Source organism: Arachis stenosperma, chromosome 8 (genome assembly GCF_014773155.1).
Source record: "Arachis stenosperma cultivar V10309 chromosome 8, arast.V10309.gnm1.PFL2, whole genome shotgun sequence".
Classification (NCBI taxonomy): domain Eukaryota; kingdom Viridiplantae; phylum Streptophyta; class Magnoliopsida; order Fabales; family Fabaceae; genus Arachis; species Arachis stenosperma.
Window position 1 is genome coordinate 37839272 of NC_080384.1, and position 72089 is coordinate 37911360.

The 72089-nt window shown below is 31.0% G+C and overlaps 1 protein-coding gene across 1 annotated transcript; it reads left to right on the forward strand.

The window, feature by feature from the left end:
• The first annotated feature begins 21574 nt into the window (after positions 1–21574).
• LOC130945940 (probable sesquiterpene synthase) lies at positions 21575–24945 on the forward strand. Its single transcript, XM_057874627.1, has 6 exons — positions 21575–21850; positions 21971–22326; positions 22426–22644; positions 22805–22946; positions 23046–23294; positions 24649–24945. The coding sequence occupies exons 1-6, from the start codon at positions 21575–21577 to the stop codon at positions 24943–24945; spliced, it is 1539 nt and encodes a 512-aa protein (XP_057730610.1).
• The last annotated feature ends 47144 nt before the right edge of the window (positions 24946–72089 follow it).

The window sequence follows — 72089 nt, forward strand, 5'->3', positions numbered from 1 at the left end:
GTAAAAGGTCCTACTTATAAGAAACTAGTAGCCTAGGGTGTACAGAAATGAGTAAATGACATAAAAATCCTCTTCCGGGCCCACTTGGTGTGTGCTTGGGCTGAGCAATGAAGCAATTTCATGTAGAGACTCTTCTTGGAGTTAAACGCCAGCTTTGGTGCCAGTTTGGGCGTTTAACTCCCATTTGGGTGCCAGTTCCAGCGTTTAACGCTGGGATTTCTTGAGGTGACTTTGAACGCCGGTTTGGGCCATCAAATCTTGGGCAAAGTATGGACTATTATATATTGCTGGAAAGCCCAGGATGTCTACTTTCCAACGCCGTTGAGAGCGCGCTAATTGGGCTTCTGTAGCTCCAGAAAATCCACTTCGAGTGCAGGGAGGTCAGAATCCAACAGCATCTGCAGTCCTTTTGAGTCTCAGAATCAGATTTTTGCTCAGGTCCCTCAATTTCAGCCAGAAAATACCTGAAATCACAGAAAAACACACAAACTCATAGTAAAGTCCAGAAAAGTGAATTTTAATTAAAAACTAATAAAAATATACTAAAAACTAACTATATCATATCAAAAACATACTAAAAATAATGCCAAAAAGTATACAAATTATCCGCTCATCATCCATATCAGGGCTTTTAAAGTTTCTCGGAACTTTTTCCCTCATTATGTCCTCGCTGAAAGGATCCTCCCCACCTAAGGGCGGCTCTTCTTGTTCGTCACAGGAGTTGCGACCTTTGAGGGAGGATTCTAACTTTAAGAGTTTTCTTTCTAACTCTTTTCGTCGTTCCATCTCCTCTTTTAGGTTCTTTTCAGTTTCCTTTTGTCTCTCCCGTTCTTGTTCTAACTGTTCCAGGCAACTGTGAACTAATCCCATGAGTTCAGTCACATGGGATGGTCCTTCTTTCTCTGATTTGCGCCCTTCTGAAGAGTTTACCTTCGGGTTTTTTACCCCGGAGGTGCCTTCTCTGTGCTGATTATCAATTTCCTGGTGGAGGGTAAAGTTCGCATCGTTATTGCCTGTGTCCAGATTCTCTTGCTTAGAATCTGTTTCCACATGACCTTCTTCGTGGGATCTGTCCGCCATCGGTGGATGATCTCTCGGGTCCCCGGCAATGGCGCCAATGTTACGGTGGGTAACCGGAGATTAATAGAATGGATGGCGTTGGTTGGCCCAATCGTCTACGGAGGATGGCTTCCGAGTCCTTTCGCACGCTGGAACCTCCTTCAGACTTGTGTACGCGAGTGAGTGGGGGGTGGTACCTGCGAAGACACTCCGATGCCTAAGCTAGCAAAGGGTTAAGCAGGTTTATAATGTATTGGGCTTAGAGATACCTGAGGGGTGTCAGGGTATTTGTAGTGTGAGCCAATAACCACCGTTGGAGTAGTGCCATATTTTTAGGGTGTTAACCGCCCCATTATCTTAGGGGGGTTAAGATATGGTTAGAGGAAGTGGTTAGAGAGATTTTAGGGGCAGTTACTCATTTGAATGAGTGTTTATCTGCCAGCTATGCTCTGTCCCGACTTCTTTAGAGCAAGTCGTAGTTAAGACCGACTTCTTAGTACGAAGGTCGGTGTTGATCAAGGCTTAATCCTCTGGACTAGGCCTTTCGTTTGGACCTGGGCCTTTAGTATTGGGTCAGGGTATGAACAATCTTAATATTTTTTATTAATTTTGTCCGAAATTGTTTCATGTATACGCTATTGTTGTGCACAGTGCACCTATATATAAACATGTTTAATATGTGCAAGATTCACCTGAAATAAAAATTGGAGCACTACTGCCTCTAAGATTACATTGTCTAAATGGCTCTTAGATAGCTTGTTCACTCAACTTGCCATGTTTTGGGGTACTACCCTATTGACAAAACTGTTGAAGAAGGATTGACCCAACAAGAGTATCCTACTACTTGTTCAGAGTTTCAAATGCCTCTTCACTATCCACACTACACCAAAGGAGACTATGAAATCATGGAGGAGTAGAAGGTAGATTTGCTTCTTCAGCAATATGGGCTAAGCTTCAAGGGCACTTTTCATGACAAGAGGGCTTTTTATAAAAAGATTTATTTCTTTATTATAAAAAGATTTGGTTCGTCTTCTTAAATATTATAAAAAGATTTGGTCCTTCTTACTAATTTTGGTATTAAAGGTCTTTTTTAATAATTAAATCTCCCCTCAGAATAATTTTCTCTATTTTTTACTGTGATAAATGACAAGAGCAGATTCACTTGAATTTTTTTTATGAAAATCAAATATGAAGCATCAGAATTGGTTATTAATTTTGCAAATTTTGTCAGAATATAATTTGAAAAAAAAAGTTAAGTGTATAACAACTGATAATGGGTCAGAATTCACTCTAAAATATTTTTTTTGCATCCACCGGCATTTTACACCAAACCTCTTGTGTAAAAATACCAGAGCAAAATGAAATTGTAGAACGAAAACACCAGCACATTTTAGATGTTGCTAAAGCACTGTTATTTCAATTAGAAATTTCACATTATTTTTTTCAATACGCAATTGCTCACGCTATTCACCTAATTAATAGGCTGTCCAGCACTAAACTAGATAATGCTAGTCCTTATAAGCTTTTGTATGGTAATTTACCTGATTTTTCATATTTAAGAGTATTTGGTTCTCTTACATGTGCCTCCACATTAACAAATTCAAAAACAAAATTAGACCCAAGAGTAGGAAAACAGCTTTTCTCGGTTTTAAATTAGGAACAAAGGGTTTTCGACTTATTGATTTAAAATAAAAAAATTTTCATATTTAGAAATGTAACTTTCTATGAAACTTATTTTTCATTTTCACATTACACTAGCACTGACATTCATGCGTACTCACTCGTATTCTACAATACATTGATTTTTTTCAATATGATACAACATCCACACATCATTTGTAATCACCCACCCCTACCACACTCACATATTCAAATGAACATTTCTCAAGTTCAATACACTCAAATTTTTTCACACACCATTGCACCCATTACCACACCACACACGAAAAATGTACCTGCATCACAAAATTATGACAGCACACATGACTGCATCACTAGAAAATCTGAGAGAGTAAAAAAATCACCTTCTTTTATTTGAAGGACTACCATTGTATGATAATCTACGCAACTCACTTTAACAACTTTGCCAACTCTAACTCTTTATATGCTATGTTACAACACTTATCATATGATAAAATAATCTCAAAATATAAGTCTCTTTCTATATCCATCACCTTAAATATAGAATCTAGCACTTATGAGGAACGACTGTACATGAATATTGGAGAAATTGAATACAAGTTGAATTGACAGCTCTAGATCAGAACAAAATTTGGTGTCTTACTGAACTCCCAAAAAGTAAGAAGGCTATGGGTTGCAAATAGATTTTTCGGATAAAATTCAATCCCGATGGTACCATAGAAAGACACAAAGTGAGGCTAGTTATAAAAAGATTCACTCAAGTGTAAGGAGTGGATTATGATGATACTTTTAGTCTAGTTGTTAAAATGACTACCCTACGAGTAATGTTAGCATTAGCAGCGGCAAAGAAATGGCATTTGAAACAGTTGGACGTCATACTGCCTTCTTTCATTGAGATTTGGACAAGGAAGTTTATATGAAGATACCACCCAATTTGGTTGTGTCATAACTAGGTTTAGTTTGTAACTTGCAAAAGTCTCTATATGGGCTTAAACAAGCAAGCAGATAATGAAATATTAAGCTCACTCAGACTCTTGTTGATGCTAGTTATAAACAATTTTTTTATGATCATTCCCTCTTCATCAAGAAACAATTTGAAAGCTTTACTGCCATTCTAGTATATGTTGATGACTTGGTTTTAACTGAAAATGACATTAGTGAAATTAATTTCATTAAGTAAATTTTGGATGACAAGTTCAAAATAAAGGATCTTGGTGATCTCAAGTACTTCTTGAGAATGGAAGTAGCATGCTCTAACTCTGAAATTCACATTTATCAGTGAAAATACGTCATGGACCTTCTCAAGGATTTTGGTTATCTAGATTGCAAGCCTCTCTCTACTCCTTTGATTATAATAAAAAAAACTCTCGAAGGAATCTGGTACCATTTTAACGGACAACACTACTTACAGACAACTCATCGGCAGACGCCTTTATCTCACAAACACTAGACCCGATATCTCTTATGTTGTGGAATGTTTGAGTCAGTTTTTGGAATGTGTAACCACTTCTCACCTACAGGCTACTTTTCGTGTACTCCGATATTTAAAGGGCAAACCTGCAACTGGCTATTTTTTTCCTCTACTTCTAATCTGCATCTCACCGGATTTGCCAATAATGACTAGACTACGGCTACCTGTGTCGATACTCGTCGTTCTGTTTTCGGTTCTTACTTCATGCTTGGGAACTCTCTCGTTAACTGGAAGAGTAAGAAGCAAACTGTTGCCACTTGTGAAACTAGTTGGTTATCTTTCTGAATGGATTTCATTGGTTCACCGCTTCAAAAGTCTATCACTTTATTCTGTGACAACCAGTCAGCCATTCACATTGCCAATAATTCTATCTTTCATGAAAGAACCAAACACATTGAAGTGGACTGTCACGTTGATTGTGAAAAGCATTTGTTTGGTCTCATTCATCTGATGTCAGTTAGTTCCAAAGACCAACTTGCTGATTTTCTTTCCAAAGTTTTGCCGGCTTAATGTTTTTAAGTTAGGATGGTTAGATTTATACCATTCTAGCTTGTCGAAGGGTGTTACCTAGATTATTTTTTATTAATAGTAGATATATGTTTGTTGAAATTTTTTTAGTGGGAGTACATAGTATATAAAGTGTAATAACTCGAGAGATATTTTTAAAAAAAATTTTCATTTTCTTTAACAATGAAAATAACTTGTTTTTCTCTCTCTCATAATCCCTTGGTTCATCAAACTATCAACATCACAGTTTGAACAGTTTGGGGATGAGATTTTCTTCATTTCTAAGTTTTAAATTGACAAACATTTTTAGACTTATGAGCAATAAACTAATAATTAAACTATTTTAATTTGCATCTGCGTTTATTTTCTTATAATCTCGATGGAGACCATTTTGATAAAAACGTTAAAAATACCTTTTTTTCAAAGATGTTTATATGTGTCATAATATTATTGGACATCTTTATTAAACCGGTTAATAATTTATTTTTTAATAAACCATAACAAAATCGGTTTATTATAGCAATAATAATAGACTCAGTTGCCGCACTATAATTATTAGATTCGATTTGATTCGACCGATTTACACAATTTAAAACGAATCATGTTTAAATTTTTTGATAAAAAGACAAATATATCCCTAATTTTTGTTTAAAAAAAACATGATCCAGTGGGTTATATAAATTGGTCGATTTGACCGAATCTGATAATAATTGAGTTTATTATTATTGTTATAAAAAAATCGGTTTAATCTAGTTTGTTAAGAAATTTAAAATAATCGGTTCATTAATACGTCCAATAATAATGTGATACATAAGTGTCTTTACAAAAAGACGTTTTACGCATCTTTATAGAAATATCCTCCGATCTCGATCTTGGAATTTTATTTCTATTTTATTATATAAGAAATTTGTCGACTGTTTAATTCAAATAATAAATTTTATATATTGAAGTAAATTAAATAAATAGTAACTTAAATAGGTAGATGAAAGTTGAGAATGGAAAAGAAATATCGGGTTCATTTAGTAAGATTGAGAGAAGTACTTTTTTTTTTTAAAAATACAAGTAGAAATAAAAAATTATTTTACATTTACGTATATTTATATTTTAAAGAATCAGCAAAAAGTAATTTATTTGTATATAAAAAATATGTAACTAATAATTTTAATAAAGTTATAATTATGGTCATATGGAATGCAAAAATTATTCTACACATTCTATGAAATCTTTTAAAAAATCTTTATATTATTTATTTATTTCAATAAAATAAAATAGTTGCTAGGTTATTCGTAAAGAATAAATATATTATATTTTTAAAACTTTAAGTAAAATTATTTTTTAATAATAATATTAAATATATACAATACACATTTTTATACACGCATACTTGTTCGTACATAAACTAACACAATTTTTTTTTAAATGTAATTAATTAATTTTTGCTTCTATTTTTTTAAGAAGAAAAAAAAAACAAACAACTCAAACAATAAAATAAGTTTTTTTTTTTTAAAAAGTACTTTTGTTATAAAAGTACAAATGAATGAGCTCATTAATTAGCTTAGTTTTAATTGGTTGTAAAATCAAATATAGATATTATTGTTCAATTCTAATAAAATGTCAAACTATGAAGAATAAGAAACAAAGTTCTTACTTTAGAGTCATTTATTTTTAATTTTAGAAAAATAAAAGTTGATAATAGTATTTAGTAAATTTTCAATCTAATTATAAAATAATTATTCAGACTTTATTTATTTATCTAGTTTTTCTTTATAAAAGAGAGACAGAGAGAGATGGACCACGGAAATAGCAAGCTATGCAGGCTGCAGCTCATCCCCTCATCAATTTTGGGGGATGCATTAATTGGGTAGTAAATTGTTGCCGAGGTTAGCATTTTAATCAATGCTTTGTTGCCAACTATGAAGGATATCTATCCTATTATATAAAAATTGAATTTTTGTATTTAATGATTGGCATGTTTCTAAGAATGTTTTATAACATCCGAGTTTTTAAAATTAAATTTTACGTTTTAAATTTAAAAATAAAATTTAATTTAATTATGACTTATTCTATTATTTTAAATTATCTATCAGAAACTATATTGATAGTTACCGTCTAAATTAATTTTTATAAATATTATTATTATTATTATTATTATTATTATTATTATTATTATTTAGTTATATTTATTTGGCCGAAGCCATTAAGATTTGTATTATATTATTACAATATTATATTATTACTTGTTTATAACATGACACATGCTCTCTTTTTATATATAACCAAATGAAAGAATTAGAAAGGTGGCTTATGTGCTCTTGTGCATATATATATATAATTGTTACACATGCCACTCTTAATTATTAATCAATGACAACTAATGAAACATTAGCCACCACAAATTATCCATTCATTTTTATCAGCCTTATCACTTTCATTTCTTTACTCTCATCACCGAATAGAACTTGGCAAAAAAAAGAAGAATGAAAGGCCGAGAGAGAATGTGAGTTTTCATGGAAACCATGAGTTTTTAGCTTCAATTTTTGAGATCCGTAACTCCAATAAAAAATTTAATTCGATAAAAGTGTTCGTATCTTTCTCCTCTACGCGTTGACGTTATTTTTGTTCGGTGGAAGCTGACGGTAATATAGCTCCCCTTCCTCTTGAGTTCGGTCAATTGGAGTTCTAGGAGGCACAGACGATTCTTGACGTTTTTCTCTTCAGCAGCTCGGTCAGAAAATTTTTCCGAAACCTTTGTTGATTTTGATTTCATACGGAGGTAGAGAATTTTGTTTTGAAATTAACTGTTTTTAAACTATGAATGCCATGGAAGTCTAGTGGGTATTTGTAAATAATTTATGATTGTTTGAAATGACTGAATGATAAGTTTGAGTTGTGTTTGTGACTGAATTTGATGAATATGTATTTGATTTCTTGATTGAAAAGAGGTTGAAAATGGTTCAGTTGGGACCTGAAAAAGGGTGGCTAACCCCGAGTTTTAGGGGAAGTGCTGCCGAAATTTTATAAAAATCTGAGGTTTTATTTGAAAAGTTATTTTAAAAGATTTGGTTTTGGAAAATTAAATTATTTGAGATTTATTTAGTTGAGAAAAGGTGTATTCTATTTTTAAACTAGATTTATTAAGAAAAATATATGTTTTAAATCCAATTTTGTAAGGAGAGATTTTGTTCTAAGTGTTGTTTTGAGTTTATTTTTTAAAGAAAAGGAATCTCTGCCACAGGAGAGCAGAGAACAAAGATTAAAGGAATATATTAATTAATGAAGCGTCTGCCACAGGAGAGCAGATGTGACATTGTTTGGGCCTTAGTGCCAAATGTAAAGTGGGGACGCCCACATACTGAGAACTATTTTTCAGATGTACGCTTATTGATTTGGAAAGTCACACTGATGCGGCCTAACCGTACGACTTATAAGCACACTGATGCATCTGGAAAGTCATATCTGGGACTTGTGCCCGGGTAATGTCGGGAGCGGGTAGGCAACCGACACATGAGCTCATGGATGGCCTGCGTTAGGGACAGACATGCATCATGTTGTTTGCACATTTGCATTTGATTGCGCTTGCTTGTTTTATTACTTTGTGATTGTATTGTTTGTCTTGTTGTGACTTGCTTGTACATTGAATTAAATCTCTTGCTTGCACTATTTGTTTGTGAGTGTATTAAAGTGATTACGAGTTGACATTTGACTGAGGATTAACTATGTGGCTGAGAGATAGAAAATGTGACTAGTTTTGTATTTAAAATTTGTTTTGAGTTTAGAAATTTAAAGAAAAGTAATTATTTATTTAAAGTAGAAATAAAAGTATTTCCAAAGGGTTAACAAAATAGTTTTACTAAGTAAGTTAATTATTTGCATTAAATTTATTACTTTTACGGCATTTCCATTCCCTACTGAGAACGTGTGGTTTGTTCTCACCCCAAAATCTTCCACCCTTTCAGTGACACAGGTTCGAAGATTCAGTTAGAAGATGCAGACGACTAGTAGATTTACTTGTGATTCCTGTTATTTTTATAGATTTTCCTCACCCTTGTTGCTTTAAGTTTTATTTTATCCAGAGGGATAGGTATTGTATTTGAGTTTTATATTGAATTCATTTGTATAACATTTATTATTATTAATAATTGTGTGATTTGAATTACTACAAATAATTTTCTGGTATTTTCTTATAAACTGAAACGCGATATCGACCTAAAGGCTCAATATTAAATAGTAAATAAGGAGAACAGGTTAGTAACTCCTTACTTTTAGTACAATCATGACGTGCTAAAGGTTAGGGTGTTACATGTTTCTCGATTTATTTTTTTTAATTCAATAAATCAAATCAATTATAACTAATTAATGATATCAATTAATTAATTTAATTATACATTCAAATCTCATAATTTATTATCATTTATATAAATTGATTAATTATAATTATTAATTATATCAATTAATTAATTAAGTTAATTATATTAATTATTTAATTTGATTTTATTGGAGTAAATATCATATTATTTCAGTAAATAATAAATATGATAACGAAATATATTAATTAATTTAATTAGTTTATTTTTTTAAATGTCATCTATTTATATGAGATCATAATATATTTTTTATTCATTTGTTCTTTTTTCTCTCTTTCTCTCTCTTGTGTTTAGGATACAATTTTTGTAATATCTTTAATTTATTTCTTTTAATTTAATTATATATTTTATTTTTTTATATTTTTTAAATATTTTTATCTATTTTAGTTGCTCATTATTAGGTGCATATTTTTTCCTTATAGCTTTTGATTAACAAAAGAGATATGTCTTTTTTACGTTGTTTTAAAATAAAATGCATTATAATTTTAGGTTATTTCACAATTAACAATAATGTTTGATTATTTCTTTAAAAATAAATTATATTATGATTTTAGGTTATTTCACAATACATAATTAATGTTCATAATACTAAATTACTCTAAATTTTCTATTTTCGATGGTTAGTAGTTAATTCCAAATTGAAAAGATTATGTTAAATTGTTGAATAGTCCAAGTATAATTAAGGTAGTTAATTTAGTTTATTTGTTTATTAATATATTTGATCGAAAGCATAAATGATAAATAAGACAAGAAAATAATTAGAAAAATAAAATGTTAGTAATTACTTAAAATAAATAAAAAAATAAGTTATAGGGTATTATTTTATTTAAATTATTAATAATTAGAAGAATAGAAGGTCAGATAATTATTTTTAATAGACATTAAATTTAGTTTTATGGTACTAATTTATTTGAATTGTTAATAAAATTTTATAATTTTCAAATTTATATCTATTTAATTTATGTATTTTATTTTATTTTACTTAAACAAAAAATTAAAACGTGTCTTTTTAATTATTTTTTTAGAAAATATAGTGAAATAAGTTATATCAATTATAATTAATTATCTATAATTAAACTAATTGATTGTGTTAATTTATAAGATGAATAACATATAATAAATGGTGTGAAATTAATTATAATAAGTTAAAAATTAATAAATAAAAAAACTAAAAAACTTTTTTTATTATCTTTTGATAACTACACATTTTTATTCATTTACTTTTCTTTTTCTCTTCCTTTCACATTTATTTCGTTTAATTTATTGAACTAAATCAAATATACTAATTATTTGTATTAATTAATTAATTTTTTTTAATGAATTCTGCTAACTGTGTCCTTAGAGCATAGGCTAAAAACATTATAAAAAGAAATATGTTATAAAAATTATTAAAAAATAAATATTTTTAAAATGTATCCTTAAGAGATAAGTTAGCTAAATTATTTTTTAATTTAATATGTTTAATTCATTCAATTATATTAATTATAACTAATTAATTATATTTAATTTGATTTTATTAGAATAAATAATATTTCATCATTTAATATTTTATTTGATTCATTAAATTACATCAATCATAACTAATCAAATATTTAATTTAATTAGAATATATATTAAATTATTTAAAATTTTGTTTGATTCATTAAACCACATAAATATTAAATGATTTAATAAATAATATATAAGGCAATGAAATAAATGAATTCATTTAAGGTTTAATTACTCTATTGGTCCTTATAGTTTTGCACAATTTTTAATTTAGGTCCCTATACTTTTTTCTTTTTAATTGAGTCCTTACACCAAAATTTTTTTAAATTGAGTCTCTATATTTTTTTTCTTTTATTTGGGTCCTTACATCAATTATTTTTTAGTTAGGTCCTTAAAAAATTAAGCTAATTACTGCCAAGAGAGACCTAATTGAAACAAAAAATGGTGCAATGACCCAATTAAAACGAAAAAAAGTATAGGGACCTAATTGAAAATTTCGCGAAACTATAGGGACCAACAAAATAATTAAACCTTCATTTAATTTAATTCATTATCTTATTATTTTATATATATAAAATAAAGATTTAATTATTCTATTGGTCCCTATAATTTTGCAAAATTTTTAATTAGTTTTCTATACTTTTTTTTCTTTTAATTGAGTCCTTGCACCAAATTTTTTATAATTCGATCCCTATACTTTTTTTTCTTTTATTTGGGTCCCTGCACTAATTTTTTTTTAATTGGGTCCCTATACAATTAAACCAATTACTACCAAAAGGAACCTAATTGAAAAAAAATTTAGTGCAAGGACCAAATTAAAAGGAAAAAAAGTATAGGGACCTAATTAAAAATTTCGCGAAACTATTGAGATCAATAGAGTAATTAAACCTAAAATAAAATGAGTATTAATTAATTGATACTTAAATAACATGAGTATTAATTATTGAGAAGGTAACGAATTTATACTACGTATTAATTAATTGATATTTAAATAAATTATTTAAACTGATCACATATATTTTTAATTGTTCTCTGATTAGTACGGTCCAATAAATAAAAAGGATATTAATCATTGTAGTTAATGAATATTTATTATTTTTAAATAAATTCATTAAATTCATTTAAAAATATAAAGGATTCCAATTCTATATGCTACGATTTTATTTTGTTACTAATGTATATATACTCCTATATTATATATTTTATGATTCCTATGTTCTCAGATAATATTTTTAAAATATTTTATTTTAATTTTATTATTTTTAGTCATCAGAATTTATTGTTTATAGTCATCAATTCAATTTCTTTAATTTATTAATTCAACAATACATTTTAATTATATATAATTAGAATGTGCTTTCTATCCCTTTTTCTTCTCTATTTTGTGCTTCGGATGTAATGTTTGTAATTTTTTTATTTTTGTTTTTTCTATCTTAATTTTACTAAATTTTTTTATAATTTTATTTTATATCAATTATTTTTTTTTATGTATTTTGATTAATCGAATTATTTTATTTAAAGTCATGTTAAATTTTTTATAATATTTTTATAAAAGTTAATTAATAGGTTCTTCTTCAAAAAAATTTCTTGAAATATATTTAATGGGACCGTATTTTAATTTTTTTTCTTTTATCTTTTATATTCATTGATTATATCAATTTTCCATTACAATATATTTTTTATTTATTACACACATTATTTATTTTATCTTCTTTTACTTCTTTTAATTGTTTTTTTTATTTTATTTTAAATTTTTTATTTTATTTTTATTCCTCATATATAAATTTATTATAATTCATGTTCTTTTTTAATTTAAGTGATTCATTTTGTGTTTAACCACTTATTTTCGAATAATATTATATATATATATATATATATATATATATATATATATAAAATGTGATATTAATGTGATCATTAATATAAAATGTGATATTTTTTAATTTAATGTGATATTAGCCATTATTATATATATGGAAAATGTGACTCATTTAGTGTTTAACCACTTATTTTCGATTAATATTGTTATAACAAGGATACATGTGATTTTATGAGAATGATATAGCTTGAACTTTAGTTATCTAAGAATTTACTAAGTGGCTAGAGTAATTTTAGGTCATGAACCAACAAATGCTAACAATTGGAATGATAAAAAAGACCATCCAAATGAATACTCACCGGATTACTAGCAATTTGGAACTAAACGGGGATCTGTAAAATTTTTACAGGTGGAGACCTATCAACGTGAATAGGCTGGGATGGGGATATAGATACCCTCTTCAAGGAACCTGTTAAATCCAGGCAAATATAAAACTATTGATATATATATATATATTCATTTCTTAAATTTAGTAATCCTAATTTTTGTCTTCAATTTAAACTCTTTTTTCCTTTTAAACTCATCCTTAACCTTGATTTTGTATCTACTTTTTTTCTAACTCACTTTCTCTATCTTTTAAGTTTGTTATTATGTCGTTCAGTCTCGCCCTAAAATATTATATTATGTTAGTATGTTGAAAGATGTTTTTATATTTTTTTTGAAATGTTACTTTTTATAACGAATATATTATGAGTTGTGTTGAATTATATATATATTGAACTGATTATTTATTATTATTATATTATAGTTTTTTTGTTAATTTTTTAAAAAAATTTCAAAGAATATCCATAGATAATTGTGAGTATCTGCATTCACTAAGGTGATAATTAAATAGGGGGACTTGCGATGAAGATGAAGAGCAGACGGGGGATTTTTTTTTTTTTAAACGGGAGTGAAAGACGGAAAAAAGGGGTCCGCCGTGCCCACACGAGTATCTATTACGATATCTAACTAATAATGGAAATTCAATTTGAGCCGATTTGAGATAGGACATGTAAACTTTATCTGTATTGGGGTTTTTTTGTAACTATCTGCATTGGGTTTTAAGACAATGAACCTAATTCGGATTTAGGATCCTAACAATAAACCTAGGTTGATCTTACTCACTTGAATTAATATTTTGAGTCATTGCTATAATAAATACTATACTATTAAATATGATTATATTTAGTATATATAAAAGTTAGGTATACTTACAATAGATTTTATAATCAAACTAAAAAAATTCTAATTATCATTTTTTTTAATTTTAATATTATTTACTATCTTAATGAAAAGTGAATAATAATAATCACTCACAAAATTAAAATAGATCATCCTATATATACATGACACTACATATATCAAGATTATTATATGTGATAATTATTTCTTTATTTTTTTAAAGATAATTATATGTAAATCAACTAATCTTTATAACATATGATCTATTGCATAATTTTTCTCCTCTTAATATGGATAAATTGATGAATTTAATATATAAATATAATTATATATTTAACATACAAATAAGTAACTTAAACCATTTCTAAGACAATAATATAATAATACACCTACATATTTATTAGTATTAAAATATACAAATAATATAAACATGATTTTTTTGGTAGTAAGTAATAATAAAGGTTATTAATTAAATAATTACATAATAAAAATTATGAATAATTTTTTAAATAATAATAAAAAATAAGATCACTATTTTTATATACTATAAAATTTATAAAAAAAAATTTAGACGATAAATCAATTCTCAATAAATTATATATTAGCTCTGTTAAAAAAATTAAATTTTACGTTAGATATTATTATTTGTGTATATATATATGTGTGTATTATCGATTATTAAGTTATAATCTAACTCAATTTTTGATAATTGAAATTTAAATGATTGAAATTATTAAATGTTAAATATTTTATATCTAACTAATTTTGTTTTTGTTATTAAAGTTTTAAAAAAGATAAGTTGTTAATCAATTACGAATTTAAATTTAAAATTAAATTTATGTAAGAAAATATTTTGAATTTTTTTTACTAACCGGAATTAATTTTGAAATAAAAAATTATTTTGTACATCATATTATAAGATAGTGCAGTAATTTATTTTTTTCTAATGGCAATTATTGCCAAATAAAATGATATAAAAATGGAGAAAAATATATTTATCAATCTAGGAATAATAATTTATTTTTTAGTAGAATAAATTATATATTGAATAACAAAAGTTATTATAGTTTCTTTTTACACAAACTAATACTCAACGACGGTATTTTGGCAATATTACCAAGAAATATTAATTAATCTAATAACTTTTTTAATGACATAAGTTTATAAGTTTGAAAATCATGTCATAAAATATAAAATTTTAATGTTATATTGTTTGACTTCCTGGTTGAATATGATACCAATAAATAAAACTGTCACAATTTAATTTTAACAAAGGTAAATCTTCATAAGTATTGCTATCATCAATGATAATTGTTCTACTTTCAAAACAAATACTATTTTCTTTCACTGTATTTTCCAAGTCGGCATGTCGAGAACTAATCTTCCACAGATTGAAACTCCATTTATTAAGGGTGTGCTACTAGCTAATGAGTTGTTACATACACAATGGGAGATTCGAAACTCTAATATTTTCTTAGGTAAACAAGTAAAATGATCACTCAACTAATTCAAATCAGTTAAGACAAATACTAATTATTTTTAATATTTTTAACATTAAAAATAATTAAACTTTGATTTTAATTATAACTTTATAAAATATTTATAATAATAATTATTATATATATTTTTGTTTAATCTATTTTAATAAAAAATTTTATATATTTTTATTAATGAACATATACTAGTTAAACCTTCTAATTAGTGAAAGACTTGTTAGAAATCACATCTATATATAGTGATTGGTTCTTAACTCCTTAACATACATTGTTCATTTCCCAATACTATACATATCAAAAACACTACCATGTCTTTTTCATCAGCTTCCGTTTCTCCACTTTCTGTGTTTAACTCTTCCTTTCAAAAAAAAGCTCCCGTTTCAGTGACGACTTCGAGTCAACGTGCCCCTTCTAACTCAATAAAGCGACGCTCTGCAAATTTTGCTCCTAGCATTTGGCACGATACTTTTTTGAAATATGCTGATTCTGAATCCTTGGTATCTTATTTAATTTTCTATGATGACATGAGTATATTGTTAATTTATACATATATTATCGTCGTAATTTTTGAATTATTACGTATATTCAAAATACGGATAGTATATATCTGATAACTTCTATGTCAGAGACTCAATAATGCTTGGATAAGTTATTAGTTTTAAGTAAGGAATTGCTTAGCTTTAACAAGAGTGATAGTTATATATATATATATATATATATGGATGGTGTTACATGAGTTATAGAGTAATTTGTTAGAATAGTTAGTAGTTGAGATCGATGGTAATTATAAATGAATTAAAAATGCTAATATGGCAGAATTTGTTATGCAGAATTAGTTAGGAGGTTAAAATAACAAGTAGTTAGAAGAAATGTTATTTATAACAGTTGTTGCTAGTTATAAAGTTCGTTAGAAAATTCAATTCAATGAAATTCAGTTTCTGAGACTGGGAGAGAATGCGAAAATTCTCTGGTCACAATTCTCAGTTCGTGAAGTCTTTCCAATTCTCTTCCTAGTTATATAAAAAAAGTTATCAATATTATTGTATTTCTAATATGCAAATGCAACCCCTAGCTCTCATCACAACTAACGAAAAAAGATTTAGCAGATAGGCGTGTATGAGATAGCACAATAATAATTATAGGATAAATATATATTAAAAAAGTCTAAAGGCTAATATTTTTATTAAAATCTTGCAAGCATTTAATCAGTAAAAGAAAAGTGAGTAATTATATATTATATGATGTATTTTCATACCATTAAAAATATTAATAATGACTAATTGTCTAATTATTGATGATTACAAATCACAAAACTTACTGATCCTATAACAATAATTAGGGTACGAAATAGAAGATCAATAAAAAAGCAACAATAATTAAATTAAATTATAATCAATAATTCAATTCAATTCGGTCCAAATAAAAGACCAATATTATGAGCATCAGAATTTATTATTTTCAATTATTACTTAATCATTAATTTAATTTTTTTAGTTTAGTTATTTTAATTTAGTAATTAAACAACATATAATTTATCTCATATACTTTTAAACATTAATAGTCAACTTATGACCAAAAATAATAAATTGTGATAATTCTCTAATATTTTTCGTAAAAATACAACAATTTAAATGGAATGATCTCCTTTTTATAAATCATATAAAGAGAAACGAGTTTTGCATCAAATTTTAAAAAATAAATTTAATCAAATTAAAAATATAAAATATTATATAATATACTATTTTTAATATTAATTTTGTTCTTTTTACTTATACATGTTTAATTCATTACATAATTTATGTTTTAAATATGCATTGACTTTTATAAATATAGAGAGTTAATTTTAAGCACCTACTATTTTTTTTTTTATGGACAACGGGCTAAACATCCGAAAAAAAAAACCATTATATTTATTCACTTGATTTGTTAATCTAAATGACCATAAAAGTTTTTCTCTAGTCCTTAGAGCTTGATGGTCATACTGAAGGGATTCTCGAATCAGAACCAGGGGTGGATTTAAAGGCGAGCAAGTTAGGGTCTTGATCCCCCAAAAATTTCCATAACTTTTTGTATATGGTTACACGTAAGTTTTGTTGAGTTTAATTTTGATGCACTCATAATATATATAAAATATTTTATATATAATTATGTAATTATATTTATTTTTTTGAATGATCATTTACGCCGTTAATAAAAATAGTAGTTATTTTTAATAATGTAGTATTATATAAATAGATACATATGTAAAACTGATTGATAGTACTTTAAAATTAAATTCATATTTTGTTATAAAAAATACATAATTAGTTTATATATACACATGTTTTAAAAGAGAGTTTTGAAATAATAATTAAGTTGTCTCCATATAACTTCAAAATTACAGGTTTAAACCGTAAAAATAACCACTAAAATAATTATCAGGTTAAGTTATATACATTATATTCTTCAAATGGATCATTCTTCAAATCTTGCACATTAATATGCTTATGCATCGGAATGTTCTTTTAATAATATACTTTCTTTGTTTTTTTTACTTTTTATTTTTTAATTAATGAAGATAACCTAATTAAGTTGAAATGTAATTTTGTTATTTTTTTGTTTTTAATTTTTAAAGAGTCAACAGTATTAAAATAGCCTTGTGTGCATTTTGTAAACATTTTCTATAATTAGTTAATTAATAAATCGGATTCATGTTATATTGATTTTATATTTTTAAACTTAGGTTTTTGTTTTCTTATCTAACAAATAAAAACTCTTCTTTACTTATTAAAATGAAGTCCTTGACATTAGGCAATGAATTCACGTCACATATAAAAGACTATATGAATAGAGTTCAAACAACAAAATAATGTTCAAAGAAATTCAAACTTGCAAAAAAAATATTCCCAGCATGAATTGAGTACTTCACCAATTGAACTCTCAGATCAAAATGACAACTAAATCCATTCCAAACATAAATTCAGACTTGATTAACCACTGAAAACCTAACAAGAATTAGTTATTAGATTGCAGCAATATGCATGAAATGAATAAATATGTCAAATTGTCACAAATGCGATTTCATCATATAAAGAAAGTAACTAAATAGAACAACACTTGAAATATCAATTTTGTAGCAAGTATAAATGCCAATATGCCATTAGGTATTATCTGCGTTGTAACGGATAAAAAAGTTTGTTATAAAATTAGTTAAAAGGTTAGAAAAGGTAGGAGTAGATCTATATATCTCTGAATCAGGTCTATTAAAGTAAGGATCAGATTCTAGTCATAATAATACAGTTTACATGCATGTTCATTCTTCTATGTTCTTTCTAGCTTTCTCTCTGCAATATTAGAAAGGTTTAATTATTTTATTAGTTTTTATAGTTTCACAAAATTTTTAATTGGATTCTTATGTTTTTTTGTAATTAATCTCCTTACGAATTTTTTTTAATTAGGTCTTTTTTGACAATAATTGACTTAATTGTAAAGGAACCCAACTAAAAAAAATTAGTGCAAAGACCTAAATAAAAAAAAAGTATATAGACTCAATAAAAAAAAATTGTTCAAGAACTCAATTAAAAGAAAAAAAAAGTATAGAGACTTAATTTCGCAAAACTATAGGGATCAACAGAATAATTAAACCTATTAAAAACTTATACAAAGTCTAGAATTAAAAATGAAAGCAACATAAGAAATATAAATACAAGAAACAACACCCTTAGACAGAAAAAGAAAAAATTGTCAGCAAACATGAAAATCTATCATATCAACATTTAAGCCCTAAAGATATGCAAATATATCATATCAGCATATTCCTTTTATCATTTTCAGCAAAATCAACACTAACCCCAAATTAAGATTCATAGAAACTGCTCTCTTTTTTTTTTTGTCTCGGTAAAATTTATAAAATTAACCCTATTCTTCCCACTCCTCCCACCTTCCTTACCATCGCTACTTTTCTCATACCCCTCAAATCCCTTTCATTTCAAAAAAGAAATTTTACAATAAAAAAAACTTAGCATATATAATCAGATAAGCATAACTTATCAATTGAAGATGATAGCAAAGAAAAAGACAGAGAAAAAACCAAAAACAATAATGGATAAACCTGTAATTCTGAGAAAATGAATTTATATGAGATTAGAGACTAAAATTGAAAAAAAAAAGAACTTAATAAAAAAATTTTGAAAAAGAGCTGAGAAACACCGAATTCATTGGTATAAACAGATAACTTAGCAGTAGAGAACATTCGAATTTGCCACGATGAGTATTAAGTCTCTGCCAATTAAAAAAATCCAGCTCAACTTTGCTACAGACAATGAAGATCGTTGCAAATTTTCGAACAATTTGGCCATAAATAGTTAGATACTAATATTTTTATTCGTAATACTATTAGGGGAATATAAATCTTTTAAAAATGATGTTAGTTCTGATATTATAGATTATGATACAAAAAATTTATAGTATTAAACTATTTTTACAAAATAGTTGTAAGGGACAAAAGTTCCATCAACTAAGAAAATAAGGGTCTTTGTAAATAAAAATAAAATTAAATAATAAGTTTTTAATTATTATTTTTATACAAAAGAGTTTAGTTTTTTATTAATAATTAATTTTAATATTTGTTATCTAAAATTTAAAAGAATTTAACATGTATACTTTTATATTTGATTAGGTGTTAAGTTTGTTGTACAAATAGAAATAATTAATTTTTATGCTTGCTATTTAAAAGTAATATTTTTTCTATATATATAAAAATATAACTAAATATTAGCATAAAAAAATTTAGATTGATAGTTACAAAATTAACTCAATTTTTTTCTTAAAACAATTGAATCTTGATTTTAACTTTTAATCACAATATTAGTATTTTTTTTAAATTATATGTAATAAATATTTGAAAAAAAAGTAAAAATTTAAAATTAAATAAAAATATGTTTATAAAAATATTTTTATTTAAATTATATTATATTGTTAATTTTATTTTTTATAAAATATAAAGGTAGAGAAAAATAGAGAATGAGAGAAAGATAAAATAAATAGAATGAGAGAGATTGTTAATTTTGGAAGTTAAAAAAGTTATTTTAATTATAATGAAAAAATATCTGTTGACACATTTTAATTTGTCAAATTACTAATCTAAGATATGAATTATAATAAATTATATATAGAATAGGAAGAATAGAGAGAAATAGAAAAAAAAAAGGAGGTAGATAAGAGAATATAAGAAAGATGTTTATTAATTTTAGAAGAAAATATTTTTTTTTAATTTTAATAAAAGAATGTCATGTGACATATTTTAGTTATTAAATTAGTTAATAATATATAAATATAATATTTAATATAGCTATATTTTAATTTTTAATTTTAATTTAATTTGAATATAGTTGGAGAATGTCATGTTTTATGTTTTGATTCTTAAATTTATAATTAGTCATTGATAATAATATATAAGAGAGATAGAGTGAATAAAAGAATAAGAGAGATAGAGAAAGGAAGAGAGACTAGGAGAGAGCTCTTTAGTTTTGAAAAAAAAAAAGATTTGATTTCACTTGTAATAAGGGAATGATATGTGTCACATTTTAGTTGTAAAATTAGTTATATATAATAGAATAATAGATATAATAGATATATATAAAAGAGATAAAGTAGTTGAAGGAATGAGAAAGATAGATAAAAAAAGAGGAAAGAGGAGAGAATTCTTATGTTTTGGAAGGAAATATTTGATTTCAAATGTAAAGAAGAGATGACATATGACATATTTTGGTTGTAAATTAAAATTAGTAAAAAAGAAAGAAAATTCTTTAATTTTAAAAGAAAAAATTTGATTTTAATTATAATGAAAAAGTAATATGCGACACATTTTGTTGTAAAATTAATAAAAAAAAATTCTTTAATTTTAAAAAATTAATTTTAATTATAATAAAAAAATATATATAATACATTTTAATTATAATATTAGTAATATATAATAAATGCAATTCATCAGTCATTGCTCGCTTAAAAAGATTTGCCACTAAATCTGCTTAGTCGGTGGGTTTCTGTGGTAAACACCGCTTTTCTGTTGGTATTTGTTGAAGTTAACTCATACTGAAAGCAAATTTAGTAAATATTCGCTTTTATAAAAATTTATTTAACAACCAAATTAAATTGAAAAATGATATGCATAACGGAAATATAAAACATTATTAGTACCAGTTTGATTTGTATCTGATTTTATTTAAGAATGAAATCGAACAAATAAATTCTTCAATAAATTATCATATAATAATTTTGTTAAAAATATAATTATTTATGTATTTTTTCTTATACGTTTAAATTTTTAAATAAAATATTTATCATCGAAAAGTTTAGAATATGATTTTCGTTATCTTTAAAAGAAAAAAAAAATATCATGATAAATGTAGATCAAAATGAATAGTTGATCATATTTAGAGAGAAATGACATATTCTCATTTGCTAATTTTTCACTCTTTTAAATTAACTATTAAACCGAAAACATTTGCAGGAAGTGAACGAAATCATGAAGCAAGAAGTTCAAATGCATAAAAAGAAAGTGAAGATGAATTTGTCTTCTAACGACAATAATATCTTACAGAAACTAAGCTTAATTGATTCAATTCAACGATTGAGTATATCTTATCATTTTGAAAATGAAATTGATAGGATATTAGTACAAATTCACAATGATTTTAATAACAAAGATCTTGCTATAGAGGAACGTGACCTTCACTTTATTACATTACTTTTTCGTTTGCTCCGACAAAGAGGATATAACATTTCATCAGGTACACTGCACGTAAAACTAATTTTAATTTTTTATCTTATATATATAATTACAATATAAAAAACTAATAATTATGGATTTACAATAGTTAGTATAAATGTGAATTATACAGATATTTTCAACAAATTCAAGAATAAAAAAGGAGAATTCGATGAAATAATTGTTGTTCAAGATGTTAAAGGAATGTGGAGCTTGTATGAGGCTGCACAATTAAGGGTTCATGGGGAAGATATATTAGAGGAAGCACATGAATTCACATACAATAAACTTAAGTCCATCACCAATCAATTGAGTCCATCTCTTGCTGAACAAGTCAATCAAAGCTTAGTACAACCTTTTCACAAGGCAATTCCAAGAATGAAGGCAAGGTCATATATGTCTTTTTACGAAGAAAGTTCTACGCATGATAAAATTCTTCTAAAGTTTGCAAAATTAGATTTCAATATGCTACAAAAATGGTATCAGAAAGATGTTGGTAGTGCCATCAAGTAAGTATTTTAAATCTAACTAAGCACTTTTTATTAGATTTTTTTTTAAAAAGAAAAGCTCCTATAATCAACAAGATATAATTTTGTGTACGATTATAGGTGGTGGGAAAAGTTAGAATTTTCGAAAAAGGTCCCTTATGCAAGAGAGAGGATAGCTGAGTTATACTTCTTTCCATTTGCTATGAACTCTGAGCCTAAATATACTACTTTTAGAAGGGTGGTGACCAAAGTGGTTCAATGGATGACTATATTTGATGATACTTATGATGTCTATGGAACAATCGAAGAACTTGAGCTCCTCACACAGGCAATCCGAAGGTAAGAATTGACCAATTTTATATTATTATGCTACATATCTCAATTAAAAAGAATCTATACATGATCAATGAGTTTATATTTATTTTGGTCATTATCTTAATAATTTAATTTCACGATCACGTTTCTTTCTTAATTAGTTTTTAACCTTTTTGTGTTTCAGATGGGATATTAGTTACATTGAATCTCTTCCAGAATGCTTTAAGGCGATTTTTAATTCAATTGTGGAACTTGTTGATGAAATAATAGAGTTAAATGCTGGAAGTGGAGAATCAGACTTGATATTGCAATGTCTCAAACAGGCCGTAGGCTTTATTTCTTACTTTTTTTAATTTTAAATTAATTATTATATTCATTAATCATCATTTTAATGAAGTATTATTCATCAATTAATTTATCTTCAGTTGTCTCATTATGCACAAGGTTACATGGATGAAGCAAGATGGTGCCACGAGGGATATATTCCAACATATGATGAGTATAAGGTTGTTGCATCTGCTACTTTAGGATATCAACCACTTTCAGTAATGTGTATTGTTTTGGGAGAATTTGCAACCAAAGAAACTCTTTATTGGGTTTCTAATAATACTCCGCTCATCGTACTAGCTTCGACACTTATTGCCAGACTCACAAATGATTTGGGTTCACACAAGGTATATTGTTAGAAATATAATTATTTATATATCTCTTTTTATTATTTTAAATTTTAAAAAAGTAATTTGTTAACATAATATTAAAGCTTTTATGACAAAAAAGTTTAGAATTTGATCTTTACTGTCTTCTAAAAAAATAGCATAAAATAAGTTAAAAAATTATAAAAAAATTCAAGTAAAACCCATAAAAATTCTTATTTAAGAAGACTATATATATATATATATATATATATATATATATATATATATATATAATGTTGACATACATACATATCAAAGGAGAAGCTTTTCATAAAATTATTTATTTTTAAAATTCTAAAGAGTCCTGTTAGAAAGTCAATGAATTATTTGTATAATGTGTACAATGGGCTATTCACATTCGGGCTATTTAGTTACAAAATGAACATATCATGATACTACTCATCCTAAAAACTTCAACCGATGGAAAAAGATAACACTAATGGTTATATCTCTAATATTCCCTAAACCTCTATTATACACATTGTACAAATATTCCATTGGCTCTTCATACTTTTTCTTAGATAAAATAATATAAATTATTATATATTTAAAATATTTTTTAATGTAAGAGCTTCTTTTTATCATATCATAAAATAACTTTTCATAAATAGTTATATTGCTAATAGAGTTTAATTTTAATCGGTTGTAAATAACCACTAATTTATTTGAGGTATTCATCATTGTATAAGGGTGTAATGAAAGAACTACTAGCTGTGAAAAAAAAAACTTAATAATTTTGACTTTTTTATTTATTAACTTTTGCATAATAGTATGATAATATGATTAATTTAAGTTGATGGGTGAATATTTACATGCAATTGTCTTTATATGAAGTTTTTAGTTGAGAATTATTATATAATTTGACATATTTGACTAAATTGTTATTTAACAATTTTCAACTAACAATTTCATATAAAAATAACTGCACATGAGTTTTCACCTTAAGTTGATAGATATAAATTAAATCCATTTGCTACTAATAAGATATTACTATTTTATGTTTTAAGTATTATTTTCTAATTCATGGGCCTATACTATCTTATTTCCCTAAATAATTGAATCAATATTAATTTAACAAAGTCATGATTAATACACACACAAGTTTTTAGTGGAATATTTTAATACTTTTTGACAATGATATATATGTATAATTCAACTTTTAATTTGAATTTGATCAATTATTTAATTTGTAACATAGTCTTATAAGTGATTTTTGTTAGCCCAATAAATAATTAAGCAATTTCACTGAATTTGGTTAGAAAAAATGCATGTACACGTATCATTAGATCTCTGTTTCTAAATCATAGGCCTATTTTGAACCAATTATTTGTAGTTTGAGCAGCAAAGAGAACATGCTGCTTCGGCCGTAGAATGTTGCATGAAGCAATATGGCTTTTCAGAAGAGGAGGCCCATGAATTCATCAAAAAGGATATCAATAATTACTGGAAGGATATAAATGAAGAGTACCTCAAGTTAATTGAATATATCCCAAGGCCAGTCCTTGATTGCATTGTTAACATGGCACGCATATGTGAGTTTCTATATGCAAATTTTGGGGATAAAATTACAGATTGTGCACTCTGTAAAGACCACATTGCGCCACTGTTTTTGGATCCCGTGGTCGTGTAGCAGTTTTATGGTCCTAATAAGCTTTTGAGTGTTTGGCCTTAATTAATCTTTAATTATATGCATGTATGGTGTTCTTGTCCTGTTGTTATTGTTTGTTTGTATTGTCTTGGAAGGATACCAAGTCCTTTGTCAACGGTTAGTTTTTGTATGATGTTAAATTCCAAAATGATTTTTGTTGTGCACACTAAATAATTTTCGAAATCCCAATTACATCAATAATTATGTGTTTGAGATCGTTAAAAATGTGTATTTACTTTAGTTTTAGATTCGTTTCTTTGTTAATAGCTTGCTGGTGTAATTTGATGACATAGATCTTTAGTGATATATGTCACATTATAATTTGGTCATATATAATAAGAATTTAGTTTTAATATACTATCAGTATAAAATCGTTTTATACGTGCATCCAATTACATAATGTCATATTAGTAAAAATAACTACCTTCTATTTGAACCACGTGAATGGTCATCTAAAAAAATAGTTGTAATTGCACGACTGTGTAAAACGTTCTATGTATATAGTCAGTGTATGAAAATTAAACTCATGTAATAATGTGATAAATTTATGAGCAACACATGGTATGCTAACGTGATTGATAATATTATGTATTAAACTTGTTGAAGAAAGGGAGAAAGAAGACTTATGGTGAAAAACCAAGAAGTGAGAAAATAGAGGCGGAACAGAAAAAGAGTAAGATGAAAAGAATTTTGTTATTAAGAGAATCTCTTTTTTTCTCTATTTTCATATACTTGAACCTTGCTATTTTATAGCCAAAATAGCAAAGAATAGCTAACTCTATCTAATATATCTCACATCTCCCCCACAAACTTAGGGAGGCTTGTGTGCCAACCGAAGTTTGCTCTTGAACTTGCTGAATAGCAATGGAGATAGAGGCTTAGTCATAATGTCTACTACTTGTTTTAAACCTGGAATATGAATAATAGCAAGCTGTCCTTGAATCACCTTATCCCATACAAAATACAGATTCAATTCAAAATATTTTGTTCACTCATGTAAGATGGGATTATAAGCTAATAATACAGTGGACATGTTATCACAAAAGACTGTGGAAGATGAAGTACAAGGATGCTTTAGTTCACTAAGTAGGAATCCATATTAACTCAGAGAAAGTAGTTGCCAATGCTCTAAATTCAGTCTCGGTGGAGCTTCTGCTGACAGTGGGTTGCTTTGAACATTTCCAAAAAATCAAGTTTGCTCCAAAGTACACACAGTATCCAAACACAAATCTTCTATCATTAACATCAGCAGCCCAATCCGAATCTGAAAAGGCAGTTAAACGAAGATCATTAGTCTTATGAAATTGAAGAGCAAGATCAATTGTACCTGCTAAATATCGAAGGACACGCTTTGCTGCCATCCAATGATCTTGGCTCGGCTTTGAAGACAGTGGCATATTGAAGTCCCCCACAATTGATCTAACCAATGTGGGATCTTCAAAAGGAGTACCTGTATTTGCCGATAATTTTGAAGAGCTAATCATAGGAGTGCTAATCGGTTTAGCATCTTGCATACCAGCCATGTATAATAATTTTTTTATGTATTTACTTTGATTGAGAGAAATTAAATTAGGTAAGTGAGTGACAACTTTGATGCCAAGAAAGAAGTTTAAGTCCCTCAAATCTTTTAGAAGAAAAGTTGAATGAAGCTGCTTTAAGATAGAAGTGATTTCAATGTCATTATTCCTTGTCACTAACATATCATCAACGCATATGAGTATATAGATAATAGAATTAAAAAAAAATTTCGTAAAAAGTGAAGGATCATACTTAGTACAAGTAAACCCAAATTATTTAAATACAACAATAATGGTGAGGGACCAAGCCCTAGGGGCTTGTTTTAAGCCATAGATGGCTTTATGCAATTTACATACAAGATGAAAATTTGAGTGTGTAAAACCTGGAAGCTGAGACATATAAATAATTTCATTGAGGTTACCATTTAAAAAGGCATTGTGGAAGTCATATTGTTTAACTCTCCAGCCCTTTGATAACGCAAGAGTGAGTATGATTCTTATAGTGACATGCTTGATTACATGTGAGAATACTTGATCGAAATCAACCCCATCAGTTTGAGTATAACCTCTTGCCACAAGACGGGATTTATGTCTCACAACCTGTCCCTGAGTATTTTTCTTCAAGGCAAATATCCATTTGCAACTAACTACCTTTTCATTTGGTGGAAATTCTACTAAACTCCGAGTCTTGTGATGAACTAATACTCTATATTCTGCTAGCATAGCTTCCTTCCAGTGAGTGGATTGAAGAGCAGCTGTGACAGATTTTGGAAGATATGGTATCGCAGAATTGTCATGAGTATTAATGCTGGCATGTAGCACTATTGGTTTTGTACTTGATGTCTTGGATCTAGTCTGCATTGGATGAATATTATTAGGAACAATGTGATTGAGGGGTAAGGTAGTGTTATCAAAGGGCAAAGCATCTTCAATTGTTGAGATAGGGATTGGGTTAGTGGAAAATGAAGAAGGAATAAGAAAATTTTTTATCGAGTACTGTATTAATGTCTTGATGACTCATTGAAGCACTTGGAGAAATAGAAGTAGAAGTAAATGGGCCTGCTATGAGGTCTGATTGGGTTGTTATAGAGATAGGAAAAGGATTCAATTGAGAGGGAGGAAGAGTGGCAATAATTGAAAGCATCTCAGGAGTAGTGCCTGCAGTAGTAGTACTATCACAACTAGAAATGTTAGCAATAAAGAAACTATGGAAAGGAAATTTTTCCTCATGAAACACAACATCCCTAGATATAATAATTTTGCCAGTGGAGGTCATGCATTTGTATCCTTTTTGAGTACTAGAATATCCAACAAAAATACACGGTTGTGATCATAGTTCCAATTTATGTTGATTATAAGGTCTCAAGTTAGGAAAACACAAGCAACCAAATACTCGAAGAAAACTATAGTCTGAAACATGATGAAAAAAAAATTCAAATGGAGATTTATATGAGGTGACATAAGAAGGCATTCTGTTTATTAAGTACACAGCAGTAGAGAAAGCTTCACTCCAAAGATGCAATGGTAAAGAAGCAGTAGCTAAGAAAGTTAGGCCAGTTTCCACAATGTGTCTATGCTTTCGCTCAGCGAGACCATTTTGTTGTGGGGTATATGGACATGATAATCTGTGTTCGATACCTTCCTCTCTTAGATACTGTGAAAATGCATTGGATAAATATTCCTTACTATTGTCAGTTTGAAGAGCTTTTAAAGAATAACCAAGTTGTTTTTTCATAAAAGACTTATATTGTTTAAAAACTGAAAACACTTGGGCTTTATTTGTTAAGAGATGAATGCTGGTATGTCTAGAAAAAAACATCTACAAATGAAACATAGTACCTAAAACCATGCAAAGATGAAATGGGAGCTGGACCACAAACATCCGAAACAACTAGAGATAGTGGCGAATTATAAATGTGATTAGACAAAGAATAAGGTAAAGAATGAGCCTTAGCCATACAACAGAATTCACAATTAAGCTTGCAATCTGAATTTTTATTCTCATGAGCAACAAGTAAATCATATTTAGTAACTATTTCTTTACAATTTAAAGAGTAGGATGGCCAAGTCTCCTATGATAGGTATCTAAAGAAGCATGTTTAGCTAAAAAAATAGAAGGTGATGTCATAGTCTTTGGAATTTCAACTTTCTCAAACTTATACATTCCATTTTCAGCCTTGCCTCGGAGAAGAACCTCCTTGGTAGCCTGCGATTTTATCAAACAAAATTCAGGCCAAAAAGAGAAGTATACATGATTATCCTTAGCAAATCTAGATACATTGATCAGATTCTGAGTTATGGATGGAACTAGCAATAAATCGTATAATTTATAATATTTTCTTGTTGCACAACATTGGAAAAAGGACTGTCCAACTTTAGAGATATGCATACCTGATTCGTTGCCAACATATATGTGCTCTTGAACTTGATAGTCTTGAGAATAAAGATGACGATGACTATGATGACAGAGACTGCGACGCCAATAGCTCCAAGCAGATCTTTGAGAGGCGACGACGGCAAGGAGAAGCAACGTCTGCAACAACGACGAGATACGGTGCGGAACAAAGAGGCAGCAACGGCAAAACTGATGGGAAGCAGAGAAGAGGTGACAGCCAGAAACGATGAGGAGCAGCGCGAGGAGTGGAGAAGCAACGTCGACCAAAGCTGAGGAGTGGATAGCGGTGATGGTGGCTGGGTGGCGGCTATCTTCGTTGGAGTTGGAGGAAGATTGGAAGAGGAAATTAGGGTAAAGTGTGGTGAGGTGAGGGACTAAACAAAAGGGGCTGGGGTAGGGTTCAGACGTTTAGTAATGGGTTTCATTTTTCTTTTTTTTTTCTACGCATCAAAACGACGCCATTTCAGCCCAAAAGTAAGAAATCGGTGCCATTAAAAACCCAATCGGTTCGGTCGGTTCACCGGTTCAACTAATTTTTTCACCGGTTTTTTGTAGCACGGTTTTAAAGGTCAATCGGATCGGCTAAGTGACCGATTTTCGGTTAATCCGGTTGAATTGGCCAATCCAGTCTGGTTTTTAGAACCTTGATAATATTTATATGTATATTAAATTTTAATAATTTTGTTATATATTTAATTAAAACGGTTCAACTCCAGTTCAACTCCGATTGAACCATTGAACTATTGAACCGGTTACTTGACCGGTTCAATGACCGATTCGATTCTCGCAAGTTTGATTTAGACGTTAAATAATCATTAGCATACTAATGTAGCAGTAAATAAGTACACTAGCATATGTAAAACTCTTTCAATACTATGTTTAGGATTTATGGTTTAGGGTTTAGTGCCACACATGTGGTAATATTTCAGTATATTAGGTGCATTAAATTGGTCACTAACTTTGTATTAAATAACTTATTTTAGTTACTGAATTAAATGTCGTGAGCGTAATCAATTTTTATGCCAATTTGTTTTCTTATTTTATTTTATAAATTTAAAATTTTCAATATCTTTGAATATATTAATTTCTCTTCTATTTTTTTACAATATTACTTAAATACTTTTTATAAATATGTTTAAATTTGTTATTTTAATCTTATAATTTTTTTTAATAATTTAATTATATTAATAAATTTTGTTATATATAATTATATATGTTATTTTAATAAAAAAATTACTATGATTAATTTAAAAACATGTATTTTCTAATGATAATGTCTCACAATAACATAATAGAAATTAGAACCTGAAAAGCGAAAGAAAGGCTAACCGCAATACCAACCTATCCTTACCAACTATCACAAACCTTTAATAACTACCTGTACTCTTAACAGTAATTAACAGTTAAATGGATTTTTTCATATAAGATAAGTTGTTTGAAACTTGAGTTTAAATAATATAAGAATAAATAAATGATTCAATAAGTATATATATTGACCATTATTATACAACATATCTAACCGATGAGCTCTTGAATTTTGATTTGTTTAGTTTGAGCAACAAAGGGTTCATGTTGCTTCCGCAGTTGAATGTTGCATGAAGCAATATGACATTTTACAAGAAGAGGTCTGCAAACTCGTTCATAAGGAAATTGAACACTTTTGGAAGCATATAAACGAAGTATGCCTCATGACAAAGAATATTCCAAATCCTGTGCTTGATTCTATTCTTAGTTTGGCATGCATAATTGAGTTTACATATGCAAATTTTGAGGATCAATACACACGGAGAATTATTGAAAGATTAATTGCACTTACTTTGTATTCTAGTTGTGTGTGTAAAAGTTGATTGTAACGTGTTGTTAATCCTGCATTAATTATGCATCATTACTTTTTCGTTTAGTGGTATTACTTTTAGATAACTATTTTTGATATGCATAGTTTTAGAAAACTATGATTATGATGACTAAAATAGTTATAAAAGACTTTGATAATACTAAAACAATATAACTAAAATTAAGATCATTTTTTTTACTATTTGATATTACTTTTTAATTTGAAGAAATAAAAAATGAAGAATTTGATCAAATTAAAAAGTATTGTGAAATAGTAATTTTAGCTATTTATATTTTTTGCGGCTATATATATATATATATATATATATATATATATATAAATAGAATAGTGCCTAAAATTCACCCATAAACTCTGATTAATTTAAATTGGGCTCCACCCACTCATGAGAGCAAACGCTTGTACTTCTTTGTGCTGTTGCTAGAAAATAGTGAGAATAGAATAACTTTTTTGTTGTTCATTAGTAAAAAAAATACTCAATTCCAATTGTTTATGCTTTGTGTTATTGGGCCGATTCCAAAAACTATTTATTTAAGTTTTAGCCGCATTATTCTTATCAACTAAGAGGAAAAAGCCTCATTTATTCTAAAATGTCCATTTGATGTAGAATTGATGCTTGGTGAGTTATTACCACTTTCATTAATTAAATTACTCTTCACCAAACAGTGTCCACAACTTTTCAAAAAGTCAATTTTCTCAAAGAGATGTATGTTATGCCACTAGTCACCATATCACCATATTATATTGTATGGTTTCTGTTACGGCCTGGCCTATGATCCCTGCTGGTCGACCCGACCCGGGCTCTCCCGGCCTGGCTACGCGCCCTTCAACTGACCCGGACACGCGTCCCGTACGGCTCACACGCAGCTATAGGACAACGTCCTATAGGATGTGGGCCTGTCCCCTTGAGGGGCCCACTACTGACATGTATATAAGGGGAAGACTGGCTCTTCCCCCGAGGTACGTCACCTTTTCTCCTATCATTTTCCCCCGCCTGCACACTAGCTGACTAGAGCGTCGGAGTGTCTTTGCAGGTGGCACCCCCCTTTTTCCCTTCACAACGGGAGCTCGGCTACGTGGCAAATCCGGGCTTAGCACGACCGCGAGTGAGGCGTCCTCACCCCATCCCATAACCACCCGACCTGTCCGGCAACCGACTACCGAACATTGGCGCCGTCTGTGGGGACCGCCTCAATGGATGTTGTGCCGGGTCCCGGAGACCAAGGCCGAGGAGCCGGAGCGGAAGGGGCGGCCTCTGTCGCCTCACTAAGAGGACGACGAAGGTCCCCCCGACAACACACTGAACAACGCACGAGGACGCGACCCTTCGGAGGAACGGGCGGCGACAGCGCCATAATAATGCAAGAGCTACGTCACAGGATCCAGAACTTAGAGCGGCAATTGGCCGACCAGGAGCGTGACGGACGAACTACCGATCCCAGTTACACCCCGTCCTCCGAAAGCCAAGAAAGAGACTCCTACCGAAGCCGTCTGCGACGCACCTCCGCATCCCGAACGGAAGCGGAGAGCACCCGGGAAGAATCTCCGATACCGAGGAGACGGAATGACACGATAATCTACTCCCGAGGCAGGGAAACGCGCCGCACAACACGAGGCCGCGAAGACGGGAGGTCCAACAGGACACGACAACCTGTAATAATGGGCACCACCCTATTCCACCGCTCCATCCTCGAAGTTCGGTTGCCGAAGCACTTCGACAAACCAACGGATATGAGGTACGATGGAACTCAAGACCCCCTAGAACACCTCACGGCCTTTGAAGCAAGGATGAATCTAGAGGGAGTAGGGGACGAGGTGAGGTACCGAGCTTTCCCGGTAACCCTCGCGGGACCCACGATCAAATGGTTCAACGGCTTACCGCAGGGATCCATCCACGGGTTCTCAGACATCAGTCGTGCATTCCTCGCCCAGTTTACAACACGAATAGCAAAGACAAAGCACCCGATCAACCTTCTGGGGGTAACCCAGAGACAGGGAGAGTCGACTAGGAAATACCTAGACCGTTTCAACGACGAATGCTTGGAAATCGACGGCCTAACCGATTCGGTGGCCGGCCTTTGCCTGACCAACGGCCTCCTCAACGAAAACTTTCGGAAGCACCTTACCACAAAGCCAGTTTCGACAATGCACGAGATCCAGACGGTAGCCAAAGAGTATATAAACGACGAGGAAGTCAGCCGAGTCGTGGCTGCCAATAAACGGCAGTCCGGCTACAACCAATTTCGGCAGCAGGGTAGCGGAGAAAGATTGAAGGAACAAACCAGGGAGGAAGCGCCAAGCAAGACACCCAGGTCGTTCCCCCGGGTCGGAAAATTCGCCAACTACACCCCGCTCACCCTCCCCATCATGGAAGTTTACCAACAAATAGCCGAGAAGGGAATCCTGCCGAAGCCTCGGCCACTCAAGGACCGTACAGGAGGAAACAAGAACTTCTATTGTGACTACCACAAGGGTTACGGTCACCAAACACAGGACTGCTTTGACCTGAAGGATGCATTAGAGCAAGCAATAAGGGAAGGCAAACTAGCAGCGTTCTCTCACCTTATCAGAGAGCCGAGGAGACACTATCGCGACCAAGATGAGAAAGGCAAAACCCGTTCGGCAAAGCGACGACAAGAGCCAGAAGATAGAGACCACGGCCTCACTGTGGTAAATGTGGTGACGGCTAAAAACACCCCGCCAAAATCCCGATCGGCGCACAAGAAGGATGCAAAGGTCTTGGCGATCTCCTCCTCGTTGGTGCGAAACCCTAAAAAGCCTCCATCCATTTCGTTCGGCCCGGAAGACCAATGGTTCGATGACGCCCCAGAAAATCCTCCCATGGTCATTACGGCCAGAGTGGGAACCGGCCTCGTCAAGCGCATCCTTGTCGACACTGGGGCTGATTCAAACATCATGTTCCGCAACGTATTTGACGCGCTGGGGCTAAGGGACGCCGATCTGACGACTCACCAACACAGGGTCATCGGATTGGGCGACCACTTCATCAAACCTGACAAAGTAATATCTCTACCGATCTCAGTAGGACAAACTCAAGGTCGAAGGTCGGCAATGGCCGAGTTCGTGATTCTCCGAGATTCCACCGCCTACAATATCATCTTAGGAAGGAAGACGATAAACGACGTTGAAGCGATAATCAACATGAAGCTGCTAGTCATGAAGTTCGTTACCGATGACGGATCTATAGGGTCCATAAGAGGGGATCTCGAGACGGCGGTCGCCTGCGACAACGCCAGCCTCTCCCTAAGAAAGAAATCAAAAGAGGCGTCCGCATTGTTCCTGGCTGATCTGGATGCCAGAGTAGACGACAAACCCAGACCGGAACCGGAAAGGGACCTGGAAAAATTCGTGATCGGCGACACGGAGGAGAAATTCACGTTCATCAACAAGAACCTCCCACATGAGTTAAAGGAGCCTTTGGTCGAAATGATAAGGGCCAACGGGGATTTGTTTGCCTGGACACCTGCCGACATGCCGGGCATAGACCCGAAAATCATGTCACATCATCTGGCCGTCAGATCGGAAGCACGCCCGGTAGCGCAACGGAGGAGAAAGATGTCGACAGAGAGGGCGGAGGAGGTAGCCAGGCAGACGGCCAGCCTCCTAGAAGCAGGTTTCATACGAGAAGTAGACTACTCGACGTGGCTCTCAAATGTTGTTCTAGTGAAAAAGCACAACGGCAAGTGGAGAATGTGTGTAGACTACTCCGACCTTAACAAGGCATGCCCTAAGGATTGTTTCCCTCTCCCTAACATAGACGCGCTCGTCGACGCTGCGGCGGGCTACCGTTACCTAAGCTTCATGGACGCCTACTCCGGTTATAACCAGATACCGATGCATCGTCCAGATGAAGACAAAACGGTGTTCATAACGCCGGGGGGAACCTTCTGCTACAAGGTGATGCCGTTCGGCCTGAAAAACGCAGGGACAACATACCAAAGGCTGATGAACAAGGTATTCCACGATCTTATAGGCAAGACAGTAGAAGTCTACGTTGACGACATCCTCGCGAAAACAACGCGACCCGACGACCTCCTAAAGGATCTGGCAAATGTATTCGCGTCTCTCCGGCAACACGGCATGAGGCTGAACCCCCTCAAATGTGCTTTCGCCATGGAAGCTGGCATGTTCCTAGGATTTATGATAACACAGAGAGGGGTAGAAGTCAACCCGGAGAAGTGCCAAGCGATACTCCAAATGAAGAGTCCAGGTTGTATCAAGGACGTCCAAAGGTTGGCGGGGCGGCTGACCTCGTTATCCCGGTTTCTCGGAGCATCGGCAACAAAGACCCTGCCATTCTTTAACCTCATGAAGAAAGGGATGGCGTTCGAGTGGACACCCGCATGTGAGGAAGCTTTTCAACACTTCAAGGAAATCCTGGCAGCACCACCCGTGCTCGGGAAGCCAAAGGACGGGGAGCCGCTATACCTGTATCTCGCCATAACAGGAGAAGCCCTGGCCGCAGTTCTGGTGCGGGAAGAAGGGAGGACTCAACAGCCAGTCTATTTCATAAGCAGAGCCCTGCAAGGGGCAGAATTAAGATACAGCAAACTGGAAAAGCTAGCTCTAGCACTCTTGACCTCCTCACGGAGGTTAAAGCAATACTTCCAAAGTCACCAGGTTGTCGTAAGAACGGACCAAGGAATCCGGCAAGTACTTTAAAAACCCGACTTGGCGGGAAGAATGATGACTTGGTCCATCGAACTCTCCCAATACGACATACGATATGAACCCCGGCAAGCCATCAAGGCCCAGGCGATGACAGATTTTCTAGTAGAAGTAACGGGGGATCCAACCGAAGAAGCGAGCACACGGTGGAAGCTCCACGTGGACGGAGCCTCCAAACAGACATTTGGAGGTGCTGGGATCATCCTGGAAAGCCCGGTTGGAGTCGTATACGAGCAGTCGATCAGGTTCGAATTTCCCATTTCGAACAACCAGGCAGAATACGAAGCTCTTATAGGGGGGCTTGACCCTAGCAGCGGAAGTCGGAGCTACGAGGTTGGAAATATGTAGCGATTCTCAAGTCGTCACCTCCCAGGTAAACGGGAGCTACCAAGCCAAAGACTCGCTATTACAAAAGTACTTGGAAAAAGTCAAAAACTTAAGCCAAAAGTTTGAGGAGGTCACGGTCCACCACGTTCCTAGAGAAAGGAACACACGGGCAGACCTCCTATCAAAGCTGGCCAGCACTAAACCGGGAGAAGGCAACCGGTCACTCATCCAAGGTATGACGAAAGAGCCAGCGGTCGCTCTGCACGTGTCAACGCTGGGCTCTTCATGGCTAGACCCTATCACAAGCTTCCTAGAAAATGGTAAACTCCCTGACGACGAAAAGGACGCGACAAAACTGAAAAGGGAAGCAGCCAAATACGCGATCATCCAGGGACAGCTATTCAGGAAAGGACTCAACCAGCCCCTGCTGAAGTGCTTACATCCCGACCAGACAGACTACGTCCTTAGGGAAGTCCATGAAGGCTGCTGCGGACACCACATAGGAGGTAAGGCCCTGGCAAGAAAATTAATTCGAGCCGGATACTATTGGCCGTCAATGATGGCAGATTCCAAGGAGTTCGTAAAAAAATGTGTGAAGTGTCAAGAGAACGCCAATTTCCACAGGGCGCCGGCCTCCGAATTAAGCCTGTTAACGTCCTCCCGGCCATTCGCTCAATGGGGAGTCGACCTTTTGGGACCCTTCCCAGTTGGTCCCGGGCAAGTCAAATATCTCATAGTCGCCATTGATTACTACACCAAGTGGATAGAAGCCGAACCACTGGCTAGCATATCCTCATCCAATTGCAAGAAATTCATGTGGAGGCAAGTGATAACACGGTTCGAGATTCCAGAAGTCGTCATCTCGGACAACGGCACACAGTTTGCCGACAAGAAGTTCACGGAATTCCTCACCGGCCTGGGTATAAGGCAGAGGTTCTCCTCGGTAGAACACCCCCAGACAAACGGACAGGTGGAGTCCGCGAACAAGATTATCCTTTTAGGACTGAAGAAGCGATTGGATGATAAGAAGGGTGCTTGGGCCGACGAATTGGCCTCGGTCCTCTGGTCTTACCGAACAACCGAACAGTCCTCCACTAAGGAGACTCCTTTCCGTCTAACATATGGGTTAGAGGCGGTAATACCCGTAGAAATCGGGGAGCCGAGCCCCCGGTTACTTTTGAAAGGAGTGGAAGAAGCCGTGGAAAAGGACTTGATGGATGAAGCCAGAGAAAGGGCCCATTTGACAGAGATAGCGCTAAAACAAAGAATGGCCCTACGCTACAACACCAAAGTGCTCAAAAGGGAATTCGAGCCGAACGATCTCGTCCTAAGACGAAACGACATCGGCCTACCGACCCCTGGAGCAGGCAAGCTGGCGGCAAATTAGGAAGGCCCCTATAGAATCAAAGAAGCAATGGGGAAAGGCGCTTTCAAGTTAGAGAGGCTAAATGGTAAGGAAGTCCCAAGGACATGGAACGCGAACAACCTGAGAAGGTTCTACTCTTAACACGCGAGGCGACATGCCGACCAACTAAGCTAAGTGGTTAAATTGCGGATTTGAACTTTCCATTATGACCTATGGGTCCTTTATGCAAATTACCGAATAAGATATACTTGTGCAAATTTTCTCTCGTGTCTTGTTCCTTTTCCTTTTTCCCAGGCAACCCATCCTATCACAAACCGACAACGATGCGCGGCCCCGGGACTGATCACCCCGGGAGCCCGTCAACTATCACGATAACAAACGATTACGCAAAAGGCCACGACTCGTTAATATAAGCGACAACTATAAACCAATAACGGTTAATAGAAACGATAAAACGACCAGACGAATAAGAAAAAGTTAACTACATTAAAGCGGACAAAGGACTAAAAAGTCAAATTGTTCACAAAAGCCAAAATAAAACGGCTAAACAAAAAAGTTCGACAGAGGATTCATTTCTTGGGGACGTCAACAACTTTACCGTCTATAATAACCTTGTAGACACCGATCGCCGACGTGTCGAACTCGGGGGCAACAATTTTAACCTGAGCTTTGAGGGCCTCCTCGGTTGCCAAAATCGCACCCTTCCCTTGCTTGACGATGTCTTTATACTTTGCCTTCCATGTTGCCAGTTCGGCCTCCGCGACTTGCTTCTCTTTCTCGATTTCGGCCACCCGTTTCTGTGCAGCGCCGACCTGACTCTCCAAAGCCATTTCGCGCTCGACAAGACGTGAAACCGTGGCGTCCGACTCTTCCAATTTCTTCTCAGCAGTTGTGGCCTTCTTTTCGGCAGCGGTAGCTTTCTTCTCGACGGCGTCAAGTTTCCCTTCAGATTGGGTCAACTGCTCCCAGAGAGTTTCAACTTCACTTTTGAGCTCATTATTAGCCTTCCCAGCAGACTCCAACCTCCTGCGGAGGGACTCCATCCCGGACAACTCGAACTCGGCTTTCCGAGCTATCACTGCGCCGCGAAGGAGGGTACGGTACATCCACCTCGCCTGCCCGGCAAGTGATGACTCATGAAAATACTCTTCAGTGCCGGGAATCAACTGGGAATCTATAAAGTTCTCGGCATCAAAATTCCTCTCCATAACAGTAAGGACCCCTTCAGGACTGGACGACGCTTTCCTCTTCCTCTTGGAGCTAGGGACCTCTTCCACCTCGTCTTCGGCACCTGGGTTAGACGTCGAACCCCCAGTACCGATCACCTCACGGAAAGGGGAGGCATGAACCGCCTTGTCGCCTTCGATCGCGGCACCTTGAGCCGAGGTGCCGGTCTCGTCAGCCGCAGCCCCTTGCTCGGAAGCAACCTTGTCCTCCGGAGGAGCAGCAGGCTTCTCGGCAGCGGATTTCTCATTACCTTCCTCGTCATCACTTGCGCACAAGAAGGTTTGGAACACGTCAGGAAAACCCGTTACCTCGGCAGACATCCCCACTGTAAAAAAGAGAAAGAGAGGAAGTGATGTCGGTTAGTTGCAACAAATTATTAACAAAAGCAAGAAGAGGCAAAAACAAGCAGAAGCTTCTCACAAATATAATTACGACCGGCCTCCCGATCACCCATAAGGAGGTGAGGATTCACATGATTCCTCCCAAAGACTGCCATCAACACGTCGGCAATCTTCCTATCCACCAAAGACATACCCTTGTAAGTCACCTTGACGAAGGCATTGGACCCTGCCCCGAAGCTCCAATAGGTCGGGATAAGGCGTACCCCCTCCAACGATAACCAAAAGGGATGACGACCTTTAACAGGGCGGACCTTGAAATACTTGTCCTTAAATCCATGATAGAAGTCCTCAAACAAACCAAAAATCCTCCGACCTTGGGCAGACCGGAAGGACATGAACCCCTTTTTATGTTTCCCCTCCTTCGAAGGGTTTGTAAGATTGAAGAAGAAAAGAAAAACATCTACAGACACCGACAGATCAAGGTATTCACAAACCATCTCGAAACAGCGGATTGAGGCCCAGCTGTTCGGATGCAACTGCGACGGTGCCACGGAAACCCGACCTAAAAGCGCCATTTGGAAGGCGGAAAACGGAATGCGAACCCCAACTTGAGTAAACATGGATTTGTAGAACCAAATCCAGTCGGCAACTCGGGGATGGTTGAAGTTGATCTCGTACAATCACTCGTGAGGAGCCGGGACAAAGACGTCATAATTGGCTTCCTCATCGGTTCCTCCACACAAGTACTCGGCTTGTCGGAACTCGGTGAGCTCCTCCTCACCCATTTGGTTAGGCGAGTCCTTCACATCGGAAACGACCCAATCGTAGGAATCGTACGCCGCGGGAGAAGGGGAAGCCCGGGAGGTCGTGCGAGCCATACCTACATGGGGGGACCATCCAGTCAGTCTAAGAGGTCGGTTGCTCAGGCCGAATACGGACACTACCCCCACTACTCCCCAACTAAGGCCAAACACAATTAAAACACGTAAAGACCAGGGAAAAACCTACCTAGAAATGGTACCCCCCCTAGCGCACCTAACCACAATTGAAAGGCTACGCAACAACAACAAAAAGAGGCAACAAGCATGTAAGAACAAATCATAAAAGGAAAAGAGTTCAAAAATTACCTGAATTAGTGGAAGGAGTATGAAACTGCAGATAAGAAAGGATGCGACAGGGGAGGCGCACGAAGGCACCACAATAAGGTGTTCTGAAATTTGGGAGCAAGAAGAAGGCAGAAGCGGAGGTATGAAGAAATGCAGAAGTACGAAACTAGTTGTTTAAAAACGGTCTTCCAGGAAGCGCGAAAAACCTGGGGACAGAATGGTCTTTGCAAACAGGATTTTCCACCCCATTATGAGCATTCAATGCTCGGCGCCAGGAACGATGCGATGAAACGGTTGCTTATACAACCAAAGGACATGCGCGCTGGGGGCATGTTCTTCCCACGAGCGGCCGACCTGACGAGAACAAATGAGATGCGAGACGACACGCCATTGATAGTTTCCACGACTACCATTGGCGCGTGGGGGCACTGTTACGGCCTGGCCCATGATCCCTGCTGGTCGACCCGACCCGGACTCCCCCGGCCCAGCTACGCGCCCTTCAACCGACCCGGACACGCGTCCCATACGGCTCACACGCAGCTATAGGACAACGTCCTATAGGATGTGGGCCTGTCCCCTTGAGGGGCCCACTACTGACATGTATATAAGGGGAAGACTGGCACTTCCCCCGAGGTACGTCACCTTTTCTCCTATCATTTTCCTCCGCCTGCACACTAGCTGACTAGAGCGTCGGAGTGTCTTTGCAGGTGGCACCCCCCTTTTTCCCTTCACAACGGGAGCTCGGCTACGTGGCAAATCCGGGCTTAGCACGACCGCGAGTGAGGCGTCCTCACCCCATCTCATAACCACCCGACCTGTCCGGCAACCGACTACCAAACATTAGATTGTAACCAAAGTTGGATAAGCTATGGAGATTCGCAGAACATTCTTTTAGAAGAGCCAATAAAGTTGAAAGTTGGAGGCAACCAAACGAAGACTATGACAAAGACGCAACGAAAGCCCCACGGGCTTCTTTATCCACTTAACTTAGCTGGTAGGCCAAAAGCCCCAAACCGCTAAATGTCTCAACAATAATAAAAAAAAAATAGTTACATGACCAAAAAACATAAAACAAAAATAAAAATAAAAACAATCTATATTTAGTTGACTGAAAATATTAAAAACTAAATGTAGGGTTATCGTGGCATTTTCTTTTTAAATAAATACAAGAGTTAACTATTAAATAAGTATTCGAAAAATTCAGGCGTTCATAAAAAAAAATTTTGAATGTTAATGATAAAAGTGACTAAATGTTAATATATCTTTCAAGTTTGGTTTGATTTACTCTTCAAAAGTAATTTATAAAAATTAATTTAATAAAATAATTTTTAAATTTTAAAAATATTATAATAGACATTAATATAAAAATAAGATTTTGATATCAATTAATATATAAGATTATATTATACTTTATAATTTTAATAAGTATGAACTATCTTTAAAAAATTTCATTTTAAGTGCTTTTAAAAGTACTTTCATCTTTTAAATACTACAAGTACAAGTAAATAGTTTTTTTTTTAATTTATCAAACGCAAAATGAAAAATTTATTCTTTTAAAAACACAAACACCTCACTAAAAAGTTTTACCAAATTAAGTTTCAGTGTCCTTTTTAATTATTAGCACATAAATCTTCTGGATACCGATTTAGCAATTAACTCTAAATACAATAGTGTAATAATTACTAATAAATATAAATGAAAGAATATTTATATTTTTACCACAAATTATACATTTTGTTTATAATAAAAATGATATAAATATACACATACGTATTTTGTTTACGATACAAGTCTCATGAAAGGAAAAAGAGAAAGTTTAGGGATCCAACTATATACCTAACCAAGCAGTCAACTTTAAAAAATATTTTATTTTAAAATTTTAAAATCTAGTTTTACGCTAAAAAAAATGCGTCCTCCCATCTCTTCATGTTTCTTCTTCTCTCTCCGCGTCTCTTCTTCTTATTCTTTCCCTCTTTGTTTCTCCTTCCATGTCACCTCCTCCTCCGCGCATCTCTCTCAGTGCCGCCTCTCTCTCCCTCCGTGTTACAACTTCTTTTCCTCTATGCCTCTCCCTCCGCATCTCTCCCTCCATCCATCTCTTTCTCCACGGTAGGGGTGCACATGCGACCGGGTGATACCGGGTTTGCCGTGACCCGAACTCGACCCTAAATAATGACTGGGTCTATTTATGAGACCATTACCTGTCCTTAAACTCGATGAAATCGTGTTACTTTCGAGCCACAGTAAAGCGGAATTTAGACCGAGTGAAACCCAAGTCTTGATCAATTTTATCACGACATCACCAAAAAATTGGATTCTACATCTTTTGAACTTCTAAATTTTGGAAAATAATTATTTCATAACATTGCAACATTCACATAATAATAATTTAGAGTCTAATAATAGCAATTTAAAGTTTCATAATAATAATTATGTCAATTACACACTAAACATTCAAAGTTCAAAAGACAATTAAAACAAAGTTAACAAATTAACATAATAATAATAATAATAATAATAATAATAATAATAATAATAATAATAATAATAATAATAATAATTTATAGTGCCATACTAACCAATAACAACAAAATATTAAGTAGCAAATAATTACAGAACAAAATTTATTTAATTTGTAGCTTGCTCTCAAGGTTATGAACTTGATTCTTGTTGTGTGAATGTGTTAGTAACATCTGCAAAACATAAAAATTAGTCTCTCAAGATTATTATATGAATTAAATTAAATAATAAAAAAAAGAATAAAGACATCATAAAATAAATATACTATTAACAATCTTGTCACTATTGTCAAATTGATCAAACTCAAATTCTTCTAAAAAAAGCTAAACATACCTAAACAACTGAGCATAAATACAATATATCTAAATAAAACTGAACATACTTAAACAAGTGTTCAATCTCATCAAAAGAATGTCAGTCTCATTCTTATTCTTATAAGACTTAAGTAAAGTGAAGCATAGATAATAATTGAAGGTTGAAATGCACGTGAAAATAGAGGCAACAGGAGCTAACATTACTCAATACTCACTAAAGCATTACTCACAATAACATAAAGTGCACAAATCAAGAAATTCGATTTTTAAATAACAATCAAATTTAAAGTGGAAGGAATCAATTATAATTATTGGCAGTGTAAATTATAAAAATAAAATTATTGTCCTACTTCCAATAATTTGCTAAGGCAGACAATAATTATAATTGCAAATTATTGTTCCTACTCCCAATTTCTCTAAATTGTTATTTTCTATTTCTAATCAACAATTTCTTTCTACTTTCGTCTAGCCCGTAACTCTCATCATTAAAGTATTCAAAATACAAAAAAAAAATTAAACACAAAAAAGAAATCAATTTTGTTAGTTTTTTTTTTTTAATTAAACCAATTATGGTACGAAAAATATCAACAATTTCATTAGTTCTCCCCAAAAAATAACAAAACAAATAAAATAGGCAAAATATTTAACACTCAATTGGCCAGTAGTTGCAAGAAAAAAAATAAAAATCAATGGTTTTTAGCAAAAATAAATTACATATTTTACGTTTTGCGATGAACACTGCGTTGGTGAGAACTCTAAGTCTCTGAGAGGTGATTAAAGGCAAGTTACTGGTGCACGCGATGGTTGATGGTGAGCTGTTGTGATGGTTGATCAGCCTTGGTGGAGATAGAGAAAAAAGAGACAGCAAAAAAAACTAAAAGAATTTGGCGGTGAAGGAGAGAGTGAAGTAAGATTAAGAAACACAAATGGCATAGAGGTGCGAAGGAGGAGCTCTCCGTTGACTGTTTGGACTGCGACGATGCGTCTTAGGAAAACGAGTTTGAGTGAGAGAGAGTGTGTGTTGTGCCCTAGCCCTTGAATATTGTGGGTTGTGAAGTGTGAAGCCTAAAGAGTAAAATTATGAACATTGAACACAAAGGCAAGAAACATAATGCATATTTTTTATTTTTTTTACTGCACGCCTACACGGGTCCAATGGGTCGAAGCTGGATGACTCGAGACTTGGACCGAACCCGATTTAATAAATAACCGGGGCCATCAATTGAAACCTCGGGTCTGATCGAGTCATAACAAAGTCGGGCCAAATTAGCCTTGAAGTCACCGGGCCTAATCCGGGTCTTCAGGCCGGATCGAGTTTTGTGCACCCCTACTCCACGGTTCTTCTTTCGCCTCTCTCCTCTGCACGACTCTTCACCTTTAGAAGTTCTTGTAAAATAATTTTAGATGTTTCTTTTTGTTACATTTCGAATATTTCTTTTCCTTAGGTTTTGAATATTTATTTTACAATGATTTTTTATGTTTCTTTTCATTTAGTTTTTTTATGTTTCTGTTATTATAGGGTAAAGTACTAAATTGGTCTATTACGTTTGGGTGTAATCCTATTTTGGTCCTTAAGGTGTAAAGTGTCCTATTTAAATCTAAAAAAGTTTCACTTAGCTTTAATGTAGTCCTACCGCGAGATCAAAGTTAAATAATTAATGGAATATCCTACATGACAGCAGTACAAGAACACAGTCGATAATCTGGAGAACAAGTACAAGTTCCAGAGGTACAAAATCAACTATGGATGCATCAATATTTGTTTATTATTCTCCTTAGTTTTATAGAAAATATTTCATTTAAATTGTAAGAAAAATGACAAATAAATGTATTGATATATCCACGGTTGATTTTGTGCTTCTAGAACTTGTACTTGTTCTCCAGATTATCGACTTTGTTCTTGTACTGCTGTCATGTAGGACATTGCGTTAATTATTTAACTTTGACCTCACAGTGGGACTACATTGAAACTAAATGAAACTTTTTTGGATTCAAATGAGACACTTTAAATATTAAAGACCAAAATAGGATTACGCCCATTTAATACTTTATCCTTTATTATATTTTGGATGTTTCTTTTTTCCAAATCAAGAAACATCCAAAATATCAAAACATAACAATCATCAACATCTAAAAATTTTGAAAAAACAACATCCAAAATCTCCAAAAAAAAAAACAAAATTTTGTCACCGATAGTTATGTTGAAGGAAGATGCACACGACGGAGAGGCTGACTATATCGAAGAGAGACGGAGAGAAGCAAGGGAGCGGGGGAAAGAAGCACCCACACGGCGGAAGGAAGCACATGCACGGCGAAAGAAAGTACTGCAGAAGGAGTGTTCTTTTTTTTAAAAAAAAGATGTGGGAGAAAGAAGTGAATTGATTAAGATTTTAGATGCTTTTTGTCTTTTGCTGTGGTAACAAAATTGAAAATTTTGAGTGACTTATATTGTTTTTGGTATTCTTTAGACTTTTTGTGACCTAAATAATAATTAATTGTAGTTAGTTGGTACTCTAATAATATGAAAAAAAATAAACAAAATTATATGAATTGAAATTGAATAAGAAAGATACATTAAAATTGAAATATAAAATAAAAGAGATAGATTGAAATTGAATATAAAAAGAATCATTCTACTTTTTATCCAATTTCTTAATGCAACAAGAAAAAGACTCATCATTAACGTAACCTGACTTGTTCATACCATAGTTTGAGAATTGAATCGAAAGGACTCCTCAATCTTCTACCCAATTTTTCGCGCAGCAGGAGAGAGACCTACTCAACTTTACTTGTCCACACCTTAATTTCATCATGAAACTAAACAAAAATATTTTGGCACCTCTAATTACTGAATACTACGACTACAATAGTTTATGAGATTTTTATAACTTCTTATTAGGTTAATTAAAACAAAGAAAATCTTAAGTCCATAAATACAAAGTCCGATCTAATAATTAAATAAATAAAATTAAAATACACCAAATTAAATGAATATTCTAAAAATATAAATTAATAACTTTCAAATAATATTTAAATTCTTGATATCGTAAATATTTAAAGTAGGTATCACCTAATTAATTATCTAACAAAATTAAGAAAAAAAATATTCCCAAAAGAAGTCCTAAAATCGTAACGGAGAAATGTTGGTGTTAGTGAAACCCATGTAGGATTGTGCTCTAAATTAATTAGTCTCTATATTAGGAGTAATAGACAGATAATTACAAATCCATGAATCTTCTCTTATTCTGATATCTGAACTGTTGCCCACCCTCTATAGGATACCTTTTTCCAGAACTTTTCTGCCCGCTACTACACTCCTCCATCTCCAAGATGGGTTGTTGCCAACTTCTGCGTTGAGAAAATTGGAGTTTTTGAAATATTTACTTCGATACACCCTAAAGATTATAGAGTTTGTTCTTGTAAGTAGTCTCCAGCTTTGCTTGGCTAGCATTGCAAGGTTGAAAGTTTTAAGATCTTTAAAATTGAGACCCCCTTGACTCTTGGGCCTACAAGTAATCTGCCACCCAATCAATTGCATTCTCGTTTCCGATTCTTTTTGGCCCCACCAAAACTGCAAGATGGCTCTTTGTATATCTTCTATTAGTGTTACCGGGAGTTTAAAGTAACTGAGAGTGTAAATAGGCACTGCTGTAGCCACCGCCTTAATAAGAACCTCCCTTCCACTCGATGATAGTAGAATTCATTTCCAATGTTGTAGTTTCTGTAGCACTTTATCCTTGATGTAATTAAAGGTGAATTTTTTTTACCTCTGCACTATAGCCAACAAGTCCAAGTATCTATTATGGTTACCCACGTGTGGAACATGTAGTAATTCAAATAACATATCTCGGATTTGGGTGGGTGTGTTCCTGCTAAAAAAGATTGAAGACTTGTCCAAGTTAACTGTTTGTCCACTAATCTCTTCATAGTTACGTAAGATCCAGAGTAAACTCTGACAGTCCTGAACCGTAGCCTTACTGAACAAAATTGAGTCATCTGCAAAAAAATAAGTGGCTGACTTTAGGACACCTACGATTAAGTCTCAACCTAGAAAACTCTAAGCTCTGTTCTCCTCTATAGAGCAGATGGGATAGACCCTCTGCACAGAATAAAAAGAGATAGGAAAAAGAGGATCGCCTTGTCGCAATCCTCTACATGATCTAAAATAACCATGAGGTGCACCGTCCACAGTAACAGAGTAGAAAACTGTAGTCACCAGTTCCTTAATTCAATCCACCCACTTTTTACAAAATTCCAGTTTTTGCATCATGGCCCAAACAAAATTCCATTCAACTCGGTCATACGCTTTACTCATATCAAGTTTCAAAGAAAATTCATAATCTTCATATCTTTTGTTCTTCAGAGAGTGCAGAAATTCATGGGCTAAACTTTGTCACTAATAAGTCTTCCTTTTGTAAAGGCACTTTGTGAGTCACTAATAACCCTGTGCATAACTGGTTGCAATCTGTGTACAATTATCTTTAAAATAATTTTATAAGCTACAGTGCTAAGGCTTTATAGGTCTAGTCTGTTTCAAAGAATTAGTATCATGCACCATAGAAATTAAGCATATATTGGTATGATTAAAAGCTTTTAGTACTTTACCTCTACCAAAAAAACTCTTAACTACACAGACCACATTTCCTTCGATAGTCTCCCAAAAGTATTGAAAGAATTTAGCTGTGAAATCATCTTCACCCGAGGCTGAAAAAGGATTAATTGAAAACACAGCTAATTTGACTTCTTTTTTAAAATAGACCTCACCAGAGTTTGGTTTATTGCTGCTGTTATTTTCTTAGGCATTCCTTGTAACTCTTCAGTAGGATCTTCAGGAAAGCTGGTTGAGAAAAGTTTTTCAAAATACCTTTGAGCGATTTCAGCAATGCTCATCGCATTCGATGCCGTCTCTCCATCCTCATCTCTAAACTCTTTAATTTTGTTCCTTCTATTCCTAGTTTGAAACTTGGAGTGGAAGAATTTCGTATTTTTATCCCCTATTTCAACCATTGTACTCGAGATTTTTCTCTTCAGTATCTTTTTTCTTGCTCAAAAGCTTCTTCAAGTTCAACTTCCAAGATACGAATTGTTGTTCCATTTGCGAGCTGCCCCTTGTTTGTTTCATCTGATATCTTCTCCTTAAGGCTCATGATTTTTAAACTTGAATTGAAATTAGAGGTTCTTTGCCACTCCACTAGTTTGTGCCTACAGAATTTTAACTTCCCAACCAATTTAAACATTGCTGACCCCACTACCTCGTGCCTCCAAACTTGCTTGATTAAATTGACAACCTCTTCATTCTCACACCATCGCTCTTGAAATCGAACTCTTCTTTTATGTCTCCTTTCTTCCTATGTGAGTATAATAGCAATGCCTTATGGTCCGAGCCTAAGTCATCTAGGTGTTTGACAAAAGCATCAGAAAATTCAGACTTCCATGCCATTGAAACAAGAGCTCTGTCTAGCATTTTTTGTATAAATTTACCTCCAAACTACCTATTATTCCAAGTATATTTTTCTCCTTCAAACCCTATGTCCACCAATCCTCCCGCATTAATGAAATCATTGAACTTTTGGATGGAGGCATTTGATTTAGCTCTACCACCCTCTTTCTCGTGATGCGCTTTGATAGAGTTGAAATCCCCAATTACTACCACTCGGTCTCTCCTATGCGCCATAATTTGCAGTAACTTTGTATATTGCTCATCTCTTTCAGCCTCATCTGTGTGTAAGTAAATACCAATAACTTTTCATTTTCTACCTTCCTATTGGCTTTCCATGATAAAGTGAATGAAGAACTTAACATGGATCAAAATTTGTACCTTAACTCCCTCCTTCCATGTCACGACCAAACCTCCCGCCATTCCAGTAGGGTTCACTGCAAAGCAAGACTGAAAACCTATCCTCCGTAGCACTTCTTCCACAGTCGAAATATTATTTTTTATTTCGGATAAAAATAATACCTCGGGAGAATGGGATTTATTAATTCCTCTGATGTTGTGAACTGTCAAGGATTTTCCCAAACCTCGACAATTCCACATCACCATCTTCATACTTCATTGGGTGCCATTTGCTGGGTGGCACCCACTCCCTGTTCTGATTTAGCCGTTTTCTTCGAGGACTGCTTCTTATAGCTAGCTATACCGCTGCTCCCTTCCGTCCTCCTTTTACTCCCTGAGATTCCACTATACAAATTTTTTCTTTTAGCTATCTATTTCATTTTCAATTTTTTCGGAGTCTCCTTCTCTCCCTTCGCCTCCGCCACCCTAATGGAGAAAGTTATCTCCTCCATTTTGTTCTGATTTGCAATTATGCTTTTTTCTTCTCCCCCACCCTTATAACCTTCACTCCTTTTACTATTTCAATCTCTCTTCCTTCATTTTCCTTACCAGTTAGGACCCTGCAAGAGCTCTGAACCTCATTCTCCTTTTTCCTTTTTTGTGAACTTCTATTTTGGACAGAGAGATTTGCGAATTCCAACATTAAATTAACAGGTACTGACTTCTGTTTTCTGTCTTTTTCAGGTCTGTTGTTGTTATTGCTGTTTGGATTCCAATTTCCTTTTTCATCTTCCACTCTTCTACCAAATTGGTCTGCTCGGAGCCATCCTCCCCATTTCTTCTCTATTTTACTTCCAGTCGCCATATTCTCCAAGCGTTGTTGATAATTCCCGATTTCATGTCCAATACTCCCACAACAATAACAAAAATTACCAATGCATTCATATTTGAGTTGAAGATCAGTAATTATGTTAGTTATTACTGCCAGAGATTTTTAGCACTCTTCTCAATGGCTTTGTAATATCGAGTTTGACCTTAATTTTTAGCAGTCTTCCCTCCTTATTTTTTATAGAGAAAATACCAACATCTATAACCTTTTCTAAGGTCTCTCCTATCCTCTTTCTCAGAACTTTTGTTTTACACTGTTTTGAAATGTCCCAAATCTGAATCCAGATGGGTACAGCGGTAAATTCTGTATCACTAATCAGAAAATTCTCCCTCCATTGTTTCAGATTAAGAATGTAATTCTTCAACAGCCACGAAGTTCCCTTTTCTATTCGTAGAGTATCAATCTCTTTTTCAAAAAAGAATTGATAAATGTTACCTCCATACTCTAGAACTTTGAAACCCTCTAGTTGAGACCAAATAGCATAGGCCTCTAATGTTTCTCTACTGAATTGTTTGTCAGCAAGGAGTCTTCCAACTAAATTTTTAGAACATTTTTCAATCCCTTCTTGAATATTTTCATCAGCGTACAAAATCACCCAATTTTTCTTTGCATCACTCACTTTTTCTTGTGTATTTAAAGGCACAGTATTAGCTGTCATTATAAAATTTAAGGTACTTGATGTAAATTGACTAGTAATTTTAATATTACTCTAAAATCCTAGCAGAGAGAAGAAGAAAAAATATTCAATTTTAATGGGATAAAAATTGCCCTAATTTTTCTTTTGTATATAAAATTACATTTCTGAAACCTTTATCGTTGATGCTTCAATTTCGTCTTTCTGGCGTCGACATTTTTTCTAAGGAAGATTAGTAGTAATAATAAAAGTAATAATTACAACAGTGAAGTTATACCGTGAACAAATATTTTTGTAATTAAATTGGCAAAAATCTCAAAAAAAATATGCAGATGTGTCATACGTTTTTTTTATATTTTTTTGGCACATAAATTTTTGTATATATCACATAATTTATTGATATAGTACAAAATTTTTTATATATAATACATAAATTTTTATGTGAATGTATTTTGTTAATTGGATGAGTTAATATTTTAGATATATTTTTTTCAAAAATTTTATACTGTGCACTAACATTTATGTATTATATATTAAATTTTTTGCGTATGTTATGCAACAAAATTTATGTATTGTGCATATTTTGTTGGTTAGGTATTAATATTTTGGATATGTATTTTTTAAAAATTTTGTATTATATACTAAATTTTTTGTTATTTACCAAAATTTATGAATTGTGTGTTTTTATTGGTGGAGTTTTAATATTCTGGTCATATATATGGTGATTTAAAAATTTTATGCTAAATAATTTTACATAAAATTATTTAAAAAAAGATGAAAAAATAAAAGAAAAAAAAAAGAGGAGAAGAAAAAGGAGAAAAAAAAGATGACATTAAAAAAATGACAAGGATAATGATAAAATCGTGAAAGAATAGAAAGAGAAAAGATAAAGAAATTTTATTGATTGTTGATTGACTGAATTGTCGATTTAATTATGAAAGTAAAACTATATATATATATATATATATATATATATAGTGCATTCCTTATGAAAGATAAAAATAAAAATAAAGGTAAGATAAGAAGATAACATAAAGATAAGATAAGATAAGATAATAAAAAGTAAAATTGTAATTGAATTTATGTATTCTATTGGGCTGAATTTGTGGGCCACGAGACTTCTTTATTGTTATCATGGGCTAGTGAATGAAAGATGTCAATAATCCACGGCTTGAATAAATTCGGATGAAATTGTTGAGGAAGACGTGTCTGACGTGGTGAAGGGATATGCATGCGGCGGAGTTAGAGCTGCGACGGCAAAAATATAAAAAGAGATGATGTGCTTGAAGGAGAGAGAGAGCAAGCAGTGATCTTCAAAAAAAAAATGCGTAGAGCGTGATAAGATTGATCTTCAGAGGGCGCGTAGAGCCCAATAATATAAAAAAAAGGACGCGTAGAGCGCAATAAGAGTGCATATAGAACTGCTAAAATGTAGTGCAGATTGAACTGCTAAAATAGAATGCAGACATGACTGTTAAAACAGAATGCAGACAGAACTGCCGGAAGAAAGCGCAGACAGGCCATAGTGACTATTCCATAAATGATTGTTGTTTCCTGTTATAACAGTGGTAATCAAGATTGATGTTGGATTTTACTTGAATGAATGTAATAGAGATTGACTGAATTCTGGACTAAATTGGAAGATTGATTATTTATTGTAGGAGGAGGTTGAAAAAAAAAGTCGGGTGATTTCTCATCGGAAAGATGATAGCTTATGTATCCTCTTCAAGGAGAATACAAAGACTCTGATACTATGATAAAATCGTGAAAGAATAGGAAAAGAAAAAATGAAAAAATTTTATTGATTGTTGATTGACTGAATTATCGATTTAATTATGAAAGTAAAACTAAATATATATAGTGTATTGCCTATGAAAGATAAAAGTAAAAATAAGATAAGATAAGAAGATGACATAAAGATAAGATATTAATATAAGATAATAAAGATTAAAATTGTAATTGAATTTATGTATTCTGTTGGACTGAATTTGTGAATCATGAGATTTTTTTATTGTTGTCATGGATTAAAGTGAAAGAGTAATTTAATAGATAATAATAAAAAATATGTACAACATATAAAATTTAATTACATATGGTTGAAAAATCATTTGTCTGTCTAATTTTATTAATTAAAAAGAGACGTTGTAAAGAAATAATAATAATAATAATAATAATAATAATAATAATAATAATAATATAAAATACAGCATTACTTAGTTACTTTATTAAAAGTCAAAGGTGATTTGGTTTAGTTTTTTTTTATAAATTATTTTTAATTTTAATTTTAAATAATTAGGCTGAAATGAATATGATTGTATATTTTATTACCAAATAATCTACCAATCAACTTTCTTTAATTCTTGTGGCTCACTGCGAAGCTATAGACATATTAGGAATGATGTAGGCTCATGGGATAAATCCAATGGATAGTGAAGTAGTTTTCTTTCTGGATTGTATGCGGATGATAATGAGGCGATTGTTTATTGTGCTTAAAATTGGAGGTTTAATTTGTCCTAAAAAAAAGTTTAAAAAATAATATTTAATTTATAAAATATAAAAATAAGATTATTTTTAAATATTTGATATTTATTTTAAAAAGTAAGTTCAGCATCAAATTAAAAAAAAAAACTAAAAAATTAGTTAGACAATTATTATATATAAATAAAATTTTATTATTCTAATTCCATTTTTTTATGGCTATGTCAGAGAAAAAAGATGGTATGACTCCTTCAGAAGTCTCAATAGCTATGCTGGAAAAGTTTTGATTGCCGATGATTTAAAAAAAAAATCTTTAATTTTTGGGCAAAACACTAAAATAAGCCAAGGGGAAGAAATTTTTACGTAAATTCGCCAAACCAAAATTTAGTTCATGAATCAACCAATGCATGTTTGTATGTAGTTCGAATCAATTAGATTCGAACTCAATCTACACATAATTCGAATCATATTGCTTCGAATTATACACAAAACTCACACACACTAATTCGAATCAACTTGATTCGAATTACACACATAAAATAATTCGAATCAAGTTGATTCGAATTACATCCTGATTTATTAAAAAAATTAATAATTTATTAAAAAATTTATTAAAAAATAATAATTTAAAATTAAAAAAATATATATTTTATTTCATGTATTAAAAAAAATCTAACAAAATATTTAATTACGAGACTTTTTTTAAATATTAATGAGCTATCAATTCAAATTCCATACAATACTCTTTTGTCCATTTTTAATAGCTCATGAATATTTTTTAATAAATTTTTTTAAATTATATGGTGAGATATTACATGATTCGAATTACGCATGGAAAGTTCAATCACTCTGATTTGAATTATATGGTGAGCAATTCGAATTCTATACAATACTCTTCTGTCCATTCTTGATAGCTCATGAATACTTTTTAATAAATTTATTTTAATTATACCACAAAAAATATTTTATTCTATGCAAAATAATTTAAAAATGGCTTAAAAGATGTTAGGAGTACTATAAAAATTTGCAATGACTTAGGACATTAATAATTTAGAAATTAAAGAAAATATATTTTTATCATGTATTTACCTAAATCACTAGAATATTACAAACTTTTATAGTACTCGTAATATTTTTAAGCCATTTTTTTAAATTATTTTGTATAGAATAAAATATATTTTTTAATTATTTTGGATGGAATAAAACAATTTCTTTAATTTTTAAATTATTATTGACTATCTAGAGTATTTTATTTAAAATTTGTGTACATGCATGTATTTACCTAAATCATTAGAACATTACAAATTTTTATAGTATTCCTAATATTTTTTAAGTCATTTTTTAAATTATTTTGCATTATTTTTTTGTGGTTTATATAATTAAAATAAATTTATTAAAAAATATTCATGAGCTATCAAGAATGGGCAGAAGAGTATTGTATAGAATTCGAATTGCTCACCGTATAATTCGAATCAGAGTGATTGAACTTCCCATGCGTAATTCGAATCATGTAATATCTCACCATATAATTTAAAAAAATTTATTAAAAAATATTCATGAGCTATTAAAAATGGACAAAAGAGTATTTTATGAAATTTGAATTGATAGCTCATTAATATTTAAAAAAAGTCTCGTAATTAAATATTTTGTTAGATTTTTTTTAATGCATGAAATAAAATATATTTTTTTAATTTTAAATTATTATTTTTTAATAAATTTTTTAATAAATTATTAATTTTTTTAATAAATCAGGGTGTAATTCGAATCAACTTGATTCGAATTATTTTATGTGTGTAATTCGAATCAAGTTGATTCGAATTAGTGTGTGTGTGAGTTTTTTGTATAATTCGAAGCAATATGATTCGAATTATGTGTAGATTGAGTTCGAATCTAATTGATTCGAACTACATAGAAACATGCATTGGTTGATTCATGAATTAAATTTTGGTTTGGCGGATTTACGTAAAAATTTCTTCCCCTTGGCTTATTTTAGTGTTTTGCCCTTAATTCTTTATATATTTATGTATAAAATGTGAATTTTACTCATCTAATAAAGTGAACATCCATATATACCTATATGTATATTAAAGATTTTTCATCATTTGGTCTTTTAATTATTTTTTTTACTAATTCTAAAATTATCATTTTTTATTTTTCAACTTTCTAAACAAATTCTACAATTTATTAATTTTGATTTCAAAATGAAAAATAACTATATAAATCTTAAAAAAAACGACATTTCTATTTTATATTTAGTTTTTACTATTTAATATCTTCTATTTTAAAATACTTAAAATACAAATAAACAAGCACGTTGATTTACTACTAGTGTTAAAAAAGTGAAAAAAAAAGGAATTAAATTGTCATTAATTACATTATTTAGTGAAATGTAGTACGTATTAGAATCTATTGATATAAAATGAGAAAATGAAAAGAGTGGTATATAATAGAATAAATTTTAAATCCAAATAAAAGCAATTTATTATGATAGCCATGGGATAATATAAAAAATATTTGGTAATTAAAAATATTTAACTAAAATTAATCAAAACTTATTTTATTTAATATTTATTAATTAATACAATAATTAATGAATATTAAATAAAATAATTTTTTTCTAATATTACCCGAATAATATAATGGTCCTTCTATGGCCAAAGTTGAAAGAAAATTGAAGTAACGGTCCCCATATATAGCAGCTGTACCTGTTGTCTCACGCATGAACACCGCATAAATTCAATTTTGTAGGGCCGATTCATCTCTGATCTTCATCATATATATCATGGCCCCGTTTAATCATTTTGTAATTACGAAGAAAATAAAATCGCCGGTTACTCCAAACTATTATATTTTTATCATTTTATGTGCATGAAAGATCCAAGTGTAATTTTTTAATCATATTTGTTTATTCTATATTAAATTTCCTATCCAGTTTGCTTTAACTCTCGAAACTGAAAGCTGTAAACTACAAAATTCATGGCTTGATGCTTGCATCCTTATCTCCACGTTTAAGTGGAGATTGTTTTAGTGTTTTTATTTAATTATTAAAATTAATTTGTTAATAAATAAAATCTCTGTTGCTGATGTAAATACTAATAAAATTGGCAACATGGTTGGACAAACGCCGAGACATAATCTAAAAGTAGGAAAACAAATTAAGATTATCTGTAGTTTTTTTTTGGTGACGAGATTATCTGTAGTTTATTATTATGTAATTTAGTTATAGGTTTTTTATTGTTTTTATTTGAGATTAGGAGTACCAAAGAATTTTTTTTTGGCTTTAGCTTTATGTCTTTTGAATAGTTTGTGGTAGTTTTCTTTGCAAAACCATTTTAGTTCGTTTCTCACTTTTAAAGATAAAGCATAATAATGTTAATTGTTATACCAAAATGATGCCACACGTAGTTTAATTATTAGAAAAAAAAAAAAGAGTAAACCACAAACGTGACAAAAATGTTCTAATTTAATTTGAAGCAAGGCTGCATCTATGTATTTACTTCATATTAAATATATTTTTATTATGTTTTTTTTATTTTCATGAATACTTTGTCGTTTCCATTTTTAAGGACACTTTTTCAACAATTTTTTTTAAAAAATTGTAATCTACACTTAAAAAAATTTATCGAGATAATACTCAATTTAGTCACTGAACTTACACGCGAGTCTCAATTTAGTCCATAAAGTTTTAATTGCCTCTATTTAGTCCCCAAACTTTGTAAACATAACTCATGGTAGTCCTTGAAATAATTTTCAACGTACAAACATTCACGGAACACTGTCGTGACAGCCGGATGCCACACAAAACTTTGTAAAATGATGTCGTTTTGGTTTTGGCACTCAAATAATAAAAAAAAAATCCTAAATGGTGTTTATTAAAATTTTACCTAACAAAATAAGTAATACGATGCCGTTTTTGAGCTATTTAAATGTCAAAACCAAAACTGCATCATTTTACAAATTTTAACGTGACATGTGATAGTCTACAACCATGTTCTATTATCGTTTTTATACTAAAAATGGTCTCAGAGACTAATATGAGGTACATTTATAAATTTCAGCGACTAAATAAAGACAATTGAAACCTCGTGAACTAAATTGAGACTCGCGTATAAGTTTAGGAACCTAATTGAGTATTATCTCAAATTTATCGCTACTAAATTCTCAACGGAATTTTAGCTGAATTAAATTAAATATATTACCTAATTTTATTAAATAAATTGAATGTATTAATTACAAAAAAAATAAATAAAGAATGCATCATAATCAGTTATCTTTATTCTCTACGCAAGTAACTGACTAATTAAATCTCCCTAATTTCTGGTCCAGGGTATAGCTTTCTGTTATATCTTATATCTCACATGGTTAAATTTTGACAAAATGAGTTTATTTCATTAATAATTCTATCAATTTCACGTGGACACAATCAGATTGATTACGTCCCCAATGATTCGGTAACTCTTGTTAGTTATGATAGTTTAATTTTTATGGAATGATGAGATCATACAACTTTCTTTACCTAACTCCTTTTCGCGTCGTGTTTACTTTAGTTTGGTTTAGTTTTATTTATTGGTGTGAAATATTATATGTATATTAGATATTACAAAAAAAAAATGATTATCAATTTTAAAAATATTTTTAATACATTAATAATGTAAAAAAAATTATATAGTTGTATAAGCAAATTTACGTATTTAGATAACTTTTAAAATAATTGGTTAAAAATTGATAATTTTTAGTAATGTAATGATATATATATATATATATATATATATATATATATATATATATATATATATATATATATTTATATAAAGAGTTACTCACATAAAAATATCTTTGAATAAAAATGATAAAAAAATCGTTAAAATTTTACATATTTGATTAAATTATTTTATAATTACTATTATTTTCATGTAATAATCTCTCTCTATAAAAATTCTTTTACATGGACAAAACTTTAAAAATACACAAAGCCTAGTGTATGAAGGAACCAGTAGCCGCACCATGTTATATATATTGGTGATTGAACTTGTGTATTTCATATACTCCAAAATTAACGTAGTACCTCTTCTGATGTCTTTGCCAATAATGATTTTATTTTTTAAATTGTTTTAAATTATACTACAAAATATAGCCTTATATTGACGGTAGAAATAAGATCATTATAAATTTGTTTTATTTATACCGTCAATAAAATATGTTTTAATAAAAATAAAAATTTATCTCATAAACAAAAAAAATATGTATAAATTTTTTTATTATTTATCATATTAATAGTGTAAATGAAATAAATTTATAATGATGTCATTTGTTTGCCAACAAAATAAGTAATAATAAAAAAACTAATTTTTTAGGAGTGTAATTATATTATATTATAGGTTTAATTATTTTACAATTTTTATAGTTTTACCAAATTTTCAATTAGCTTCATATATATATATATATTTTTTTTAATTGGGTCCTATACGTTAAAATTTTTTTCAATTAAGTCCCTGTTAACGTTAAACATAAAAAAATGTTAGTAAATTGTGAAATTACTTGTATAATCTTAGGGACCCAATTGAAAATAAAAAAAAAAGTATATGGGCCTAATTGAAAATTCGATGAAACTAAAAATATTCAATAAAAGATATTCCTATAATCCCTATTCAATGATTCTACGACATAAAAAATATTCCTGTAATATCTTTTATTTTGTCACTATCATTCTTTTACTTATTTAGTTATTTATATACAAATTGTACCAGAAATACTTTTTTTTTTTTACTTTCAAAATACCTTATCTTAAAAACATACAGAAAAAAAAGAATTAATAACATAAAACAAAAAAAGTAGTAATAAGTATATATCAAATTCAGTTTCTATCATTTAAGTATTCATTATGATCATGTAACATTTTACATTTGTATGGATTCATGGAATATAATTTGTGTCTTTATCATATCATAGTACACCATAAAAAACTACAAGACTATATAATTTGTGTTATTGAAATTTGAAATCTAAAAACAAAAACTATAGAAAACATAGTTTCAATGTAATACAGATAATCTACAAATCAGTTTTTGTGTTGCAACCTTCCACTCTCTAAACCAGTATAGGGATCGATCAATAATAACATTGATAATGACCGATTTTCACCGAAAAAGATTCTAAAAGATTAGAATTGAGTTCATCAGGTGTCTTAACAAGATAGTCCTTTTCACCAAAAGTTTTAATCAAAGCATGGTAGTCTGTTTTTGGAACAAAGAAAATCGGAACAAGATCATCTTTGTGAGGTCCATTATTGTAACCATAATAATTAGAAAAAAAATGTATGCAAGAGCAATTTATTGCATATAAAAGAACTTTCATAATAAAAGAACTTTCATATGGCATATGGCAACAAGAATCATTGATAAAGTAATAACTAAAATTATTTACAAAAACTGACAATAAAAATTATATATATATAATTTTGGTACAGACACTTTCAGACTGCAAGAGCATGGTGGCCTGTTGTGTACAATTTACTACTAAACAGACTAAGTTTCATCTCACTTGAACAGTATTGAAGCATTACCTTTTTATTTTTTACATCTTATATTCAATTAGGATTTGCATCCAAATAAAATTGTAACCATACATATTTTACATGTAAATTCTCAAATTGCAGAAAATTCTAAAATTCAGTTACATCCAAATAGTCACTACTATTATTGCTACTACTACAATAACAAAAAAAGTCTCATCTCACTTAATAAAATTAACTAAATAGACCAAATGATAATAAAATATCTTTCATAGATCATAACTGTGTTAAATCCGTCTATATTTAAATAGTTAAATCTCTTTAAATAAAACAATAATACATATTCTAAACAATCAATAACTTATTGAATGTTACATGCAATCACAGACATCCTAATAATTAAAACATCTACACTATTGTTCATCCATTTCCATTATTATAAAAAAAAAGTCATGATTAATTTGAAAATTAATATATTAGAAGGGGAAAAAACATCAAAATACCTCAAAGAGTTTATTTATGTTGTTCGCTGTCTTTGCAAATATCTCTATAAAGAACATTCCATTTTTCTTTGTATAATCAATGATATCCTTCACAGAAACAATGAAGTATATTCTATGAAAAAACAAGAGACTTGAGTCTCTAATGAAAAATAGAAATATATTGAAGAGTATTGCAATACCTGAACAGCCACCTCTTGCTTCTCATAAAGATCAGCTTTATTACCAATCAATGCCAGAATTGTTTCAGGGCTTCTGTGCTTTTATAGTTTCTACAAAATTAACAATACTTTAGATCCTGAAATAAATTGATAGAAAATGTAGAAATTCAAGCTAGTTTAATATCATAATCCTAATCAGTAAAACTAATTTATATGTCAATTCACCACGTATATTTATATATTTTTTATTTTTAAATAAAATTTTTTAAAACTAAATGTGGAACGGCATACAAAAAAGTAACTCAAGATTAAGATTAGTGAACAAATAAGATATGCCAATTTTTTAGAATTGGACAACTCTAATAAAATTTTTGTGTATTGATTTGTATTTGAGAATAGCGATAAAGTTTATCTTTGGCAAACTTTAAAATTATCCATTGAATATGACAGTTTGTAATTCATTTCTCTCTAATAGTAAAATAAAATTGTTGTTGTGTGTGCGTTTGTGGTAAAGAATATATAGTTCATGATGGAGGGCACAAAGCGTACAACCTTAATATATGGTACAACTAGAAACTAACTCACCTATTCTGGCAGATCGAGTGTACAGGCAGCAAGGCGAGGTGAGGCGAGACGCGGTGCGGCGTGGCAACGTGAAGCGAGCCGCGACGAGTGACAAACAGGGCTTCGACGGATTAATCAGTGCAGATTTCAGAGACCGACTGAAGTTTTGGAGGAAGACGACGGGCCGACGGCGGCTATAGACGAAAACGACGGGCTGACGAAGGAGAAATGCACTTTACACGATTTTCAGAGAGAAAATTAGGAGTTGGGTAGGTTTTTTCCCTTTGTGCAAAAATGCTAAGAGTTTTTTGGGTATTTAAAAAAAATAGAGATATGCCCAATAAGAATATCTAACCCAAACAGAAAAATATTCGTTTTTTAAACAGAATATTCTGTTATTTTAAATGTTATTCTTACGACAATGATTTAATTCAAAAAAAATTATATATAGGAACTCAGTTGAAAATAAAAAAAATGTAGGAATTTAATTAAAAATTCGATAAAACTATAAGGACACGCAAAATAATTAAATCTATATTATATTATATTTGAATAAAAAATCCCTTTCCCTCCTTGTACCATTTATTTGGAGTTCGACAAGCCACATGCGAGTCCCGTCCTTATCCAAGTTACAAAATAATAATAGCAAGAGCTGAAAAATTCAAAGCCGAGAGATAGCACACTTGTTATAGAAATATAATGTGGATGTAGATTTTTCACCCACTTTATATATATACTAGCGTGATAACCCGTGCAATGCACGGGTTTTATGTAATCTAAAGCCCTTTAAAAGAAAAAATATTAAGAATATAATTAAAATATATTCTATAAAGATAGATATGTTGTATTAAATTTGGATAATAACAAAATTATCACTACATTAAAATAAAATAATAGAATACAACAATTACTCAATATGTCAATGAACAGTATAACATACTTTGTAAGATAATAAAATATAATAAAAATTATTAGACACTAAAAAAACAGAAAAAAAAGTTCAACAGAGATATAGTTTTCTATTATGCATAATCTTAAAAACATAGATTGTCAAGATACTTATTGATAGCAAAACAAAATATTTACAACATATATAAATTTGTTCATTAATCAAAAAATAAAATATGTCCAAAACAATTTAACATATAGTTCAAAATATCTATCAAATAGAGTTATACATAGGAGGCCTAACATCACTGAATTGACAACTCTATCTGGCGGTTAGGTATCGAGTCGAGTTTCAAGGTAATGTTGTCCCCCTCCTTTAAATTGTATACTCTACAATATTCATTCCACCCGACCCCAAACTTTCATTCTCCACCTCTTCCTCCACTTTTCAGTAAGTGGAGAAAGAACACATTATTCTCTACATTGGAACATGGACCAGTGATCGTCCAAATCGAACCATCTCCAGATAGTTTAAGATACGCAGCAAATTTCGAAGCCAAATATTGCAATGAATAATTCATAGTTAAGATAAACATAATATTTTCATACACAATGAATAACAGATTTAGGAAGAATATTTAATAAGCTTGCAAGAAAAAAAATCACTCTTTTGAGATCAACTTACCAGTCTAGATTGACCCAGATCCGAAGCTGTGATGGTCTTTTCATAATAAACCTCTGGAGTATATCTAGTTCAGGATAATTTAAACATGTTAGTCACCACATTAAAAAATACCGATCTATACCATGATATTAAAATCCAAAACACAACAAAAAAAGTTACATTTAGCATTATCTATGATCAGTAGACAATTCATTTGTCTCGTTACTTTGTTCGTTGCCCTCCATTGATAAAGTGTTTTCACCAGACAAATTTATCGGATTATGCGGATTATCCCCTACCAGTGTCCCATCTTGATCATTGTTTTCATCACTGTCTGATGAAAACTCATCATTAGATGATTCAGACCCAGATAGAACCATCACATCAGGTGATGAGTCCTCATCAATTCTGGTATACTTTATGTGGAACACTCTTGATACATTATCAAGTGTCTTTGGGTCCATTAGCTCAGGCAAATATGAGTGAGGATCAAGGTGAACTTGGATGGGTTGGTTGTCGTAATTTCACAATGAAATAAAAAAAATTCCAAAACTGACATACCTAAATTGAACAGATACCCCTCTATTGATTAAATAGAAAGTTCTAATCTGTTCAAATGAGTAGTCAGTTATGAGCAACTGATCATTGTTTTTTCTTAACTCCAACACTAAACAATTATCTAGCTCGTCAATGACATAGAACATTGTCCCTAATTCTTCACCATGAGTTGAAGCAAAAGTTGGGGGAAGAGCTCTCTCATCCTATATTCAAATTTCTTCCTAAAGTTAATTCATGTCTAACAAAACATGCTTAAAATGCATCACATAATATTACGTAATTATTTAGCAAAGAGAGGTATATATACATTTAAATCTACCATTATTACCAACTGAGCAACACAAGAGAATAATAATCACGTAAATGAACTCGCATTATAATGAGCATGACAAAAATAGGTAACTAAGTAAGAAACACATATCAGGTCTTTTTGAATGTCTAGGAAAAAATACTGAAATTTTGAAAGAAATAATGAAAAAGAAATTACTGTTTTCTTGATGGATTATGAAACCAAATCATGTACATAAACATCGAATCATCTTTTCACATATTAATAAATGCTGAATTTTTAAAGTCACTATCATTATATGTATGATTAGTAAATATTATATTATTTATTTTGAATGGACATTGATAATTTATCAAAACTAATCTTTTTAGAGTTGTTGTAGTCTACACCCATTTCAGATTAGAAAGATCAGGAATTCAGAGTTAGCTAAACAAACTCATCTAACAGGCAAAAAAAACTATTAAGAGGAGGAAAGTAGAAAAGACCACTAACTGAATATAAATTAAAAACAAACCATTCGAAGTTAAAAATTTAACCCACCTCTTTAATCGGTTAACATGCATGATATAATATTCCATAATATATTTGGCTACTTGGTTACTGAAAAGGCGAAATCTAAAAATTCGTTCTTTTTCGTTGGGCCAATATTGTTGGGTTGCTAAAAACCTCCTATTAGCACATAATGGTATGATTAGAGGCTAAGACTGAGACTTTTAACCAAGAAACCAACTAAGTATACCAAAAAAAGAAAAAAATAACAAATTAAAATCATATTTATGAAAAATACCCAAGAAACCACTTTGAAAAACTATCATAAAACATATTTTAGAGATTACAACAAGTTATGAAATGTGGCCTATATATAAATGAAAAGCCAATAAAATTAAATTACAACAAGAAAAATATCTAAGAAAGAATTTAAAAAAAAACTATAGATGGCATAACATCGATATTTAATTGACATTAAAATTTACACAAGTTAATCTGAAATATATTGAATGCAAAAGTAGATGAGACTTCAATGAAATCGAAAATGCAGCAAAACAAAACATCTTCTCTAATGCTCAGCACCATACCTGTTCGGATCTTCTCTATCGGCATCTATCGCCATTCAACCTTATCATATAGAGAGATTTCGTATAAAGATTCACGAACAAACAAAAGATTTTGTGTGTTACTGCAAAAGAGAGTATTATAATAAAGTAAACCCTAACAGGAGATTTCAACAAATTCAAAAAAAATAAGTGATAAAATTGAATCCAGAAACATAAAGAAGGAACAGCATCAGTTGATCAACAAAAGAAGAAATAGATGAACAAAAATATCGTTATTTATTCTAGTAAATTGAATTTCTACTAATCCTAATTATAATCTTCAGAAGTTTCAGAAAGTTAACCACTACAACTAATAATTATTTAAACAAACAATCATGAATTATGAATTTGTTAATTAGAATATGCATAACAAACGATATGGAAAAAAAGAAAATTTACAAAAATTAAATCAATAATAAAATATAAAAGACCAAAATGAATATTCAAAAATTATAAATATGATAAAGCTGATTTAAAAAAAATCTTTTTTATATTTTAAAATAATCAATAAAATAATGTAAATAATGACTATATTTTTTAAGTTGAGAAAGAGATTACAAAACTTAAAAGAATAAAGCCATACCTGAGAATATAAAATTGGGATTAACAGTTGGAGTACTTTGAAAAATAAGTGATCCTTGTAAAAAAGAAGAAAAAAGTTTAAATGAAAAATTAAAATCATGGTAACAGAAAGCATAAACTAAAACAACTTAATAAGAATGAGATGTTGCGCTCAAGGAAGTATGAGACATGAACTGTTTCTTTCTTTCACTTTAAATTGGCACCTAATCTTTCATTGTATGATACATGCATGTCCAAAAAAAAAAACTTTAAAGACAAAGAAAGCTAGCAAAACTGAAAAGAAGAGCAAAAGAAAAAAATACTAAACAAAAAACTTAGTTAGCAGTGCAACCATTAGGACAAAAGCTGAAATTGATTCTTCTGTTTTCAGTTTTCAGAGGATTTACCTTAACAACACATCCCTTATTACTTGGGTGAAGTATACCGTCTCGATCTGTCGAGAGCTCAAGAAAAAAGAACTATCCGCCAAGTACTGCGAGAGAATGGTCTGTCGGACGATTTGGAAGCGCTGAGAGCCACCGCATATGATGAGACCTTCGTATATTGTAGGACAGTAGGAGGATATAGGGTTTTGAATCTGGAAAAGTTCGGTGGTCAGGTTTTAGGGTTGAGCGACGTGAGACAACACAGAGAGACGAAGGAGGTTCAGCGGGTTTACTCTTCTCAAGCTTCTTTCCTTTTTTTTTTTTTTTTGTCAGGGGGAAAGGTGGAGGAAGTGGGTAGTACGGTTTGGCTTTTTACTTTTTATTGCTGATTACTTCTGATCTTCTTAAAGATAGAAAAAAATTAAAGAAATATAAAAATAAAAGATATTTACATATTTTTTTTTTAAAAATGACACAACACTATTACGAAGAATTAACTACTAATGATTAAAAAGACTTTTAAAATTCGAATTGTTAAAAAACACTTATTTTTTTTAGTATTTATGACAATTAAAAAGAAGAACTAAATGTTGAAAAAAATATATGATGAATTATTTTTTATTTATTTCTGAATTTTTTATATTAATAAATGTTATCTATTCTAAAGTTTAAGTAATCTTCACATTTTTTTCAACTTTTTTTTTTGTATTCTTAATGAGCATAAGAATGACAAAAAAATGACAAAAGCCTAAAAAAATAATAATAAAAAACTAAATAATTGATCAAAATTTTAGGTGACATAAAAATTATTAACATACAAATTATGAAAATTAGATTAGAAAATAATTACAAATATATTTATTTTTTTTTATAAAATACTTGGTCCTTCTTCTTAAATACGATACATGTTAAAAGAAAAATTGATTATTGTTAATAATTTTGGTATTAAAAGTCTTTTTAATAGGACTTAATTAATGATCTTCAGTTCAAATAATAAAAAACTGAACTTTTCTATTCTCAACTTCTCCTCTCTTTTTAATTAATTTTTTATATATAATCTTGTAGTAGAATAAGATAAACACATTTTTATAAAATTTTAATCAATTCAAAGAAAATTAGAACTAACTAATATTCACCATAATTATAGTTTGAAAAAAAATAATACTTACTTTTTAATGATTCGAATGAAATCTATAGACCACAATGAAAAGTATTTTAGTTAAAAATTATTACTCAAATCACCAACAATCTGATCTTTTTTTACTTTTGAACAGACCTTTTTGTTCCATGTAAAACTTTCCTTACAAAACTCAAACGTGGCTCAACCTTGAACCGATATCAAACGACTGTGTAAGAATATATAAATCATGCCAAACAACCATCAAGAAAATTACCTGCGAGTCCGACACTGGCAAAAGAGAACACTATCACAGGTGGTGCCTGAATTATAGAGATGTCTATGTCAGTACTATGTTATCAACTTGTAACCAGAGTATGAAAGCAAAGGTAAAATCCTAGGAATCTTTCTCCACCACATAAGTAAAAGCAGAATAAGACTTCAATACGTATGAAAAGTGAATTTTATATAATCCAATGTGCAAATAATGGGAAATGAAAACAATAAGAACCACACTGTAAAATATATCATGCTGCAAACCGAATGAAGACTCAAAAATTACAAAATCACACTAATAGAAAATGGATCCAGTAAGAGCATAATTTTTGAGAAGCCAATTTGCAAATAAAGTAGAATATTTTCTCTAGAAAATTCATTTAAACCCATGAATTATGAAGATTGACCCAGATAAAAATAAAATAAAAGCTACAAACTTTTATCAATCACGCAAAAGAGTTCAGCTGAAATTTCAAGAGAATTGAAAAACAAAATAAAACTTACACCGAAAAAAAGATAAATTAGAGCACACGATAAGATAAACATGAAAGTAATATCGTGTTCAACTTTATAAATTATGCGACAACAAATATAATTTAAAATATAAACAACACAGTTCAAAAGATAAATTTGGGTCCGTTTCGGAAGTTTTAAAAGTAATTTTTTTGAGCTTTTGACTTATAAAAAGTAGCAGTATTAATGTCTGGTACAATTTTCAAAACCAAATTACAGTTTTCTAAGAAACTATTTAAGAACTTATAGAGAAATTAAAAAAAATGACTTCTCTCATAATACTACTACTTTTGATTATATTTCTATAAAATAAATACTTTTAGAACTAAAAACCCAAACACAAAATAACTTATTTATAAACTACTTTTAATATAATCATTTATTGTTTAAACTATATTTTCAAAAGTAACTTAATTAAGTTGTTTACCCAAACTGTGCCAAATATGAATAAGAACCATAAACAATATAATTTATGTATATAAAATTTTTTTTTAATTTATCGTGTTAAAATAATTTATTTTTTAAATAAACTTTCTTTTACAAAAAATATAAGTTGTTATTTTTCAATGCTAATAGAGATCTATCAAAAAGAGAAGGCCAAATGTATAAAAAGATGAACTTAAGAATATGAGAAAATTACTATTTTAGCCTTTAATTTTGTTTATTTCCTAATTAAAGAAAAAGAGAAAGAAAAAAAGAATGGATGTTTGAAATCTCTCATCAAACTTATTATTTTCCAAGATAAAAGAAAGAAATAGAGAGATAAATGTAAGATTTTTTTGGACCAACATCAACTCGTTCCTACAAATCTCTCAACCACTATCTTTTAATCCAAACTCAAACTTAAATGAGAGAAAGCACTATAGAACACATTGCTTTTTGGTTTATCTTTTTTTTTTCTTTTTTGTTTTCTTTTACTCTGTATTCATAAATATTGTGAAAGTGGTGCTTAAATAAATACTTCACTGCTATTTGAATGCACAAAATATAGTTTATTTTTAATATACTATTTGCAAAATAAAAAGATAGTATTTTAAAAATAGTTCCTAATGTGTCTCTAAATTTTTTTTAACTTATCAGATTTAAGAATCATGAATTCTTAAGGATCATGAATTCTTAAGGGTGCTGACAATCGACATATATTATTTTTTTTTCTTTGTTACTTTTCAACAATATGTAAATTTTTAAAATAATAATGAATCCCAGTGGAATCATTTTCCAAAATGAAACCGGTAAAGCAAAAAAAGCAATAACTTTAATGATTTTACAAAAAAAAAAGGTGATGTGAGTAATATAATTATGTAAATAACTTAACACCGATATAAATAGTTATTCATAATCACAAAATCAAAATAGAAAAAAAAATTCCTAATGCAAAAAATATAAATAATTTCTAACTTCGTATTTTATTAGTGCTTTATATATATTTAGTTAAAATCTATTACTTATGTAAATTTTCTATTAAACATACAATAGTAAATGCCATTTAATAAAATATTAAATTTATTTATATTATAATGTCTTTCACGAAATATTCAAAATTCTAAAAATTGGTTTTATAATTAAGTTCAAAACACATTAAATAAAAAACTATATTAAGTCAACATATCTCACTATTTATGTAATTACGTGAAACTCTTGTCAATTGAGTCTTGTATTAAATTTTGACATATCCATGTAAAGTATAAAATTAGAACACATCAATTTTTTTCTAATACATAAACAATTTTTGTAAATTACATTTGTAAATAAACAATAATTTGTAGTTTTATGTATATGAATATTTGATATTAGGTCATGACCATTTTAATTTTATTCTATTCTAAATATCAAAATGAAAAATCAAATAGTAAAAAATGAATGTGCGACATAAAAGAAAATGTATCATATCTACGACCATTTTCAATTCTTACTACAATTTTATTCTTACTACAATTTTTTCATAGCATTAAGCTAAAAGTACTAAGCTCAATAAGTTTAGAGACAAAGATACTATATTGATTTCTTTGGTTTCAAAAGAATCCTAAAAAATATCAGCATAATGCTAAATTACATTAATCAAGCGATGATCAAAAACTAACTAATGATAACAATTTGAAATAAGAAAATGACTAAACAAACTAAAAATCTATATTTTAAGTGTTTTTCTTTATCTAACTAACATAAAAGCTAAAGCATGTAAATTTTATACAATATAGTAATAAAATGAAATTGCAAGATATTGAGATTGCAAAATCTTACTTCCGTAATAATCAAATACAATCCATTTTCTATTACTGCGCTTAAAAAAAAGGATTCAGTCTAAAAAAAATCAATTAAAATCATTTAGTTATTTTTGACACTTGTTTTTCAGTTCAGCCTTAGATTCATTTGTGATGGATAACTGCTGCAGGAAAATATAAATGTCATCAAAAAATCTAAGTAATACTACAAACATTTTCAACCTTAATTCATAAATAATCTTTAATCATAAAAATCTTCATGAAGTATTTTACAGAGCATCTTTAATTTGCAGACATTACTTACAACTTATAAAAAATGTTGCTAGCAACTTCCAATAAGTTATACTAATGACTGTTCTTCAAAAAATGTTGATTATCCCAAAAGAGAGATATAAACCAATAACTTATGAAATGATTATGGAGAGTGGCATCCTCATGATTTTTCACATATTAAATTTACAATGAGAACCTACTATGTGACCATATCGTCCACCCTATTTTATTCCCCAGCATTTGCTAGTTTCTTCTTAGTTCTTCTACTGTTCAACATCTTTGGCTTTAGCTTCTTGCTCTAAAGGTTATTTGTTTGAATAACTCAGCATTCATTTTCAAGAACATCTTGCAAACATTTATGGTGCCTCCATAAACTATGCACATAAGCTAATAAGCATAACATAAAACATAGTAGGGAGAGATAACAATTCACCTTATCATCAATCCGAGCTTCTCTCTGAGTGTGAAAAATGTCCATGAAGGGACTTCTCTTGATATACTCAAATACATATTCTACTCTCAGCGAGCAATTAAATTCATACTTGAATCAACTCATGAAACTCTCCAAAAACACACTTTTTCATAAGAATAATCACTATAGTTGGGAATCCAAATTTTTTTCTCCAAACAAAAAATATATTTGGACTCTCACTTTGTTTTTCCTTGGGAATATAAATTTCTTTTATCAAAGAAATCATAAGAACTAAAGTTTCGCTCTTTTGGTTGTTCTAATCTCTTGTCCTATCAACTGACTTTTTGATGGTTATGGACCGTTTGAAAAAGCAAATATCTATAGCTTTAGCATCATCTTCTTGAGTAATTTTATTAAACAAAATGTATGCTAGATATAATTGACTATAGCTATAAACAAAATATATTGATTTCAGTTGTTATACCCAGACGAATTGATCATTTTCATATCAAGAATTAAAGTAATTTCAGTACGAAGTAAAAGTATAAAAGGAGAACACTCCATTGAAAGAAAGAAATTGATTCCACCAAGCTGGCATCACAACAGTAAAATTGAGAACATGAAATGACTACTATTTTAGATACAACTTAAAAAATGTGACTACGTTAACAAATACACTATTAGTGTCATGCATGTATCTATTTAGCTCTTCTTCATCTATGGTATAGTCATGCAAAACCCGATTAGTCCACTCACTTCTGTTTTAGTGATCAAACCACATTTGATTAATTTTTCTTTAAAAAGATTTCCTAAAAATTAGAGCTTTTCCATTATTTGAAATTTAGCTACAGAATATATATTATCTTGAAACTCTATATTTTTTATTATGTATTGTTTAATTATACAAAACCTTAATAATAGATAGATGATTGGATCTAAATTATCAATTGTTGTTATTAGCAAAGCATAATCAGCAATGTTTATCAAGCACACAACCATATTATCCCCCAAGAATGTTATTCGAGAAAAAAAAAACCAGAATATTACTAATTATCTAACTTAACCTAACTAACAATACTTGAATCTAGTAAAATTAGGCCAAATTCTTTGCAAGCTTTCAAAATCAATTTGAAACAAAAACCATAAAGTAATAGAAGTACTTAAAAAAATACAAAAAGCATAGTTAATAGAAGCTCCGCAACAAATGCGCACATAAAACAAAAAGGATTGGAAGCTAAAATGTAACAAAGCAGTTAAGAACTGAAAGGAGTTCTAACAATAGAATAAACAAACTGGAAGCTAATCATTCAACCCTCTTACACCCGATTAACAAATTTCTTAAACTACAACTTGAGGTGTTGCAAGTCTTTCAATTAGAACTCTGCAAGAGTCTTCAAAATTTAGTTTAATAGTTGAACATTTAATATTATTGTGAAATAGTTAAAAAATTTCAAGAACCATCTTTCACATGTCCTCAATGAGCAAATAAACGTTACACAACTAACCTCGAATGGATCACTCTGCAGAATGCCGCTTGATAGGTAAATGGAAAGAAATTTTCCAACATCATCTCCACTATACCCAAATGTCATTTGGGTAAGGTCATCAGTTCCAAATAAAAAGAACTCAGCTTCATCAACAATCTACACAAATGGATAATAAAATTATCCAGTTTAAATAAATAATTAAGAGTATGGGTTCCAATTATTGCGCGGGAGGCACTCCCTTTTCAAGTGACCCGTTACTACACTCCAATCATACGATTCCTAATTAAAAAGCCTGGATTGTTAGAATTAATTAATGATTCAGAGGGTGGGAGGATCAAATCCTTTACAATGAGAGAAGTTATAAGGTATTCATACCTGAAGGGCTCACGTTTTATAATATGCCTATGTTCTATGTTTGGATTCGGTATTTGGTGGAACATAGCTCCTGAGCAATTGCTCTTACGATCGCCTGCTTTGTGCTCCCGGATCTTAGTACTCTTTTGAGGGTAGCTCGGGATACTTTCTTTAATCAAATTTGTAGCATTCACCCTCATGTTACCAACCTATGTAACTATCTATTAAAAAAAAATATAAAATTGATTATAAGCTATACATCTTATTCAATATTATAGATCAATACTTGGAATGAGTTAAAGTCCACCAATACTCAAGTGAATTGCATATATCTTAACCACACCAGCCCATCAAATATAAAGTCTAAGAAAATTCATAGAAATATAAACTGATTTTTTTTAATTAATAGATACTAAAAAATAAATATTAATATTCTGTAGTAGACACAAAATCTTTAGAGTAATAAGCTAGGTTTCAAGAAGCCAGTTTGCATATAAAGCAGAATTTTTTCTCTAAAAAATTTAGTTAAACCAAATCATAACATCAAACATCTACTAAATATGCATCAAGGCCTTTTCCCTTCGAATTCAACTCCAACCAGCAAATATTCCTATTTTACTGGCTCAATGCCTTGAGACCTTTCCTTTGCTCTAGTCCATTTTTTTGAGAAAAAAGAAAAAGTGAATATTGAAGAAGAAAAAAATTCCACAAAAAAAAATCTATCTTTGAGCTTTCATGATAAAAGACTAAATAAACAACTATCAAATACACAAAAATCTTAATAAAACAGAAAATATTATTATACATTAATATGAAATCACTGTGATGCATAATTAGGATTACCTGCATTTCATCAAAAAGATGC

Bases quoted from the DNA above. Each gene is read 5' to 3' on its own strand.
- LOC130945940 (XM_057874627.1), top strand. From the start codon at position 21,575: ATGAAGCAAGAAGTTCAAATGCATAAAAAGAAAGTGAAGATGAATTTG. The intron at 22,327-22,425 runs GTAAGTATTTTA...GTACGATTATAG, and splicing joins GATGTTGGTAGTGCCATCAA to GTGGTGGGAAAAGTTAGAAT. The intron at 22,645-22,804 runs GTAAGAATTGAC...TTTGTGTTTCAG, and splicing joins CTCACACAGGCAATCCGAAG to ATGGGATATTAGTTACATTG.